Raw genomic sequence first — 72,089 nt, forward strand, 5'->3', positions numbered from 1 at the left:
TTGACAGCGTAGGACTAATTGGTAATTCATAAAAGGTTTTTAATGTAGTCTGTGTGTATATACAAATTTTTATTTCTTCCTAAAACATCTGGTCTCGGCTCTGGGATTCATATTTAGAGATTCAAAAGAGAAGAAAGCAGAAGTCAACAGCATAAATTCCCCGGGCTTATCCGCAGTTCACCACTTAGGAAATTGACAGAGAAAAGTCATCAGAAAAACAGGAACACTTCAGAAGAAGTCCTCCATAATCCTCTTACTGTGCCTGGGGGTGTGGCTGGGTGGTGAAACGCTTGCCTAACACACACAAGACTGTGGGTTCCACCACCAACACAACAAAGACTAAAGCAGTAATTCCTATCACTTGGGAGGTCGAGGCAAAAGGATCTGGAATTCGCAGTTATCCTTGGCTACATAGGAAGTGAGAGGCCAGCCTGGGCTACAAGAGATCTTCTCTCAAAACAAAACAGAGCAAAATTTCTTAAGCAGAGCATGATAGTGTGCGCTTAAGATTCCAGTTCCTTATGGAGAACTCCTGGCCAGCCTGGGAAACAGTGAGATCCAGACTGATAATAATTAACAGTAATGATAATAATAATAAATTAATAGTTTCCTTAATGATCTGAAAGCACAGCTGGAAGCTCTCAAATTGTTTTAAATTGCTGCTTATCTTTCTAAAGTTTTATTTGTCTTTGCTTTATGGGTATGAATGCTTTGCCTGCATGTATGTATGTGCGTCATGTGTGTGCAGTTCTGGTAGAGGACAGAAGAGGGAGACAGATGCCTGGAACAGTAGTTACAGAGATTGTGAGCTGCCTTGTGGGAGCGAGAAACTGAACCTTGGGTCCTCTGCAAAAGCAGCTGAGCTCATATAACCACTAAGCCATCTCCCCAATCCCTCATGCATAATCTTTAGAAAGACATAAATCAAGAAAACTGTCTCCACTCCAGGAACAATTTTAAGGAGCCATTTTTATTAACTCTTTACATTATATTCAGAAGTCGTTTTTAGGCAAACATTCATATTTTAGCAACAAAGCTGTTACAGGGCACTGTAGAAGGCAGACAGGATATAAAGAAACTCAGGTTTTAGTGGGATGGAGGCAGTTAAATTGTTAATTTACAGGATTTGTGGCAGCTAATGTCTGTCAGCATCTACCCATCCTTAACACTTGGCTCCAGGCCCATCTCCTCAGTGCATCTGCTTACTGCTTGTTTCAGGGACAGCTAATTTTTCCCACATCGATGCCCCCAACATGTATTATACAGCCATGGCAGCCCCTACTATATCATAGTTAAATAACCCTTGGAGCTTATGCCTCTCCCACAATGAAGACAAGGGAATCAAAAGCAAAGTCAGAAAACAAGGTTTTGATAATGAAGCAACAGCGTGGATTACCTCTTGTTTGCTGGTGGTTTAGTTACACCACCTATTCTGGAGTCCAGTTCATAACCCTCCTGCACTAGCCTCCCAAACAGCATGACGACAGGCGTGCCCACTATCCCTGGCTACACCTCATCATTTATAAGTAGGAAAGCTACTCTCATCACTGCAAGTGGGAGTAAAACTGGTGGCATTCTAAAGGAAATTTCCATACCTTTAAAAACTTATAGGGCTAGAGAGATGGTACAGCATTTAACAGCACTTGCTGCTCTTGCAAAGGATCTGGATTGGGTCTCCAGCACCCATGTATAACTTCAGGCCCAGAGGAGACAACATCCTCTTCTGGACTCTGAGGGCAGTAGATGCAGACATGGTGTGCACACACGCGTGCAAGCAAAACGCTTGTACACATTGTAATGATCTGTCCTGTCCCTTTAAGAGACAAGTGCCACCCACTCCCTCCCGTCCGCTGAGGCAGGCAGATCTTTCTTCCTGCTTGCAGCCCGAGTCTCTTTCTTTTTCCATCTCCCTCTCTCTTCTGTCTTTTCTCTCTCTCTCTCTCTCTCTCTCTCTCTCTCTCTCTCTCTCTCTCTCTCCCCTTGCTCTGCCTCTCTGCTCTTCTCCCCTTCTCCTCTTTCCCCTCCATAACCCACTAAATAAATACCCAACCTCACTCTGCATGGCGTGCCTATCCATGTCTCTGTCTCTTGCCCACTGTGTGGCTCCCTGCCTAGGATCAGCAGCCTTCGTAGACCTGCAGTGTGGTCTTGTGCAGTGCCCATCTGTCTGTCTCTCCATGTGTGACTGGCTGCCCCATAGAGGTCTCTTACTCACCACATGGCTCCCTGCCTGGAACTCATGGCCTACTGCAACCACGTGAGGAACTGCACCAGTCCCTGCCTAGGACTGGCTGATCTCAACCCACTGCCCACTGCCGCTGCTCGAGTACCTGCAGGCATTTCTGCCACTGCAGCTGCCAGGGATCCTGCAGCATTTTTATTTTACCATTACATACATAGATAAAAAATAAATCAACCTTTAAATTTATGCATGCAGACTTTCAGGTGTAGCTCTTCCAATTCTAATAATCTGTCTTTGTTTTTCTCAGAAATAGTGGCATAGTCATGTATGGTGATACATGCTCATAATCCCAGCACTTAGAGACTGACTCAGGAGGATCAGGAGTTCAAGATCATCCTCAGTTACATCCAAGTTTGAGGCCAGTTTGGGCCACACAAGACCCTGTGTCAGAGGGAAAGGAGAGTGAGATATTAAGAATATGTATAGTTTATAACAGCTTAAATTTGACAAAAGCAGAATATTATCCAGACAAGGCACATGCCTTTAATCCCAGTACTCCAGAGGCAGAGGCAAGAACTCTAATCTCTAATGTCCCACCCAGTCCCATAGCTGTTCAGTCCCAAAGAGGCTTACATTTATTATAAACTGGTTGGCCTATTAGCTCAGGCTTTCTTATTAACTAACTCTTACATTTTAAATTAACCCATAATTCTTGTCTGTGTTAGCTATATGACTTGGTACCTTTTATCAGTGCAGCATTCTCATCTTCCTTCCTCTGCATCTGGGTGATGACTCTAGACTGAGCCTTTCTTTTTCCCAAAATTCTCCTATTCTCATTGCCCCCACCTACACTTCCTGCCTGGCTACTGGTCAAACAGCATTTTATTAAACCAATACAAGTGATAAATCTTTACAGGGTACAAGACCATCGTCCTACAGCAGATCTCTGTGAATTTGGGGTCAGCCTGGTCTACATACCAAGTTCTAGAGCATTTGCACCACCGTTGCATTGATGGGCATATCTTGCCACACTGGTCAGCATTGTAGTTCACAGGGTTCACAGCTGGGTTAGACTGTTGATGACCTTCTCCCCACCCTAGTCCACAATCTATATAACACCTTCCAGTGCTCTGAAATCTAGTCAGCAAGGAAGAAGCTTGCTGATCAGTACCAACTTGATTTGTACATGTTCTGGAACCAGTGTGGTATCTTCAACAAAGGAGTCTTCCCATAAGGTACTGGTGAACAACTGAGCGCAATGGTAATAGCTTATGCATGCCTAGTACTACAAATATGCCCACGAACCCATAGTTGTGAAGCACATAGCCTCTGGAATTGGACCTATTATTTTATTAAACAGACATAATATCAAACTGACCTCTAAACTCTTATCTATCTGTAGAGTAGTGCAACACTCAGTCCTCCTCAGAGAAGTTGCATTGTGCAATATACAGAGATTAATGCAGAAACTCACAAAAGTCACAAATTGTGACATTTCTATCACATCCCTCCCAAGGCTCAGGGACTGCCTCAGACGACAGAGTGGAAAGAGTTTAAGAGGGTAAGACTGCCGGGCTCTTGCCTTTAATCCCAGCACTCGGGAGGCAGAGGCAGGTGGATCTCTGTGAGTTCAAGGCCAGCCTCGTCTACAGATGGAGTTCCGGGACAGCCAGGGAGAGAAATTCTGTATTGGAAGAAAAAAAGAGGGAGAAAACAAAAACAGTGTCTTCTGGACAGAGCCACCGCGCTCATGATCTCAGAGCTGAATGGAGACCTGAACAAGATCAAGCCAGTCCACATTCTACACGGAGTGGAAGGAGTTCACAAGTCCCCACCCCCAACTAAGAAATTATGAACAGCTGATGGCTTCTGGGAGGTGGAGGGGAGCCAGTTTTCTTTAAGGATGTCACTCTGCCATACTCCAGTGGACAGCTCCACAGCCAGAAATACAGTGACAGCACAAACTGAAGTCAATGACTTATTAAATTAAAAATAAATAACCAAACAAACAAAAGCCATGAAGTTAGGAGAGGGATAGGGGGTAGAAAAAGGATCTGGGAGGAGCTGAAGGGAGAAATTGAGGTGAATGTCATCAAAATACATCGTCTGAAATTCTGAAAGACTTAATAAGAAGAATAATCATAAAAAAATAATATAGAGCAATTTTTGAAGATTTCTATTTTATTTTATGTATATCGGCGCTTTGCCTGAATATATGTCTATGTACCAGATGCATGCAGTGCTGACAAGAGTGGGAAGAGGGCCCCGGTCCCCTGGCACAGGAGTTCAGAGAGGGCACCCGATCCCCTGGCACAGGAGTTCAGAGAGGGCACCCGGTCCCCTGGCACAGGAGTTCAGAGAGTCGTGAGCTGAGCCCAGAACCTTTGCAAGAAGAGCCAGTGCTCCTAACCACTGAGCCATCGCTCCAGGTCCTAGAACAATTTATAGTATGATTTATCTTGGTATGAAAAAAATAAATGGGAGAAATTAAATATAGAAACAAGTGTATTAGTCACTTTTTTATTACTGTGATAAAAAACGCTATGACCATGACAATTCACCAAAGGAACAGTCTATTTTAGGCTCATAGTTCCAGAGGGTTAGAGGTGGTAATCCTATTGTGGGCCTTTGAGAGTTAATATCTTCCAGCAATTTTTGAAAATCCTTAACGGTTCCTAATTGATCTCTCCTGATTTGTACTTTTCTTGGTTGAAATTTTTATAAACCTATCTTATATCCTAGGTAATTTATAAAATCTCTTCTGTATTTTTTTTTTCAGGAACAATTTGTAATCCCCCCCAAAAAGCAAAATTCTCTTTATATCATCAAACAGTTTTTCTAAGGTATCTGAGTCTGAATCAACTAGTAAGATACCATCTCTATAATGGTAAATTATAAATTGATGGAACCATTTATGAATTATTTCCAATGGTTGTTCTACAAAATATTGGCAGAGGGCTGTGCTGTTTAACATCCCTTGTGGAGGAATTTTCCACTGATACCTTTTAACAAGCTGAGAGTTATTATAAGGAGGCATTGTGAAGGCAAAGTTTTTCCCTATCCTGATCTGGTAAAAGTATAGTAAAAAAGCAGCCTTTTAAATCAGTCACTATAATAGATCATCTTCTAGGTAATAAAGAAGGCAAGGGAATTTCGGGCTATAAAAGAATCCATTGACTGGATCACCGGATCACCTTATTAATAGCTCTTAGATCCATTGTCATTCTCCATTTTCCACATTTCTTTTTAATGACAAATATAGGAGAATTCCAAGGACTGGTTAGTCAGTTAACCGTTTTAAAGGTAGGGCTGTTGGTACCCTTGAAAGGCCACCAGCTGTTGTGCCCTGTTTATGTACAATCTGAACAGTCTGTGACTGTTCTTGACAATACCTTTTAATATTTCTCTCAGAAGCATTCTTTATGATTTGTTTCTAAGATTGGAGGAATGTTAATCTGTGTTTTCCACTATTGAAACAAATCACATCCCCATAAATTCATTGCTATGTTAGCCACACATGGCTTTAATTTTCCTACCAGTCCTTCTAGCCCTATACCTTTGACCGACCTTGTATTTTGTTTTACCTGACACAAAGTTCCAATCCCTAGAAGCTGAATATTTTGCTCCTGAAGAGGCCAATTTGGTTACCAAGATGTTGGTAAAATTACTAAGTAAAAACTTGATTGATCAGAGAAGTGGCAGAAAAGCAACTAGTGACTCTCTCTCTCTCTCTCTCTCTCTCTCTCTCTCTCTCTCTCTCTCTCTCTGCCACTCCCTACTACTTCCTGTGTCTCTGTATATATCCTGGGTCCTCCAAAATCTCTAAGCGCTAATTTTGATCAGCCAGTAGCTAGCTAGCTCCTTAATTCAAAATAAACTTTATTGGTAGTCTCGGGAGTCTCTGAGGGTGACCAAAATATCCCACAACAAGAGAGTGCACTCAAAATGGGGTCTCTTTGAAACTTCAAAGCCCATCCCCCAGTGACATACTTCCTTCATCAAGGTGACACCTCCTAGATCCTCCCCCAAACAGCTGCTAACTGGGGGACCAAGGATGCTTGAACACCTGGGACTTAAAGGGGACATCTCCCTCAAACCACCACAGCATGTGAGAAGTTGGAGAAGCTTCTGAGTGCATTCTAAGAGCACTTTCTACACAATCATGAGGACTAGAATTTGGATCCTAGCTCCATATAAACAACTGGGCATAGCCCGGTGCATGCTTGTAATCCTAGCCCTGGAAAGTTGACAGAGAATAGAATCCTAGGGCCTGGAAGATACCCAGCCCAGATGCAGGTTCAGTGACAGACCCCGGCTCAAGGTGAGTAGATAGTGGTAGAGCCAAACACCTGACACCCAACATCTTCACCCAGTCTCTTCAAGCACCTTCATAAGCACACACAGCTGTACATACACACAGGTACACATATACTCTCACTCTCAAATACACAAATACATCTACACAAAAACTTAAAAGAAAAAAAAGCATGAAATGGAAGTGCATGTTTACATTTGCATTTTATATAAATTTTGCTTATTATTTTAAAAATAGATCAGTGATGCTGGGGAGTTAAGAACATTCATTGCTCTTATAGAGGACCTGAGTTCACTTCCCAGCATCTTCACCTATCAGCTCACAACTACCTGTAACTCCATTCCCGTGGGTATCTGGCGCCCTCTTCTGGCCTCCTTCGGCACTTGCACTCACATGCACAAACACACAGATGCACAAATATACAGAATTATAATTTAGATAAATCTAGGATCTGGAAAGACGTCTTAGCAGTTAAGAGCACTGGCTACTCTTGCAGAAGACTGGGGTTCAATTCCCAGCATCTACATGGTAGCTCATAGCTCTATAAGCCTTGTTATAACTATAACTATAGTCTATACTCCACAGGATTCAATGCCCCCTTCTGTACTCTGTGGACTCCAGGTATACAAGTGGCACACAGACACACATACAGACATAAAATATAATTTTAAAAGGTTATATAAATTAAATCTTGAAACAAAACTGTTTCAGAAACTTTAGTTTTCACTTTAATTCTTCTAATTTAATGTTTGACCATGGTAACGAATTGTCTCAACAATATACATTTTATGTGAATATATATGTACATGTATGAATATCCAACATATTGTAATACTATTTTTGTATGCCTTCTGAATACCTTCATTATTCAATGTTTTCAAATACTGAGGGGGAAAAATACACACACACACACACACACACACACACGAAAAAAATATGTAATAAAACTGTGTACATTGTATATGGGCATAAAAATAAATTCTGATTTGTTCAGTGGAAGGTCAAGCCATAAAATCCCACAGCAATTATGTTACATCTTGTTCAAAACTACTTTTAAAAAAACGTATTTGTGCTGGGCGGTGGTGGCGCATGCCTTTAATCCCAGTACTTAGGAGGCAGAGGCAGGCAGATCTCTGCGAGTTCGAGGCCAGCCTGGTCTACAAGAGCTAGTTCTAGGACAGGCTCTAGAAACTACAGAGAAACCCTGTCTTGAAAAACCAAAAAAAAAAAAGTATTTGTGCCAGGCAGTGGTGGCACATACCTTTAATCCCAGCACTCAGGAGGCAAAGGCAGATGATCTCTATAAGTTTGAGACCAGTTTGGTCTACAGAGCTAGTTTCAGGACAGTCAGGGCAACACAGAAAAACCCTGTTTAAAAAAACTAATATATATATATATATATATATATATATATATATATATATATATATATATATATATATATACACATATATACATATATATAAAATTTATTATATATATACTGCATTTAAGAAAAACATCAAGAAGAACTGGACACTAACCTATTAAAAGTGGCTATTCTAGAAGCAAAGTAAGAAATAAAAATCTTTCATATTTTCATCCTTTTTCTTCATATTTTAGTATTATCTCAATTTATTTTTATATGTCCATACTATTTCAAGTAGATAAAAAAACAATAGAAATAACTTAAAGGATATTATACAACGCTCGCTTTTTTTTTTTTTTAAGATTTTCTGACTCAGTCATATCAGATTATTTGCTGGCAAACAAAGATCGGAGCAAAGCTGTTCTGTGAACGAGTTGATCGGTGTTGACTGGAGCTTTTGTCACAGAAGACCATATGTATTGAAATACATTCTAGGCTGGAGAGATGACTCAGTGGTTAAGAGCATTGCCTGCTCTTCCAAAGGTCCTGAGTTCAATTCCCTGCAACCACAAGGTGGCTCACAACCATCTGTAATGAAGTCTGGTGCCCTCTTCTGGCCTGCAGACATACACACAAACAGAATATTGTATATATAATTAATAAATAAAAAAGAAAGAAAGAAATACATTCTATGTCGTTCCATATAGAGAACCAAAATCGGCTTCGGCCGCATGTATGAGAATGATAGGGGGAAGTCTTCGTCTACCTGTCTGAGTGGGTATCTCCTTTTGTAGCTCGTGCTGTCCGGAACGTGTGATCCTCCTGCCTCAGCATCCCAAATGCGGGCTTTACAGATGTGGGCCACCACGCTGGATGGACAGGGAAGGATTCGTTGCAGCAGGAACGCTCTTGGGACTCTGCGGTCACCTGGTGAAAACAGCCTGGTGCCTGCAGGCTAGCCACTGAGCCGACTGTTCTCACTTACCCTTGCCGCGGGCACAGCTTCTCAGGACTCAGCACCTGTCACCTGCCCTTGCACTCCAGCCCTGTAATCATTTAGGGCTTGTTTACACCTCACTTTTCCCAGATTGCCCCACCCCCATGAACATATCCACACCCATTGCATTCCATTTTATTTCTACTTGTATGCAAAGTCTGTTTGTATTACAGGGGTGTGTGTGTGTGTGTGTGTGTGTGTGTGTGTGTGTGTGTATACATGAAGACAAAACTCTTACACATGAAACAAATAAATAAATCTTTTAAACCCCTAACTCTGTGGGACTGGAGAGATGGCTCAGAGGTTAAAAACACTTTTTACTCTGGCAGAGGACCCTCAGTTCCCAGCGTCCACCTGAGGCTCCAGTTCCAAGGGATCTAGCATCCTCTTCTGGCTTCTGTGAGCACCCATATACATGTGGCACACACATACACAAGAATAAAACAAATTTAAAAGGAAAAAATAAAAATAAATAAAAACACCTTACTTCGTAGCCCAGGCCTGGAAATTTCTCACCTCCAGCCTCAGCATTGAGAAGCTAGGATGCCAGGCTCCCGCAGAGACCCTCTGCGCTCCACTCCCTGCTTCTCTCCTTCTGCTTTTCTTATCTAAACAGCCTAAGTTTAAGACGTGACTCACAGACAGGCCCTTCCTGTGAAGTCAGATAGATAGCAGTCTATCTGATCCTGAGTTCCCTTTACCACGGGGGAAGAAAGTGTTCAGCAACTTGCCCGATGTACTTCATGACTTCATTTCAGCCAAGTGTGGGGACCAGACAGGATTTGTTGGTGACCGGCAGACCAGTACTGGAGCCCTCTGATTCCATCTCGGTGTGTTTGGTAAGAAAACCTAGAAGGGCCTGAGGCCTTGGGCTCTCTTCAGCCTGCTCTACTACTTCTGTACAGTGGTTCCAAGTTCATTATCTTCTGTTTCCTTCTATTCTTGCCCTAAGATTTATATTTTTAGGGAGTCTTAACCGTGTAGTCTTGGTGATCTGGAACTCGCTACACAGACTAGGCTAGCCTTAAACTCACGGAGATGTAAATCCTGTCTCTGCCTCCTGAGTGCTGGGGTTAAAGATGTGCACCCTCATACCCGACTCTTGCCCTAGCTTTTATTTCTCCTGTTTAATCCCCATGTCTACTTTCTTTTACTAAATCCTATTCATTCTGTTTGTCTTTGTTTTTAATATTTTCATTCCGAAAATAATGAATATTTATGTCATTCACCATCATAAATGACGGTTTCTTCTGGCCTCTGACTCTATTTGTTCCCATTAGTTTTGTTTCTCCAATCACCGGCCACAGATCATGTATATGGATATGCATATGGATATGGATATGGATATGCATATGGATATACCCGGATGAGGATTCCCGGGCTGTCTGTCTCGCTAAATTGCCCTCCAGTTCTTTGAGCCTTTCCCTGGTGCTGCCAGTTCTATCATCCTATAATTAGTATCTGATTTGGGAATTGGCTTTTCTTTACTCATCACAGGTAAATTTTAGGCTCAGTATTTTAGTTATCTTTTTTAATTACTACTGGCTAGCTCAATAATAAAATCTTTTTTTAAAAAAAAACTAATAATCATACATTTAGAGGGTGTTTTTGTTTTGGGAGGGGTTTGTGTAAATATGAACTGTGATCTTGCAGTGATGGGTTTTTAAGGCCTGACTTGCATACACTTTCAAAGCAGATAACTTGTGATATTTAGACGACAGCTCACAGCATAGAGCTGAGTTTCTCTCATATGGGGCCCTTGCCCTTTTCAATGTCTGTTCTTTCAAGTGCACTGCCTGCTTTCTTATCAAGACCGCAGTTTCTCAGTGATGTGATCCTTGCAGTAAAAAGAACATTGGCCTGTAGTTTTTGGATGGAGCACCTGTGACCCTTTCCTGCTGTGACCCTGTGAGGGCCACACAGTCCCCTGAGTTTCAGCATCAAAAACTGCAAAGGGAAGAGGGATGATTTCTGTGTGCTTGTCTGTTCCTAGCCATCTCTGACTGTTTTTCTCTCGGGATCTTAAGAATCTGTGCATGAACGTTGGGACGATAGATCAGCAGTCTTGCCGTTCACATCAGGGACTCGTAGGATTTGGGGATCTGAGTAGAAAAAGACAGGAGGATGGGAAGCATTTCTCCTTTTTTCATTTTGTTGACTCATTATTTTAACTTCTGCTTGTCGGGTACAACGTTGTGGCAAACTTTGTCAAGCTCAGCAGAATAATTTCCAAATATCTGGACTTCCGCTAAAAAAAAAAAAAAAAAAAAAAAAGAGTAAAGTGCCATTACATCCGGTAAGAATTGGGAACTTAGAAACAAAGCAGAAATTAGAAGAAATAACGTAGGAATTAAGAAAGCCATCTGGGTAAAAAAAAAAAAAAAAAATGAAAAGGCTCAGAACTAAAATGTTAAATGCAATTGAAAGCGAACACGTTGAAACCTGGAAAGCAAGCATCCTCCTGGTCATGGTGGTACATGCCTTGGGAGCCAAATGCCTGGTAGATTGAAGCAGAAGTTCTCCAGCTGGAGGCCAGCCTGGGCTATACAATCAGGCGAACACGCATTTATAAACAGGTCTTATCATGGCCATCACACAGTTTAGGGTCACGATAAGGATTACAACACAAGATAAAATGTGCTACCTCATAGAGCGTATCAGAAAAGATTCAACCACACACACATCCAGGCAAGGAAGAGACTGGAGAATCTTCAAGAGATTATAAGAGAATATTTCAGATAAAATGCATAGAGTTTAGTCTTGAAGTGTTGAAGGGGCATTGCTGATCAGCAGTTATGATTAACCAGACTAGCTTTAATATATAATATTCAGCTTTAATAAAGGAAAGAAAAAGGGAACTTACAAAAGCCAAGGTTCCAGCAAGGAGCACAGGAAAACAAAGAGAAGGTGGGCCACACACCAGCAAGATTTTATAAGTAAATTTTAGCCTAAGGGGGACACGCCTTACAAACAAGGTGATTGGCTGGGCTTCCCCTTCAAAGAGTAAGTATTTTAACAGTTAGAAATTCAGTGTAGAGAAAGGAAAAGACATACAAGGGGTATAATTCTAAACAGAAATCATTAGCCTCCATTTAGGAAAATGAAATGGCACTCACTTGGAGGGCGTCACTGACCAGGAGAAGAGACAGCTAAGAACTTGTATTGCAGAAGATAGAAAAATTGGTTTGGGTTTGAGTTCTCCATGCCATCTTAGCAGAGCAATAGGAACAGTTCTCCCCATTTTGTCTAAATAAGACAGAACCAAACCAAATACAACTATATACAATAGGAACAAATAATAAATATAAAATTACAAACAACAAACAATATTAAGCAAGAAACATATAACAAAAGTTTTACTAAACATTCTATTCAAGGAGTCTAAATAATGTAGAGGGTAACTACAATTATCGAATATTTAATCCCATCAAAGATCTGAGAAGGGAAGTAATATTAGTTAAGCAACCAGGAAGTACAAACGAGAAACTTCCAAAATGTGCAACAAATGACAGAGACAACTGACTACCTGGGTAATTACCCAAAGTCTCATTTTGCAATGTTGAGGCAACCAACTTTGGCTAAGGCCTGACACAACTAACATAACATTTTTCAAAGGCAAGGAACTTTTTGTAGAACTATCCTACCCTGTCTTAGCAAGATAAGACAATTCTGTTTTATCCACTTATGGATATTCTGTATCTTTGTCAGTAGTTGAGGTATGGGCTTTTCTTTGCCCAAAGGCCAGTTCTGCCAAGAAGACAAGCTCCCAGTGGAGTGTCTTTGGTGCTCAATGTTCTCTCGGGAGTAGAGCGGGGGTGTTGCCAGGAGTGATTGTGTCTCATAAGTACAAAACTCTAGGTTAGATTAAAGGCCATTTTCTACAGCTCTTCAAAGAGGTCGAAGATTATACTATCTATACAAAATATAATCTCTATGTATCTAAAAAAACTGAATATCCTAAATATAAATATGACAAACATATATGACTATTGATATATAATTCTCAAAACCTATCTAACTTGGAGACTAAGAGAATAAACAACTGTGCAATAAATGAGGACAATGATCTCCAAATGTAACAATGTGATTACATAAATAATATCAGAGGTAGAAATGTACATTGCAATATGGTAAATATCTCAATATAACAATTATTTTAAACAGAGGTAGAAGCATACTCTCATACAATAAATAGAGGTAGAAGCATACTCACATACAATGTTCAATATACAAGAATCAACACCAATGCAATTTTCTAAAAACAATAATTCACAAATACCAATCATCCCATAAAACCAGTTAATTCCCCCTTTTATTTCAATAAACACCCCTGAGTCCATATAATACCTCCCTCATCCCCTCAACCCTATACCAACTACTAAATGATGTCCTTAAACCTGAGGGCAAACTCTGTTGGGAGAGGGGGCGTCGTCCTCTAAGATTGCTTCCAGCTGACATGGGGGCAACATTCTTCTCAGGGGGTCCTGTGAAAGCAAATGATGGTAAAATTCCCAGATTAACATTTGGTCAAGAAAATTGTAACTAGCCTCTGAGTGTTTTGAGGAGGTCCGGCCAGAGTGTTGTTAAAATTGTGCACCATTCGAAACTGTCTTGTGCAGTTGGTACCAAAAAACAAGTCTAATTTTAGCGCTATTAAAAACATGACGTCATAGTAGCCAGGTGAAGTTGATGTTGTCGGGCCCCATCTTCATCCTGGAAACTTCAAAGATTACTGAAGGAAAATTTGTTTTGTTACAGAAAAGGTAAACATTATCTACAAAGACATATACAGACATATATATATATATATTCAATGAAAGGTATAATAAAGACAGAGACAAATATGAGGAAAGGCAAAGAAAGTTTATCAAGTATCATTATTATTATTATTATCATTATTATTATTATTATTATTATTATTATTATTATTATTATTCTGTCCCATATCATGGCTCCTGACCTGAGACAGAAACTCTGAGATATCTCTTATCAACAGGCTTGGAATTGAAGAGAGACTGAGCTATAGTCCAACTCCAAAACAAGCTCTACATACTTATAAATAAAAGCACAGTAATGTGTATATATATAATATATGATATAATATATATAATATATATAATGTTTTATACTTACTAAACCTATTCGGGTTCCATATTGATCCATATTGGGTTATAACTAGTGTCCATCCACCAGTATTTAAATATCCAGGGTCCCTTAAATTCTTTGAACATGAGTGGTTTCCTGTGGAGATAAGAAAAGAACCCTGCCTCCCAACCTATATGTTTTTCTTACCATCAATATGATCGTCATCCTCGTGAATGAATTATTTTTCTTTTCCAAGGGGCTTCTCCTCTTCAAACTGAAACTTTATTAATTTTGATGGTATCCACAATTTTTCCTCTCCTGTGGAGACAAGAGCAAAACCCCTTCCCCAATGCAGCACATCTCCTGGCTTCCATTGCGAGGTCAGCACATCCTTGAAATAAACTGGTTGATTTAATTCAGCAGACTTTTCCATTATCCAATATCTTTCTGCAGCCGTTGTCCCCTTCTCATTAGTGTTGAGAAAATTCAAGGTTAATAAAGCATTATGTAACCTATTTCTAGGGTTATTTTCCACCCCTTTCTGTTTGTTTAACATATCCTTTATAGTTCTATTTGATCTTTCTATGACTGCTTGACCTGTAGGATTATATGGTATACCTGTAACATGCTTAATATTGTAATAAGCAAAAAAAAAAAAAACGTTTCATTTTCCTAGAGACATACACTGGACCATTATCTGTCTTTATTTGTGTAGGTATACTCATGATGGCCATAACTTCTAATAAATGAATGATTACTGAATCAGCTTTTTCTGAGCTTAAAGCAGTTGCCCATTGAAAACCTGAATAAGTGTCAATGATGTGGTGTACATATTTTAATTGGCCAAATTCTGCATAGTGGAACACATCCATCTGCCAGGTTTCATTTCTTTGAGTGCCCTTAGGATTAGTCCCTGCAGGCAGTGGTGTTTGGTTATAGAAAGAGCAAGTAGGGCATTTCTTTACAATCTCCTTAGCTTGTTGCCATGTAATAGAAAACTCTTCAAGCCTTTGCTATTGACATGATGTTTTTTATGAAATTCAGAGGCCTGCAGCACACTACCAATCAACAATTGATCAATTTCTGCATTACCTTGTGCTAGAGGACCTGGCAGACCTGTATGGGATTGGATGTGTGTTATATACATAGGTTAAAGCCTGTTCCTGATCATGTCTTGTACCTGGATAAACAATGAGGTTAGTTCTGTATCATCAGGTATAAATTCAGCAGTTTCAATATGTAAGATAACTCTTTGCATATTGTGAGTCAGTAACTATATTAAGAGGTTCTTTAAAATCCCTTACCACCATAAGAATGGCATATAATTCTGCCTTTTGGACAGAATCATAAGGACTTTGTTCCACCCATGGCATATAATTCTGCCTTCTGGACAGAATCATAAGGACTTTGTTCCACCTTACTCAAATCTTCTGATTTGTAACCTGCCTTCCCTGATTTATTAGCATCAGTATAAAATGTACGGGCTCCGGTTATCGGAGCAGCACGGATGATTCGAGGAAGAATCCAAGAAGTTCTCTTTGTAAAGTTAAGCCTCTTGCTTTTTGGATAGTTGTTATTGATTTCTCCCAAAAAATTAGCACAAGCTCTTTGCCATGGTTCGTTATCTTCCCATAATTTTTTTAGTTCATCAGCAGTAAAAGGCACTATAATTTCTGCTGGGTCTATGCCTGCTGATTGACGAAGTCTCAATTTGCCTTTTATAATTAATTCAGAGACTTTTTCCACATAAGTTTTTAATTTCTTACTTGGTTTATGTGGTAAAAAGATCCATTCTAAGATAATATCATCTCTCTGCATTAAAATTCCTGTAGGAGAAATTTTGGAAGGTAATATGACAAGAATACAACTGAGCTCTGGATTCACCCTATCCACATGTGCTTCCTGCAATTTTTCTTCAACCATTGTCAGTTCTTTTTCTGCTTCAGCTGTTAATTCTCTGGGATTGTTTAAGTCTTTTTCACTGTCCAAGGTTTTATTTAAATGAATTATCATATCAGATGTTATCCCAATAGCCTGTTGTAGGCTGGAAATGTCTCCTAACAACCTGTGAAAGTCATTGAGAGTCTGTAGCTGATCTCTCCTAATTTGTACCTTTTGTGTCTTAATTTTTTGCAAACCTATTTTATAACCTAGATAATTAATAGAATCTCCTCTCTGAATTTTTTCAGGAGCAATTTGCAATCCCCATTTAGGTAAAAGTATTTTTACTTCTTCAAACAGTCTTTCTAAAGTATCCATGTTTGAATCAGATAACAGAATACCATCCATGTAATGATAAATTATAGACTTGGGAAATTGCTTGCATATTATTTGCAATGGTTGATTTACAAAGTAGTGGTACAGGGAGGGACTGTTCAACATGCCCTGTGGGAGGACGGTCCACTGGTATCTCCTTGTAGGTTGAGAGTTATTATAAGTAGGCACTGTGAAGGCAAACTTTTCTCTGTCTTTTTCTTGTAAAGGTATAGTGAATAAACAATCCTTTAAATCAATAATTATGAGAGGCCATCCTTTTGGTAATAAAGAGGGCAAAGGAATTACAGATTGCAGAGAACCCATAGGTTGAATAACCTTGTTGATAGCCCTAAGATCCATCACCATTCTCCATTTACCAGATTTTTTCTTAACCACAAATACAGGAGAATTCCAAGTGCTGGTAGATTCTTCTATATGTTGAGCATCTAATTGCTCTTGTACCAGCTGTTCTAAAGCCTGCAACTTTTCCTCAGCTAAAGGCCATTGCTTTGTCCATATTGGTTTCTCAATCAACCATTTTAGAGGCAGGGCTGTTGGTATCTCTGAAGGGGCATCAATTGGTTTGTGTTCTTGTACAGCCCGAACAGCTGGTTTTTACCGTCTGTAATATCTTTTAATATTTTCCTCAGAAATATAGGCTCTAGAATTTGGGTATTCCATTGCTGCACAAGGTCACAGCCCCATAAATTCACTGCAATATTAGCTACATATGGCCTTAATTTTCCTATTTGTCCTTCTGTCCCTCTGCATTCAACCCATCTCGTGCTCTGCCTTACTCGAGATAGGGTTCCAATTCCCAGGAACTGAACATTTACGTCCTGTAGAGGCCAATACGGTTGCCAAGATTCTGGAGTAATGATACTTACATCCACACCTGTATCCAGTAGGCCAGTAATAAAAACACCATTTACACACTCTTAACTTTGGTCTTTGTTCATTTATAGAAGTCTGCCAAAATACACGTAACTCATCAGGCCATTTTTGCTTTTAACAGCAGGCATGGGGCTTTCTAATTTTCCTGATGAGGATGTTCTCTGCAGTAACTGGAAATAACTGGACCACATTCGCCGTTGCCTTGTCTATCTCTTGTTGACTTACACTCATTCGTCCAGTGTCTGCCTTTTCCACATCTCCTACATAAACCTGAAGGCTGAGTCCTACGTCTGTTATTTCTAGAAGAGGCATTATTATTATTATTATTTCTGGAAATCTGTTGTCTGCAATTCCTTTTAATATGTCCCATCTTGCCACAATTAAAACATTTGGTAACTTGATGCCTCCTTTTTGCATTAGAAATTGCTTCTTCTACCCATGCTTCAGTGCCATAGTCAAATGTATCAACATTCATTGTATGCAAGACCCATTCGTCCAAGGACGCTGATCTGATCTTTAAAGGCCCCAGGATCCTTTTGCACTCCACATTGGCATTCTCATAGGCCAAAGACTCAATTATTATACATCTTGCTTCTGGGTCAGATATCCCTATTTGTATATCTTTAGTCTTTGTAAAAAAATCACTAAAGGGTTCTCTTTGACCCTGTTTAACTCTGATATATAATTCCATTCTCTGTCCTGGGTCTTGAACCCTGTCCCAAGCCTTTAAGGTTGCTGTAGTATATATGGATAAGGTGTGTTCATCATAATAACTTGTTCTAGAGGATCGGAGAAAAGTCCTTCACCTAAAATTTGATCTAGGGAAATCTCAATTCCCTTCGCTCTTTCCTGCTTGTCTGAACATGCATTTCCAATTTAATTGCGATCCGCTCTCTAGAACAGCTGATACTAATTGTATCCAATCGTGGGGCTTATAGACCAAGTTTTGAGTATCTCTCTAACAAAGGACGAATGTAGCCCAAAATTCATAACAGCTTGTTTAATTTCTTTGAGATCATTCTTATGGATGGATTCCCATGTGTATTCCTTGATGACCCTGGGGTTTTTGGAACCAGTCACCTTTTTTTATGTTATTATTGGAAAGGCAGGTAGAACTTTATGGAAATTATCCCATAGAGTTTTACTCATTGACGGAGTTAAATTTCACCTTTCTACCATTTGCTCCTGTTCATCAGAGTCTATAATTTCCTCAATCTTTTCAAATCTGCTTACCATTGCCTTCTGTAAGGCCTGGATCTCCTGTCCAGAATTATGCTCCAAGGCCTTCATGGAGGATTCTAAAGTATGAAGTTTGTCCAGTAGAGTTAATATCTCATCCTTGGATAGAATTTTCATGGCATGAATTGTGCCTTCTTGTATTGACAATCTGTCAGCCAATCTGTCATATCCTTTAGACAAAGTCTGATTGTCACATCCAGCAATTTTAATTCTCTCTGATAATGTTTCAGTTCCTACAGACAGGAACTGATGTTTACGATCCAAATCAGCTGTTCCCTCCTCCACAGCAATGAATCTCTCCTTAATATCAGACTGTATCTTTTCTAAATTTTGCTCAGTTGACAGAGTCATATCAGACAAAGACCTATCCCCTCCTTGAGAACTTCAAACTCTGTCTTGAGGAGGTTGGTGTCAGTCTGAATTGTTTTTGCAATACCTCAACCGACTTAAAGTTGTCACTCAAAACAGTTGTGCCCTTTCTTAAGCATTCAATCTCTGCTCTTAAGCATTTACCCTCTGCCCTAAGAATCCTGGTTTCAATCTGTAAGGACTTTATCATTTCTCTATTATCAAACCCTGTAAGGAAGAAACCAAATACAAGAAAAATTGCAAGCCCTATAAATATCCAAGTTATGGGAATATCATATGTATCCTGCAATATCTCTGCCATGGTATAATTAAATAGGCTGCAGAAGCCTTCAACGGTGATATGGTCAGACATTTTTTTAATCGAAAGAAATTTTACCTGTAATGACCGTTGCCTGCCAGTAGGTGGCGGGGTGCACCTGGATCCACGTGGCTGGAAAAAGTCAGAACCGGAAAGGAAATTCTAAAAAATAGAAGCTCACAGACCATGCACTGTGTGGGTTATAGCTGGGCGGGGGAGGGCGCCACCTGAGGGGATAGAGTGGCCGAGGGAGTGCGCTTGGGTCGAGTCACGTGCCCTGCGGTTCCTTTGCAGGCTCGCTCCCTGGCTTGGTTGCTCACACCTTACTTCCGCTATCGCTATCGTGGCATAGGCAGTAACAGCTCAGCAGGAGTGCCAAACCGAGTCTGCAGTACCGGTGGAAGAAGCCGGGAAGCCGGTCAGGCATGTGCTGTAACGGCAGCGGGGTTGTGCTTGTTCAGTGGCGGCTGCACAAGCTGGAACGCCAGGAACAGGCAGTAACTGCTTGTCTCCAGCAAGTCAGGGCTGAGGCCGAACTCAGCCAGGACTGGCACTGCCTGAGGGGTTAGTGCATTTGGGCTGAGTCACGCATGCGCATCCTGTGCTCTGTACAAGCAGGGCTGGGACGGGCTAGTCTGGGAAAATGTGCTGAGATCGAGTGCAGGAGCATGCAGGCAGCTGCGGTGCAAAATTGTGCGCTGGGCGACCGCTGAAGCAATCAAAAGCCCAAGGCCAAATCCCTGCCACGCAGCCCAGGAACCGGAGCTAAAGGCTCCCAAATGCCCCACGTTGGGCACCAAAATGAAGGGGTGTGGTTGATCAGCAGTTATGATTAACCAGACTAGCTTTAATATATAATAATCAGCTTTAATAAAGGAAAGAAAAAGGGAACTTACAAAAGCCAAGGTTCCAGCGAGGAGCACAGGAAAACAAAGAGAAGGCGGGCTGCACACCCACAAGATTTTATAAGTAAATTTTAGCCTAAGGGGGACACGCCTTAAAAACAAGGTGATTGGCTGGGCTTCCCCTTCAAAGAGTAAGTATTTTAACAGTTAAAAATTCAGTGTAGAGAAAGGAAAAAGACATATAAGGGGTATAATTCTAAACAGAAATCATTAGCCTCCATTTAGGAAAATGAAATGGCTCTCACTGGGAGGGCATCGCTGACCAGGAGGAGAGACAGCTAAGAACTGTATTGCAGAAGATAGAAAAATTGGTTTGGGTTTGAGTTCTCCATGCCATCTTAGCAGAGCAATAGGAACAGAAAACAAAATAAACCCAAACTCTGAAGAAGACAGTTAAGAATGATCTCAAGCCAGGCATTACAGCTATGCCTTTAATCCCAGCTCTCAGGAGGCAGAAGCAGGTAGATCCTTGAGTTTGAAGCCAGCATGGTCTACAGAGTTCCAGGACAGCCAGGACTGCTCTACAGAGAAACCCTGTCTCAAACAAACAAACGAGAATGAGCATTCAGAAAAATAAACTCCAAACAAGCCAACAGCCTTGAAAGAGAAGCTGTGTTAAAGTTATGAACCAACACCCTAGCCAGGCAGTAGTGGCACAGGCCTTTAATCCCAGTACTTTGGAGGCAGAGACAGGAGGCTCTACAGAGTGAGTTCCAGGATAGGCTCCAATGCTACATAGAGAAACCCTGTCTCGGGGGGTGGGGGAAAATAGAAGAAGAGGGGGAGGAGGAGAATCAATGCCCTAATGGGTGGTACAACTTAGATCATTGTGGAGAAATCACTTATGAAAGATATTTAGGGTCTGGAGAGATGGCTCAGGGGTTAAGAGCACTAGCTGCTCTTCCAGAGGACCCAGGTTTAATTCCCAGCACCTACATGTCAGCTACTACTGTCTGTACCTCCAGTTCCAGGGTATCCGACACCCTGTTCTGATCTACAAAATCCTGCATGTGGGGTACATAAGCACACACAACCTCTCTCTCTCTCTCTCTCTCTCTCTCTCTCTCACACACACACACACACACACACACTAAGATTAAATAAATAATTAAAAACACAAAAACTTAAAAAATATATTTAGGGAGTAAGTTGGAAAATAATTAGATAAAAACTTTATGTTCCTTAAATTACATCTTCCTGTGTGATGTGGGGACTTAACTGAAATAGTAAGTCTAGAAAGTACTGTATTACGTCCGTAGCTGCTGTCCTGGGTGGCTTTCTCTCAACCTAACACGAACTAGAGTAATCTGGAAAGAGGAACCTCAGTTGAGAAATGCCTTCATCAGATTGACCCACAGACAACTCTATGGGACATTTTATTGATTGCCACTGATGTGGGAGGGTCTAGCCCACTGTCCTCACTGGCCAGATAGATGATCCTGGGACACATAAGAAAACAGAGTGAGCCGCTGTGTGAAGCCAGCAGTAAACAGTGTTCCTCCGCGTTCCTCCGTGGCTGCTTCAGTCTCTGCCTCCAGGCCCCTTGCCTTCCCTCACTGGACTCTGACCTTGAATATATAAGAAATCAATCCTTTCCTCTCCAAGTTGCTTTTGGTCAGTGTTTTATTATAGTGATAGAAAGCAGAGAAAAACAGCTATAGTATTTAGATGCCCTAGAGGTAGAAGCAATCCAAATGTTTATTAGATAAATAAAATACATTACACATGCACACTGGAACATCAAATTAATTGTTTTGAGACAGGCTCTTACTATGTAGCCCACACTGGCTTTGAACTGGAGGTAATACTTATGCCTTGTGACTGAGATTACAGGCATTCACCAAGAGGCACCCTTAGCCTTTAAATGAAAATCCTGACACATCTCATACTTGGAGGATGTTATCACAAGCAAAAAGACATAAAAAGCTAAAGACTGAGCTGAGCATTTAGGCTCTTGCCTGTAATTCCACTACCTGGGAGGTTTAGGAATGATTGCTGTTAGTTCAAGGTTATTGACTGAGACCCTCTGGTTCACACACACACACACACACACACACAGGAACAGAATGAAGGAAAGCAGGTAGCATATGACTTTACTTACATTAAGTATATAATCAAGTTCATAGCAGCAAAGTGTGGTGTTTGCCTAAACTGAGAGGTTTGTTTGTTTTGTTATCTATCTATCTATCTATCTATCTATCTATCTATCTATCTATCTATCTACCTAAAGACAGGGTCTCTCTACATAGCCCTGGCTGACCTGGAACTCATTATGTAGACTAGGCTGACCTCAAACCCACAGAGATCCACTGGCCTCTGCTTCCTGAGTGCTGGGACTAAAGGCGTGAACTACCATGCCTGGCAAAAGTTGTTTAATGAGTAGATAATTGTTTTTTATTAAATGAAAACATCTTGGAAATTAGTCACAAAGAAACTAAGGTATTGCTGAATTACATATTTGAAGTAGTTAATTAAGATGGTAAATTTTATGCTATATGTATATTTCATCAACATTTGTTTTTAAATATGCATGATATAATTGAATTTTATTAAATTTTATTTTGAAAAAATAATTTTAAAGATTTATTTATGATGTATACAGTGTTCTGTCTACATGTATGCCTGAGGGCCAGAAGAGGACACCAGATCTCATTACAGATTGTTGTGAGCCACCATGTGGTTGCTGGGCATTGAACTTAGGACCTCTCAAAGAGCAGACAGTACTCTTAACCACTGACCCATCTCTCTCTAGCCCCCTTGATTTTAAATTTTATATATGCATGAAAAAGACAGATATAAGGAAGCTTGAGTATAAGCTAGCTGGTGTATGCTAGAACTGAGCCCCCAAAGTTGTTCTCTGACCTCTATGCATGTATGCACGCATGTGCGTGCGCGCATGCGCGCGCACACACATACACACACTAAATAAATGAAATGACAATATGCAATTTTTTTAGGTTTATTATGTATACAGTGTTCTGCCTGTATGTATGCCTGCATGCCAGAAGAGGGCACCAGATCTCATTATAGATGGCTATGAGCCACCATGTGGTTGCTAGGATTTGAACTCATGACCTTTGGAAGAGCAGGCAGTGTTCTTAACCTCTGAGCCATCTCTCCAGTCCCCGATATGCAAAGTTTAACTTTTATATGCTGTTGTCAGTGTGGTGAAGTTTTCTAAAGTTCTTTGGTAACTTCAGATTAGACAGAGTCCACCTAGAAGTTTTTGTTTATTTGCTCATTTAAACATCTGTTCCGTTTTAGTAGTGGACACTGATGTAGCACAAATAATAAAAACCTAGAGACAGATGTTGGGGTTCAACCTGAAGATCAGAGAAGCAAAGCAGCCAAGCCACTAGAGAGCCCTTACCTCTATGAAATCTTCAGACTGAGAGAGCGAGTTCCTGTCTCATCCTGCCTTATATTCCTCTCTAGTGATGGGATTAAAGGCATGCACTACCACAGCTCAGTTTCTATGGCTGCCTAGTGTGACTATTATGATTAAAGGTGTGTGCCACCACTGCCTGGCTGTATGGCTGCCTAGTGTGGCTGTTTTGTATTCTGGTCTTCAGGCAAGTTTTATTTATTAAAATACAAATGAAATATCACTATGCACTGAGTGAAGAAAGAAGCTGTGTGTCGGGGACCAGTCTCAACAAAATCACCTCTTGCCAGGGTAGGGGTGTGGGGATTTAGAAATATTAGTAAAGAATACAAAGACGCGTGTGAAAATAACAAAACAGAAAAACCATAGAATAGTACCAGGAGGGAGTTCCAGTGACTACTGAAAATCCCCAAGTTTAATTTTCCATACACTTTTGTACCCCAATACCACAGGGGGAAGAAGACAAAGACCTGCATTAACATGATACAATCTAGAACCGTTACTTGCTTCAATATTTTGAGACATCAAGTCATTATCATTCTATTGTTTAGGCAGTGAACCCATCCTAGACCAAGTATCCTGAAGGCAGCCACTCCCAAGGTCAAACCTCCTGTTTCAAAAGAAGGAGCAGAAGTATGCTTGAAATTCCTGACCATGGGTCAGCATGAAGTGGCTCTAGCTGTATGGGCCACCTTATGTCAAAAGAACCAAGTAACCACATCCTGACTCAGGATGTACCCTGATTGCTGTTAATAGTTGAGCAAGTTCAAACTCTCTGACCTTCAGACAAGGTGGAAATAGGCTCACAGTTTTGGGCTTCCACAGCAGTGAAAATGAGGAACAGAACACACCACTCCAAAGCTTGGTAGCGATTCCTGTCATGACCAGAAGTCAGGCAGGAGGATCGTGGGTTCCAGTCAATTTACGATACAGTCAGTTGGGCAACATGGAGATCGTGTGCCAGGAAGTCAAGGGGTGAGTCTGTAGCTCGGGAGAGCACGCTGCCCAGAGTGTGCAGGCCCTAGGCTTGAATTTCAGCACTGGGTTAAAAAAAAAATTAACAAAAGGGGGGATTTTAGCTGATGTGAACTTCCAAATGAAGTTATCTTTTTGATATGCATTTAAATCAATATCTTAGATTCTAAATTGCCTATCAGAGAATGCTGTTGAGTGTCTATTTTGGTGAAAGATTGCAAACCAGACTACTGAGAGCCTCTGGCATCGAGGGGGGTGTATCACCACGTAAAGTCCTCATAAGAATACCTATTTTTACAAAGTTAACATTTTCTTCATCTTTTTTTGCAGATTTAGCAATGGAGTCTTTCTCTGCTGACACCAATTCAACTGACCCACACGCACCGCCTCCATTTAATGCCCAACAAATCCTCTCCATGGTCATTCTCTGCCTCACTTGTCTCCTGGGGCTGCCAGGCAACGGGCTGGTGCTTTGGGTGGCTGGCCTAAAGATGAAGCGAACCGTCAACACGGTTTGGTTTCTCCATCTCACGCTGGCCGATTTCATCTGCTGCCTTTCCCTGCCCTTCTCCCTGGCTAACCTGATTCTCCGAGGCTACTGGCCCTATGGCTTGTTCCTATGCAAACTTATCCCATCCATCATCATCCTCAACATGTTTGCCAGTGTCTTCCTGCTTACGGCTATTAGCCTGGACCGCTGTCTGATGGTACACAAGCCAATCTGGTGCCAGAATCATCGGAATGTGAGAACAGCCTTCACCGTCTGTGGATGTGTTTGGGCTGTGGCCTTTGTGATGTGTGTACCAGTATTTATATACCGTGATCTACTCACTACAGACAATCACAGTATGTGTATCTATAATTTTGATTCCCACAAGAATTTTGATTATTGGGACTACATGTATAATATAGATCTACCAGAAAGCAATACCACTGACAACGCCACTGCTCAGCTAATAGGACAAATGGATGACAGATCAGAGCCTTCCTCTTTCCAAAAAAGTGATGACCGTCAGACAGCTGTCACGGCCCTCCAGTTGCAAATATTCCAAAACTCTTCTGAAGATCCATTCCCTCTAGATTCAGCAAGACTGTCTAGTGAACAAGGTCACAACAGTGTAAAACAGCCCCGTGTGCTCACACCCGCCATCCCCAGTGGGCTTCCTGTGGAAGATCACAGAACCAACACACACGCTGATGCTTTTCTCTCTGCTCATACAGGGCTTTCCACTACTGCTTCTAGCAGTGACGTACACCACCCTGACCAGTCACATGATTTCCAGGATGATTATTCTACTCAGTTCAGACACAGCAATCACAAGCCAACACCTCTGGTGGCAATGAACATCACAAGGCTGGCGGTGGGCTTTCTGGTGCCCCTTTTCATCATGGTGACTTGTTACAGCCTCGTTGTCTTCCGAATGCAAAAATCCAACTTCAAGTCTCGGAGCAAAACCTTGCGGGTGGCCCTCGTGGTGGTGACTGTCTTTTTTGTCTGCTGGACTCCATACCATATTGTTGGAGTCCTATTGCTGATTGCTGACCCAGAAACTCATTTGATGGAAGCCGCATTATCCTGGGACCACATTTCCATCGCTTTAGCATATGCCAATAGTTGCTTCAACCCTTTCCTTTATGCCCTTTTGGGGAAGGACTTCAGGAAGAAAGCAAAACAGTCCATAAAGGGTGTTCTGGAGGCGGCCTTTAGTGAGGAGCTCACGCACTCCACCAGCTGTACCCAGGACAAAGCCTCGTCAAGAAGAAACAATTTGAGTACAGATGTGTGATGTGGAGTGGGGGACTTAAGCAGATGTTCCCAGGTGAATACTGATAAAGGATGGCATGGTGAGCAAGACACTTACAGTTTGGTGGCTCTCAGAGGGCTCTGATTATTGACATCAGTATCATTTGGAAACATTAAAGATGCAAATTTTCAAGCCCCATCCCAGACTTGTTGACTCAGAACCACTGGCCCATGGGGACCAGTGTTTTAACAGGCCCTCTTGCTTCTGATTAATGTTAAGTTTTACAATCATTTGGCTTGGTCTGCTCCTATCCCTAAGTTGTGTGAGACAAATAACTTAATCATCCGTTTTCAGTATTAATCTCTTTTTTTTAGCTGCTTTTATTGTCCTGAGTGAAAGATACTCCCTTATTGTATAGCTTTATAGTGCTGATGTTGGTGGTGGTTTTCGTGGGGGGAAAATAAGATACAAAAAAGAAAAAGCCTACAAAAGCAAAGAGTGATGAGTTAGAGACTGGGACAGCAGAGAAAAGCACACGTGTCTGCGACTTGGAGCATCCTCGGATAATTCCAGGTGCCTATGAGTACCCTAAAGGAGCACAGGTATGCGTGAACACTTTCCTGTCGTGCAGTGTTTTGGAAGCTGTGGTTTGGAGTGCTCTCTTCCCTGTGCATCCCACTTGTTCATAGAACCATCTATCTATCTCTCTTTTCGTTTCTTTTCTTGTTTTGTTTTTCAAGACAGGGTTTCTCTGTGTGGCCCTGGCTGTCCTGGAACTATGTAGACCAGGCTGGCCTCGAATTCAGAGACCCCCCTGCTTCTGCTTCCCTGAGTGCCGAGATTAAAGGCCATGTCCCATTGCTTAAGTTCTTGAAGTCCCTTTTTCTTTTCCACACTGGGTCTTGCTATCTCCTGCTGGGGATGGGGGTACACAGCACCCTGCCTGGCCCCCTTCTTAGTCTTCCACATTAGACTTCGTGCCTCACGTAGAATAAAACAGATGCTTTTCTCCTCCTTCCAAACCGAGTCTTAACGGAAGGAGGAATGCACGAAAGGTGGAACTGGCATTCTTCAACTCACTCCCAGGTCCCTGCACTCTGACGGCAGCACTTCAGAAAGGTTTGAAACACGACTCTAGGTACCTCGCATGCCAAAAGTGCCAGGCACACTCTCTGTGGAATTTTTTTTCAACTCAGTATTTCCCTGGACCATGGTATTATAAATATATGCTCCCAATTTTAAAGGAACTGTTGAATGATGGAATGCAGGAGGCCTCTTTCTCCAATGCCCAGTAATTCCTGCCTCTCCCTCTTATCTCAAGAGAGCATCTTGTCGAGAATTGTAGCTATTTATCCTGACATTTACCGTGATGTGCCCAAGTCATGCGCTTACACTGCAGATTTTTGTAGATAGGATAAAAATGGTTTCCATATTTTCATCCAACATCCCAGTGTTGATTAGTGAGTATTATACTTTAGTTTGTTCGTGACCATCCATTTTTCTTTTACTTTTTATTGTTAGGTTTTGTTGCCTTTTGAGCCAAGGTCCCTCTGTGAAGCCCAGGCTAGCCCCAGACTCACAGGTCTCTTGTTACACCCCCCCCCAGCTGACTACACAATTTTCTTTTCAATACATTTCAATAGCACCGCTTTTCCTGTCCTTTCCGTTTTTATATTAACACACATTAACCTTCCACAGACGAGTCATGTGACTGAGCCATATGTGCACACAGCACTCACGCTTCCAGCCCAGCTTCATCGTTATTCCACTTTCTAGTTGATTTGGTTTTCTTAGACAAGGTCTCAAGAATCCCAGATGGTCTCAAAATTGCTTTGCAACCAAAGAGAATTTTGAGCTTCCAATCTTCCTGCCTCTACCTTCACCTCCACATGCAGGATTAAAGACCACTATATCGTCTTATATGGCGCTGGGAATCAAAACCAGCGTTTCATGCATCCTACCGAGGTGTTCCCCCAGCCAGCTCAGGCTGACATTTTTGGCTCTCCTGTATGAGACTATGTGGTACTTCTGTGTTCACTTCATCATCTTCCCATAATGTCCTCCAGTTCCATCCTTTGTGCTAAAAATAACAGGATTTCTCTTATCTTTATGGTAGAATAACACACTGTGTGTATTTAACACATTGTACCATCCACTCAACTGGTAACAGACACCAGGTTCTACATCTTACCTATTATACATAGCACTACACTAAACCTTTAAATTAACTTTAAAAAATTAGCCACTCCCACCATCTTCTATTCTTTTTTTTTTTTTAATGTGCATTGGTGTTTTGCCTACATGAGGGTGTTAGGTACCCTGGAACTGGAGTTACAGTTGTAAGCTGCTGTGTAGGGACTGGGAATGAGCCTGGGTCTTCTGGAAGAGCAGCCAGTGCTCTTAACTGCTGAGCCATCTCTCCAGCCCCTGGTATTTCTATTCTTATGTGTATATTTCACATGTTAAATCACTGAACCTCAAGCTTGTTTGCACAAATTGGCTGAGCTATCCAGATGCGTTCACCTAGAGGCAGGAAACTAAACCTATGTTAGTCTTGTAAAAACGTTTGTTTGGTTGTTGAGGGAAGAGTCTTAGGCTACAACTGTTTTATAAACTACTGCACAGAAACATTTCAAATTACTAAAAATCTTTCATTGTTGCGAGGTAATTTAGGGCAGAAAATAGCACTTTTACCTTTCCAATGTAAGCTTATATACCCCATATGAATAAACACTTTTATCCGCAAGGCTCTGGGACTCACAGATCCTGTTCATTCTCTTTTTAGATTTTAGATGTGTGAGCGTTTTGCCTGCATGTGTATCTGTGCACCACCTGCATGCCTTGTGTCCACGGAGGTTACAACAGGTGTCTGATCCCTTAGAGCTGGAGTTACAGGTTGTGAAGCATCATGTAGGTGCCAGGAACCAAATCCTGATCCTCTGCAAGAGCAGAGTGCTCAAAACAACTGAGCCATTCCACTAGGCCCCACCTGCAGGCTCTTGGTTTGACACTTGACCTGGACGACAACCGCTAACTACGCAGCAAATGGAGCTCATGTGAGTGACTGTAGACTGCTGTGACATCAAGGCCGGGCTTCCGGTCCCCTAAGGCTCTGAATGTCCAGGCATCAGGTCCTGGGTTACTGTAAAGAGCATAGGGTGAATAATCTTGGCATAATATGAAGACTGAAAGTATAGTAATTCTGGCAATAACTGACTTCTCCTGAGAGATCTCTTTACTTTTGGGTTGTACTCAAGAAAGTTCTACAATTAGATATCCTCATTTCTGATTTTACAACTCTGATGAGAATCTTTACCTATTTGATACTCTCGTCCCTAGAAAGTCTGAAACAAGGACCCAACCCCTCCCTTGGTGTAGGAGGGTCATCTGTCTATGTGTTACTTTCATTGGTTAATAAAGAAGCTGCCTTGGCCTTTTGATAAGCCAGCCCTTAGGTGGGTGGAGTAGACAGAACAGAATTCTGGGAGGAAAAAAGCAGAGTCAGGCAGAAACACCATGAATCTCCGACACGAGACGGACATAGGTTAGGATCTTTTCCAGTAAGCCACAGCCTCGTGGTGCTACACAGACTTAATGGAAATGGGGTAATCAAGATGTGAGATTTAGCCAATAAGAGGCTAGAAATAATGGGCCAGGCAGTGTTTAAATGAATACAATTTGTGTGTTATTATTTCGGGTGTAAAGCTAGCCGGGTGGGAGCCAGGCAGGACAAAAAGCAGGCCTGCTCGCCTCATCACTACACTCCCTTACAGTATAGTATCCTGAATCTTTTTAAAAATTACATAATACACATAAAAAATAATAAACATATTTTGATATTCTCTCTACCCCCAACTCCTTCAGGAACCCCCCCCCACCTCCCTACCCATCCAACTTCATATTCTCTCAAAAAAAAAACAAAAAACAAAAGACAAAAATCAAAAAAGACACACACACTGAAAAAGGAAAATCAATAAGACAAAAAAAACAAAAAAAAAAAAAAAAAAAAAACCAGGAGGTGGTGGCACACACCTTTAATGTCAGCACTTAGGAGACAGGTGGATCTCTGAGACTGAGGCCAGTCTGGTCTACAGAGTGAGTTCCAGGACGGCCAGTGCTACACAGAGAAACCTTGTCATGGAGAAACAAAAACAAACCAACAACAACAAAAAGCACAGACAAAGAAACATGAAGTCTCTTCTGTGTTGGCTGCTCCGGGACATGGGGACAAGGGCATGGCCCTGGAGTGGAGTTTACAGACCAAGTGGCACTCCACTCGAGAAAAGTGATCTGTCCTTGCTCAGCAGGTCTCAGTTGCAAACAGTTGGTTAGGGGGGACTTTGCAACCACTCTTTAAGCTAACATGCCAACAAGGTGGGCGTCCTCTACCCACCAACCTCCAACAAGACTTGGCTACACTTAATAGTCTTTTAAAGACCAACTATAAAATCCATGTCTCATTCTTTCTTCCCCACCACTCCTGCAGACAGTCACAGTCAGATAAGCAACCCAGTGGCAAGGATGGACGAGGGCAGCAGGGTACCAGCAGGAGCCAAGTCCTCTCACAGCCCTCCTCCCATCCCGGCAAAAAGAAGTTAGCGAGAACTACCAATAGATAAAAACTGGAAACATTCCTTTTTGGTTTTTTATTAAGAAAGCATGCAAAAAAAAAAAATCAAGTTGTGAGCCTATACACCATCTTCCCAGCCTGCACCAATGCAAAGCATTATGGGTGGTATAAAGAACTCACCAAACCAGAAACATGGGAGTTGAGGAGAGGAAGCCTAGGATAGGCGGATCAATACCAAATGATCTCTCCCTCTGTCCTCCTCCTCTGCTTTTTCCCTTATTTCCTCTTATAGGCAGTGACTCCTACAATTTTGCACACATCACCCAAGACAACAACAATGACAAAACTTCATGTCCAGCAACACTGGACCAACAAAATAAAGTAGTTTTCTTTCTGCTTCACGGAGGGGAGGGAAACTGAGGTTCACAGGGAATCAAGTTTGTCCTGTGCCATTTTGCAAGCCTGAGCCTGGTAGAGGAGATCTAGAAGCCCAGGAGGCCTCAGGCCATCTCCAGCCCCAGCCCATACTTCAGCTGCTCTGGCTGCCCACTGGGGCTCTTCACGGGACTGTTCCCAGGACACAGAGGAGCCAGGGGCATTCAGGAGTGTGGTTCAGCCTGCCCTTCCCAACCTCGTAGAGATCTGACCAGGAAAGTTTTAGAAAAGAGGAGTGTTGCTCTGCAAAGGCAAGAGGTTGGGGAAAACCAAAGGGAAGCTACAGAGAATAAACCTGGATGGAAGGAACAAGGAGATGCCCAATTGGGTACCAGGCAAAGGCATGTGCTGCCCACTAGAGAAACACTCCCTTCCCCAGTGGGAAACACTGCATCATAGTTCAACCCTAGTATAATCCAGTATAATCTCCCATCGTGCTGGAGGTCACTGGCTTTTTCTTATCCCCCTTCTTTCCTTGCGAAGGCTTCAAGAGATAAAGTGCTCTTCAGTGAACTGCCCTAGCTTGCCCCTTCACCTGGCCTCACCGGACTGCGACAATCTCAAACACGAACCCCTTCTAAAGAAAGGAAAGGGGCTGGCAAAGGGGAAATCATGGATAAACAAAAGAAAATGAACAAAACCAGAAACCACAAAGAGATCGACCTTGTCTAGTCTATGCATTTTGTCCATTTCAGAAAAATTTAAGTAAACTTAGTCTTTCCTCTCTTAAGCCAAATCCAATAAACACACTCACTGAGAACTCTGAGCAGTAAGCCCTGGCCACTTACTGTTAATGGAGATTACTCATCCTACGCCTAGGAGTGACCTGCCCTCACTGGATCCTGTCTCTATATTAATTTCCCTCTTCTAATTTTCATTGCCCGTCAAAAGCAAAAGCTTCAACCCCACTGATAGGGATTTCAGGAGAAGCACTCCCTGTGTCGTTAAACAGACAACACATTCCCGACCTGCGTCTATGCCAACTCCCTTTCTTCTCCCCTCCCTCCTATCAGCAATACTACGGATAGGGGTCTGCCAAGACAGGTGGGAAAGAGGTTTCCGGAGCACGTCCAGGGCATGAGGAAACCCAGAATGAGAATGGCTTCCTTTTGTCATTTGAGGCTCCCAGAAAATGGGAGACAAAAAATAAGACAGGTGGATTATTTGGACAAACAGCTATAGGAAGACAAAATAGTATTTGCTGAAGGGGAAAAGATGGAAGATAATTTACATATGCAGTAATAGCCACAGTTAATTCTCAGAAAGAATTATTTTCCAAAGTCAAATGCTTTAAATTGAAAGTGTTTCCAAGATGCTGAACCTATAATGAACAGTGGTCCTCATGCCCTCCCATATAAGCTAACCTGAGAGCATGGTCTAGGAGGAAGTCCGGGATACCTAGACAAGGCAGGAGGAAGCCAGGGATGTCCTTACATGGCAGGAGGAAGCCAAGGATGTCCTGACATGGTTGGAAGAAACCAGGGATGCCTTGACATGGCAGGAGGAAACCAGAGATCCCTTGACATGGCAGGAGGAAGCCAGAGATGCCCCTAACCTCATGCTGATTTACAGCCCATCACATCTCCATGGCTTTCTACTCAACTCGGCTGTCCAAGCCTACCCTCCATGGGGAATGAGGACTACCAGAAGAAAAGGCTGGGTACATGAAGGAAGAGTTCAGAGGACACAATTAGCACCATTGAATAAAACCTGCAAAGTCATGGCTGCCAAACAGTGTCTTAGACCCCCTCCACTTGCTGAGGCCTCTTCAGGCCAGCCTGAAACAGACAGGAGCAGAACACAATCTAGAGATGAAAGGTGGAAGTAGCATTGCATTTCTCAGAGAAAGGTGAACAAGAATTTGAAACCTTTCTCTACGGCTACCATGGCCTCATCTTGCAGCTTGAAGATTTCAAATAGGAAAGAGGAGGGCATAGCCCATGGTGAGGGGCAGTAGACTGGGCAGCATATAACCAATAATAATAATAATATAATTAGAATAATAATAAAAGAACTAGGAGGGAACAGAGAATGAGGAAGGAAATGGGATTATCTTCGGCAGCATCTTGCGGTGGCTTCTCTGACAGAGAGAATGGGAAGAAGCTATTTATCTATATACAGGTTTGGGGAGAATGGGTGGGGAATGTTCTTCCCCCAAGGTGAGAATTCACCACCAGGCCATGGGCTGATGTCCACTCTGATTCATTAAGTGATCAAGTCCCAGTCGAAGTCATCCGCAATCTCCTCATTGGCACCAGGAGGTGGGACAGGTGGCCGAGGAACCATGTGGTGTGCTGTCAAGGAGAAAGACAGGCCATAAAGGAAACTGGATGAGCAGCAAGGCCATCATCTAGATAGGGCATGTCCTGCCCCAATGACACCGTGAGGACACAGAGACGCACCAGACTGATCAGCCTGCGGTTCTTCCTGTGACAGACTATGGATTCGGGGACAGCTCAGGAGACACCAAAGCACACGTCATAGACTCTGTATTTTTGAAGATTATCTGACACCTTCTTAACTTATTAAGAAGGTGATATTATATGAAACAGCAGCATAGAAAGTCCTATTTGTAGTGTATGGACAAAGAAACAGGCGTGGGCTGGAGAGACGGCTCAGTGGTTAGAGCACTGCCTGCTCTTCTAGAGGTCCTGAGTTCAATTCCCAGCAACCACATGGTGGCTCACAACCACCTGTAATGAAATCTGGTGCCCTCTTCTGGCCCTGCAGGCATGCATGAGCACAGAATACTGTATACACAATAAATAAAAAAAAACAGGAGTCATCCTAAAAACTGAACTAGTGCCCACGTGAGATGGTAGCAGGGATGTGCCGACAATACATTTAAACACAAGCAATCTGCTCATGTGTGCCATTTGCAGTGGTTCCGTGTCTCCCTGTACTCTGCCCGCCCCAAAGACAGTTCAATCCCACGCTGAGAAAGCAACTCGGTCAGTGGTACAACACTAAGACACCCTAAGTTTAACCCTAACACTGACGAAAACAAATATAAAAAAAAATGGTAGCTAGATCCCTGATACTAATGGCCAAGTGACATGAAAACAGACGTGGGTAAAATGTTTATGTATGTAAAACATAAAGCAAGCATTACATTTGCCTGTCTCCCATCCTGATTCCACAACGGGATATGAACACCCCTCAGAGCTATCCCTCACTTACGTTTATAATTTTACTTCCTTTTAGTATTGCGATTACAAGGCAATCTTTTTAATTTTTAAAAATAATTCTATTGTATGTGTGTTTTGCCTGCATGTATGTGTATCGCATTCATGCAGTGCCAACAGAAGCCAGAAGAGGCTATCAGATCCTCAGGAACTGGAGTTACAGACTACTGTAAGCTATATAAACCATGTGGATGCTGGGAATCAAACCCAGGTCCTCTGGAGGAAAAAGTTAGTGCTCTTGACCACTGAGCCATCTCTCTTGCCACATAAGGCAATTTTAAAGCAATACCAAGTTCTGTAGCTCAGAAGTAAAGCCTATCTAGTATGTACAAGGTCTAGCTCCACTCCAAGAAGTATAAATAGAGCAAATTTAATTAAATAAAACTGTCTTTCTTCTTACATGGGCAGTGGCAGTGCCCCACCTTTAATCCCAGCATTTGTAAGGCAGAGGCAGGTGGATCTCTGAGTTCGAGGCCAGCCTGGTCTACATAGTGAGTTCCAGGACAGGCTCCAAAGCTACCTGTCCAAAAGAGAAACCCTGTCTCAAAAAAAAAAAAAAAAACAAAAACAAAACAAAAAAAAAAAAAAAACTACCCCTCGCTAGAGGGTGGTTCATCCCATCCTTCATCCTTGGGAACCACGCCCCTCACCCATCCTAGCAGGTGTAGCCAGAACAGCTAGAGAGCTCGGGAAGAAGGAGAAACAACACTGAGAGATGAGCATGCTTGTCTGTCAATGAAACGCTCCCCAGCTCTTACCTGGGCGACTGTATCCTGTTGTGTCCTGGGTAGGGATTGGGTACATTGGTGCTGGGCCAGGGTAGAGATGGGAGGCTTGTGGATGCCCATAAGAGTTCACTACCAAAGCAAAACAAGAGTTATTTGACTAGAGGCTTATTGTAGTCAACAAAGCAGGAAGAAAAACACATTCCCAGCTGGGCGGTTTAATGCCTTTAATCCCAGCACTTGGAAGGCAGAATTCATGGATCCTGCAAGCAGGAAGCATTCTGCAGAAGCTACCAGTCCTCAGTTCTTAGGGTGAGAAGGGACAGATCCTGGAAGTGTGAAATATCAAAGATCTGAGAATTACCAGAAACATCATCATCAGATCTCTTTTCACTGGCTTGAACCCCGTGTGAGTCAGGTGAAGATTATTCCTGGGACAATTTGGAATAAGAACTTTCTTTGCCAAATTTCCTCCCTTTCTAAAAAGTAATTTTGATCTCCGAAACCACAGTATGAAAAGGAACCAGGTCTGCTGCTTCTGGAGTTCTTTAGGACCTCCTGCCGGACTTCACTGATCAACAGATGTTCCGTCAATAAACCAGTCCCAGCGCTCAGCCTGGTTCCTCCTTTCTCTTCCCTTCACCCTTCATTTCCTTCACAGTCCACTTCTTTGGCAACTTTGCATAATACCTTGGTTCATGGATGGCTCCGGTTTGCCGCTGGTAAGAGCACAGGAGTCAGTGATGCGGGCAGGGGCAGGTGGTCGGTGGGAGCCCCCTTGTGGGGGCATGTGACCAGTCTGGGTGAGGAAGTGGTTGAGCGAGTCACACAGGTTGGCGATATGATGCTGGTCGAGGGTCCAGTTCTTCTGCTCTGCCTGTCGTAGACTCTCCATCAGCTCTGCAAACGAGAGAGAACACCAGCCATGCCAACCCTGAGGAGCTACCACCACGAGAACACCAGCCATGCCAACCCTGAGGAACTACCACCACAAAAACACCAGCCATGCCAACCCTGAGGAGCTAACACCACGAGAACACCAGCCATGCCAACCCTGAGGAACTACCACCACAAAAACACCAGCCATGCCAACCCTGAGGAGCTACCACAAACGAGAACACCAGCCATGCCAACCCTGAGGAGCTACCACCATAAGAACACCAGCCACGCCAACCCTGAGGAGCTACCACCATGAGAACACCAGCCATGCCAACCCTGAGGAGCTACCACCATGAGAACACCAGCCATGCCAACCCTGAGGAGCTACCACCATGAGAACACCAGCCACGCCAACCCTGAGGAGCTACCACAAACGAGAACACCAGCCATGCCAACCCTGAGGAGCTACCACCATGAGAACACCAGCCACGCCAACCCCGAGGAGCTACCACAGCCCCCCGCCACACCATCCCTGGTGTAGTCTCCTCCCATCTCGTAACACCAACACTGTGTACTAACAATAATGACTTATACCTTTTTCTTTTTTGTGTGTGTCAGTATATATTGAAATCAATGTGTCAACAAGTAACATTAAATGTGGCAGTTTTTAATTAGAATTTTTTTCTCTAGGACTGCATTAACCTTATTCTGTACTCATAATATTAGAATAAAAAAAGACTAGAAATAATCCTACTCATTTCAGTCTAGCTAAGGATGCTTCTAGCAAAATTTGAAACTACTTTTTTTTCTCAAAGGGAAATCCCAAAGTGACCATCCAGAGGCCATGATTTACATCTTTATATAGTTCCGCCTTTCAATTTCCATTCTATTTGTTCCTTGCCAAATTCTTATTTTAATTTGCATCTCATTGATGAATAAAAATATTCAAAGTGGAGCTCAATAATTTAGAACTGACTGCTCTTCCAGAGGATCCAGGTTCAATTCCCAGCATCCACATGGCAGCTAACAACTGTCTGTAACTCCAAGACTTGACCCCCTTACACAGACATACATGCAGACAAAATACCAATGTACATAAAATAAGAATAAATTATTTTAAAAATGTTTGGAACTGGAGTGATGGCTCAGAGGTTAAGAGCTACTCTTAACCTGGCTACTCTTCCAGAGAACCTGAGTTCAATTCCCAGCAACCACATGGTGGCTCATATCTATAAAGAGATCTGGTGCCCTCTTCTGGTGTGTAGGAGTACATGCAGACAGAACACTGTATTCATACTAGACTTGATGAATTCCCTATCATTTCTCTGTCAGGAAGCAAAACTACAGAACGGTGGTGTCTGACTCCCAGGAGCCTCTCCTCCTCCCCAGAAAAGATGATGAGCAGAAAGCACTGTGGTATTAGAACAATGGCAAGCATCTGAGTCAACCTGAAAAGACTTCTATCTGTCTTGTATAACATGCAGAAGTGATGAAATTCTCAGTCCCACACGCATTTGGGCATCACTTGGGTCCTGGTCCATCCCTCTTCCCACTCCGGAAGTGGTCCTTAAAGTGCTAACCTGAGAACTGGGACTGCTCAATGCTGGACCAGTTGAGCCGGTTCACCATTTTGAAGCTTTCCTTTAAGGAGTCGATATTGGAGCACCAGTCTGGAGGGAAGGCTATGGAGAGAAAGGCGGGTAGTGAGCTTGCGTGGGAGAGAGCAGTCCACTCGTGCAAGTCTCTCACCGCTACCCACCCAGCTTAACAGCTGCGTGACCTAGAGAGCTGCAGCCGCCCCCTCACTGGGGATTCAGGAATGGTAGTGACCTGTCCTTTCAGCACTGGCAGTTCACAGGCAAATATGCAAAACAATGCTAATTCACCTGTGACTGGGAAACAGTGAGACCCCGACCTCAGTCCCCCACAGTACAGGGCTTTATGGAGCTGAGATGAGGGATGAGGGCAGGAGACTGAACCTAAAAGACCAGCTGCTAGGTTTTCCACCCATGGCTCCTCCACGCCGGCAGGACAGTTCACTCACCCTCCTCCCAGCTTCCTCTGTCCCCTCCGTGCTCACCAAAGCCAGTGCTGTTCATGGGCGCCTGGCTCTGTGCTTGCTGCTGCGGTGGCTGCTGGGCAGGGTGGGAGTGGGAATGGTGCTGATGAGGGTGGTAGCCTCCATGCTGCAGTGGCGGGGGATGCATGGCCATCACAGCGGGGGGGCCATAGCCTTCGGCTCCGGCTTGTTTTCCCCCTGGGGTAGTACAACCATCAGGGCTTGGGGTGTGCAGTGGAGGGGCACCCCCTACAGTTGAGGGGCCCTGAGCGGGTGCTTGTGGCTGCTGTGGCTGTGACTGTTGGGGCGGCGGCTGCTGCTGCTGCTGCTGCTGAGGTGGAGGTTGCTGGTACATATAGTAGTTGTTAGAAGGCGGCATGTCTCCCAGGAGTGGGGAAAACCCTGCCGGGAGGAGGAAACAGGAAGTGATTTGAGCTAGACAGTTTCACTAAATAGCACCTTCTCTCAGGATGAGAGCTTGGGCAGAAGAGTTGAAAGGACAAGAGCATAATCTGTGACCGTGAGGACCGTGTGTCCCTCCTAGAAGGTAAGAGACCAGAAAATCAGTTAGGTTACGGGAAAGCTTTGACAAACTGGTGACCACACAAATGTTAATAAGAATTTTTAAAACCTTCATTGGTGACCTTTAATGCTACTTTTAGGGGACTTAGGTATAGGGCTGGGATTAGTTCCAAAGGAAGTCACATGGCAGATGAAATTAAAGAAAGAAATTATAACGGCTTGCTCCACCCAATTGGCTCTGCAGTCCTCTGCTGCTCTGCTTTCTCGTATTCACGATCAGGAAATACAGCTTGGGTGGGAAGCAGCATCCGGACTGGTTAATCTCGCCAGCCGACTGGGCAAGGAAGACTAACCTGGAGGAGTGTCCACCCTGCAGCCCCTGGCCGAAGGCAGCTCAGGACAGCAACGAATACAGCAGCACACAATCCTAAACTCTACACCACTCAACCAGCGCTCAAAATCATCAAGTTCCTCAAACATTAGCAGGTATTTTTCTTACATTGTGTTTTCTGGGTGGGCCAATATATCTTCTTCTTTAAGAATATATGAACTGGGGCTGGAAAGATGGCTCAGTTGGGTAACGTGCTTACTATGCACTCGTGAGGTGCAGTGTTCAGATCCCCAACGTTTATGTGAATGCTGGGTGGGTGTACAGACACCTGTAATCCCAGTACTCAGGGGGCAGAGAGAGGAGGGTCCCAGAGCAAGGTGACTAGCCCTGGGTTCACTTGATGTTGACCTCAGACCTCCACATGCATACACATTTTACACATTCACACAGACACGCAGACAGACACAGACACATACACATTTGAACATTCAAATGCAAAAACATGCATATGCAAAAACGTGTGCATCAGTGTGCAATTGTGCGTATCTGTGTGTGTGTGGTTGCTTTTCTGGTCAATTTTACATAAGTTAGTGTCATTTGAAAAGAAGGACTATCAATAGAGGAAATGCCTCCATCGGATTGGGTATGTAGGCATTTCTGTGGGTCATTTTCTTAATTGATAATTGAAGTGGGAGGGCCCTGACCACTGTGGGTAGCGCCATCGCTGGGCAAGGGGTTAAGAAAGCTGGCTGAAGCTGGGCATGGCGGCACACACCTTTAATCCCAGCACTCCAGAGATGGAGGCAGGCAGACCTCTTTGAATTCCAGGCCAGCCTGATCTACATAGTAAGTTCTAAGACAGCCAGGGCTACATAAAGAAACCCTGTCTCAAAAAGAAATGGAAAGACAGTAGGCTGAGCAAGCCATGGGAAGTCAGTCAGTAAGTGGCACTGCCCGTGGCCTCTGCTTCAGTTCCTGCCCGCCTCTCCTCTCGAGGTATTTATCTTTTCAGTCATGGTCTGTAGCGCAGCAACAGAAAGAGAACCAGAATACTGTAGAGATACAATCATCGCAGAGCGCTGAGCCTCACGTCTCAGGAGGCCACCCAATACGGACTTTAAGTAGTTCTCACTCAGCAATTGTGGAAATTTGCAAATGGGCAAGATATCAGCTGCTGCTGGGAAATTACTAGATATTCATCGTGCTGGGAATGGTAACGTGTGGTGGAAAACTAAAGGTCTCACCGCTTAGCGCTGCACACAGAAACGCAACTTACAGGGCATGCTATGAAGTCTGGGACATTCACTCGGCTATTTCCACGTCAAAACGAGCTCCGTGGCAAATACGGTAAGCTTAACAAAATAGTGGAGCAACGGAAACCAGGGGCTTGTTATTTATCCACTCCACTCTGCTATCTGTTTGAAGTATTTTAAAATAAAAAATAACAAATAAAAAACACACTAGCTTTAATCCTGGCACTCAGGAGGCAGAGGCAGGGGGATCTCCCTGAGTTCAAGGCCAGGCTAGTCTACAGAAAGAGGTTCAGGACAAAAACCTTCATAGTGAGGGCCTGTCTCAAAGGAAGTAACAATAATAATAAAGCGCTAGGGGCTGGAGGTGAGGTTCAGTTGGCTGCCCCAGACATAGCTCAGTGCTTGCTCTGATTGCATTCAGTCCTGGTTCCCATCCTAGCACTTAAACCAGACATGTAACAGAACACACCTGTAATCCCAGCATTCAGGAGAGAGAAGGATCAGAAGTTCAAAGTCATCCTTGGCTACACTGTCTCAAACTAAAGGCCAGCCTGGGGTATCTGCCACTATGTCTCAATCTCACTTACTAACTAGAAAGAAAAGCAAGTTATTTACTTTAAAAAAGCAGAAGGGTTTTTTTTGCGGGGGGATGGGGACAAGGATACTACTACTGCCCCCTAGTGGTCATACTCTGAATGACTGGCTCACAGTCCATTGCTATCCCAGAACTAGGTGTGGCAGTGGTACAGAGCACATGCGTGCACACACATACGTGCACGCACGTAGACACACACACACAGAGGACCCGAGGTCAGATCCCCAGTACTGAGAGAGTGGGGTAAGGGAAATTGCTACCTTTAGATGATCGTCTAGTTCATTTTCTGAAGATAATAACCCAACCAGCTGTCTGGCATCAAAGAGTTTAGTCCTTATGTTTCCTCTGACCAGTGACCAGTTTCATATATTAAAACAAGAAACTGGGGGCTGGCAAGATGGCATATTCAGCTAAATGTATTTGCTGCCAAGCACAACCCAAGTTTGATCCCTGGGACCTATATGGTAGAGAAGTGAGTCCCACACGTCTGTCCTCTGACCACGTGTGCCATGGCATGTGCACTGCACGTGCGCGCACACACTAAAATGCAAGTTGAAAAAACAACCAAAAGACAGAAAACCAGAAGAGGAGAGAATGTTACCACTTGAGCCTTTAATCCCAGAACTCAGGAAGCAGACCTAGGCAGATCTCTGCAAGTTTGAGGCCAGCCTGATCTACACAGTGAGCTCCAGACAAGCCAGGAATACATAGAGAAACCTGGTGTCAAGGAAAAATAGGAAAGACAGAAAAGAAACCATAAGGACGTCATGCCTGTCCTCGCTGCAGACTCACCGTGCTGTGAGGAGGAGGAGGAGGACCTCTCCAGCATGGACTTGTAGAGGTTGCGGAAGGACCAGCTGAGGTCCTGAAAGTTGATCTCTGAGTAGGAGAATTTGAAGTCATGGTTGGTGTTGTAGAGGGGAGGGGCGCCCTCTGTGCTTTCGCGGCCTGGAGCCCCTGCTGCCACTGCTCCACCATCCACAGACCCCGGGCCCTACAGAAACAGGTAAGGACGGTGATCTAAGTCCCTTCTGAAGCAGTGCAACCCTCCAAAGGCCACCAGGCTCTCAGGCCCACCCGTCACCTTCTCCAGCTGACCAGTTTATCACCTGCTCTTTCTGCTCTGATGGGCTCTTTTCTTGAATCTGATCTCTTTACTGTCACTACCCATTTCTTCTCTATGACCTTCCCCAGGGTCCCCTTGCCTTTCCGTCCGGGCTGCAGCTCTCCTGGCTCTTGTTCTTTTCACCACTTATTTTCCTGATTGGCTCAGAATTCTGCCATTCTTCATCTGCCCCCATCTGGTTCCCTCCCCTTCCTTCTTTCTCAATCTCCCTGCCTAGCATAACATGGGTCCTTAGCATGTAGCTGTGAGCAGGGCGGTATCCAAACCTACTCAGCCATCCATCAACTGCCCTGTGCCCGTGGCCCGATTCCTACCTGGCTGTAGCTGGCCATGGAAGAGGGGCTCTGCAGTGACATCTGAGGGGTCCCCTCAAGAGGCAATGAGGTTTCTCCACTCCCTGGAACACCTCCCCGGGGGCTTTTGCTGGCCTCCTGTTCTGGGGAGTCTTGGGGCAGCTGAGAATTATAAAAAAAAGAGAAATCTATATGCAGGGGTGAAACACCCACCCGCGGTCCACGCCTCTGTCTCCCCTTTGCTGTTAACCCACACCTACCACAGAAATGACCAACATCCAAGAAAGGGATGTCCCGAAGAGGGAAGCACTTACGTCATCATCTGGAGGGTGCCTTCTCTTCCGGGAAATGTCAGGGCAGGTGTCAATTGTCCAATAAGAGCCCTGGAAGGAGAACCCAAGCCCACCAAGAAGAAATGAATTACCTACAGAAGTTCCTGTGGAAACAGGTGCTCAGGAAGCTTCTCATAGTCATGCTGGAGATGGGGCGGGGCTGGGAAATGTAACTCAGTGCCAGAAAGCTTGCCTAGCATGGACAACGCCTCAAATTGGATTCCCCAGCACAGAAGAGAAGAAGGAAGAAGGAAGTGAAATCAAGCAAGTGGGGAGCCCGAGGGAAGGAGAAGAGAGAAAAGCACAGTGCTGGACATCCAGACAGAAGCCGGGAGAGCGGAGGACCAGTGAGGAATGAATCTGTCCTCAAAGTCACTGAGCAGAGCAAACACTAGCTTCAAGTGTTCCAACGAGGCAGAAGAACAATGGTAGTTATGTCAGAGAACTGGAAATGGCCAGAAAAAATTATCCTTTCCCCCTTATGAGCTGAGGCAAAAGTCCAGTGGGCTTTAGCATCTGTCAAATGGGGAGAATGCCCCCTCATTTCTCCCTTTGGAAGGTAAAACCTGAAGACTTTGCATAGAAAAGACTTTGCTTCCAAAAAGACAGTAAGCAAACTGGGCATGTTGGCACACACCTGTAATCCCAGCACTCAGGAGGGACGAGGCTGAGGCAGGAGGATGGTAAATTCAAGGCCAGCCTGGCACTACACAGTGAGATCTTGTCTCAAAAAAAAAAAACAAAAAAGGTGAGGAGCTAACATTTTACGTTAGGAACAAGTGCCACTCAAAAGAGCAGCAGCCTGGGCTACAGAGTGTGATTAGCTCAGAAAAATAAAACAGGCTGGGCATAGCAGCACGTGCCTTTGTTACTTATGATTAGCTCAGAAAAATAAAACAGGCTGGGCATAGCAGCACGTGCCTTTGTTACTTATTTGGCTTTTGTTAAGATGGCATTTCTCCATAAGGCCTTCGCTATCCTGGAACTCTCTACGTAGGCCACTGTACTCACAGACATCCACCTGTCTCTGCCTCCTGAGTGCTGGGATTACCGGTGTGCAACACCGTACCCATCTTGGTATATGCCTTTAATTCCCACCCATACTCAAATCTCCGAGTTGGGGGCTAGCCAAGTTTACATATTAGGTTCCAGGCCTACACAGTAAGACTCTATCTTAAAACATAAGAAGAAAAGAAGAAAGGAGTGAGTGGGGGAGAGGGAGACAGGAAGGAAGAGGTGAGGAGGGAGGGAGGAAGAAAAGAAAGAAGAAAGGAAAGAAGGAGAACCTCAAAATCAACTCTATCATAAACATCCCTTTTGGAAACAAAAGGATTTCATCGTCTTCCTTAGTCACCCGTTCTAGTGAGGAACCAGAAGCTTGGCAACTGTGTTCTTCCTTTGAGGAAAAACAACGATGCTTTTAAAACTAACATGGCTTCCTCTTCTAGGTAATTAGAGCAGCCACAGGACTGAGTGTCAACTACTTCACTCTCCTTCCTTCTCCCCTCTGGTTCCCCAGCATCTCACCTTCCCTGGGTCGTCCCGAGGTCTGGGCACCTTCCGGAAGCACTTGTTCAGAGAAAGGTTGTGTCGAATGGAATTCTGGGGAAGCAAAGAAGCAAGTTAGGTCTGAGCCTTGAGCAAAGGGACACAGAAGGACACACAGCAGTCCAGGGCACAAGAATCAGCTCTTCACTGTCCTGCTGGAAGGTCCAGAAGCCACACAGAAAACGGGTGAGAAGAGAGAATCACCGAATTAAACTGGGGAGAGGTAATGGCGACCACGTGGTCCTGAAAGCTAATTTTTTATTTTATAAAAATTTTAATTATTTTATAATTTTAAAGTTTTTCAGCCTTCCTACCAAACTGACAGCAGGTTATATGCCTCAAATCAGGAGGATCGTTGAGGTCATGCCTAGCCTGGTGATAGTGAGTTCCAGAACAGCCAAGAGTTACACGGTAAGACGCTGTCTCAAAAAACAAACAACAAAAATAGCCAGACATGGTGCTCCACATCTGTAAGCCCAGCACTTAGGAGACATAAGGAGTAGAGTAGCCACCCCACTCTACAGTCACATGAGTTCTAGGGCAACCAGGACTGCGTGAAAAGACCATCTCTCAAAAAATCAGCCAGGCATAGGTGCATGCTCTTAATAAACCCAGCTCTCAGGAGGAAGAGACCAGGGAATCTCTGTGAGTTTGAGACCACTCTGGTTTACACAGAGAGTTCCAGGACAGCCAGAGCTACATGGTGAGACCATGGGAGGAGGGGTGCTGACGAGACAATAAGACGGGGTACAGGGGCAAAGTACCTGCCACACAACCCTGGGGCACCTGATTCCTGAAACCTATATACCGACAGAAGGGAGAGGCTCAACTCTACAAAGTTAACCTCTGACCTCCACATGCACATCATGGCACAGGCACATGAGCACGTGCACATACACCCTATATACACATCATCATCATCATCATCATCATCATCATCATAATAAAATTTTAAGTAGGGATTGGGGTAATAGTTCAGTGGATAAAGAGTGTGGCACCCAAGCAAGAGACCTAAGTTACCTAAATTCAAATCTCTGGAATTCACATTAACTATGTGTAACCAAACACAGCTGTAATCCCACAGGTTTTAGGATTAGATGTGAAGTGGAGACGTAAGAATCCTTGGAAGAAGCAGGGGTTGGTGGTACACGCCTTTAATCCCAGCACTTGGGGAGACAGAGGTAGGTGGATTTCTGTGAGTTCAAGGCCAGCCTGGGCTACAGAGTGAGTTCCATAACAGTTAGGGCTATACAGAGAGAGCCAGTCTTGGGGAAAGAAAAAAAGAAACAAACAAATAACAAAAAAAAAATCCTGGAAGATCACACTACATGTACTCGCCTGTACACACATTATGAACACACCCACACCAACAAATAAACACCTCAAATTCATATCTACCTCTACCTCTCTTCTCAATTCCCAATGAAAAGCAAAAGAATAGTATTTTACATTGTTTACATATATTATAACGAGAAAAATAATTCGATGGAGAGACGGCTCAGTGAGGAAAGCTCCCATGTGCAAGGACTAATTTAAATACCCGGAACCCACGTAAAGCCAGGAGCAGTAGGGTGTTCTATAATCCCAGGGTTACTCACTGGGAGCACTATGTTGTCCTATAGCAAATGGGAGGCAGAGACAGTGCCCCTAAGTTCACAGACCACTCAGCCTGCTACGCACGTATTAACAACAAAAAGACACTGTCTCAAACGAGATAGAGGGCAAGGACCACTGCTGAGCTCCACGTCTGCTGTGGCTCACAACACTATGGCACCCTTGTACCCTCGCTAACATACAAAAACACACATGCAAGTGCACACATGCACATGCATGCACACGTGCGCGCACACACACACGTGCACACACACACACACACAGAGACAAGGACTTAAAAAAAAAACAACTTAGGAGTGAAACCAAAGCATAGACCAGCTCCATTTTCTCAACAACACTCAGAATGACCATATCTGGAGAAAAGGAAAAGCCGTGGTATGGTGTGTTGGTATGTCAAGAGATGTAGCCTAGAGGAACACATGGACCAAGGGAAGACCGAATGCTTCTAACAGCCTCAGCTCATCATCTGGTTTGTAAGTCAACGTTGATTTATAGAGTGAGAAATGAGAAAACGACATTTAATTCCCACTCCTCCTCAACATCTGGCAAATGAGTTGCTGCTCCAAATGACTACAAGAAAGCCTGGCTTGGTACTGCAGGCCTATCATCCCAATATTGGGCGGTCAAGACAAGAGAATCAGTAGTTCAAGGTCAGCTTCAGCTACATATTTGAGTTCCAGGTCAGACCAGGCCAGCCCATGCCATATGAGACACTGTCCCAAAATAAATAGATCTTTGGGGAATTTATCGTTTAGGTTCTTCTACTTCTTCTTTCTCGTCCTCCATCTTTTTCCTCTTTTTTGTTTGGGGGAGGGTCCCACTATGTAGCCCTGGCTGGACTGGAACTTGCTATGTAGACCAGGCTTGGTCTTGAACTCAGATCCACCTACATATACTTCCAAAGTGCTGGGATTAAAGGTGTGTGTGACTAAACCTGGCTAAAAAATATGTAGTTTACTATCAACCTTCTTTCTTCTTGTCAAGGAGGATTCCCATTGTCTCTCTCTAACAACATCGTTGCTTGGTTAGTGAACCAGCTATTGGTAAAGGACCTGGTTACTCTCTTTCTTAATATACACACAATGTTTCAAAAGACGATGACAACTAAGCTATAGAAATTTGCTGAGTTTCCTACCAAAGCAGGAGTCATGCCTTGCGTGGCTCAATGACTCGAACATTGCAGAGCGACAAGAAAGACAAGAAATCAAAGACTGCCCTTTAGGGGGAGCCGGACAATAAGAGGGTGTGGTAACCGACAGCATCCTGCTATCCTATAACTATACTTAAATACCTGGCATCACTAGTGTTTCCATGATAAAGCTGCTGAGGGTGATTAATACTCAAGTAAATAAAAGTAGGGGTAGAAGAGACCTTGAGTTTATATATCCCTGAGACAAGTCGGAATGAACCAGACCAGGTTATAGGAAGAAATAAAAGTAGGGAAAAGATTGCTAATGGCAAAGTACAAGCCCAGGTCGTAGAAACAATCCCACCTTCCAGCCAATGCCAGCATTCTTGTAATAGGGGAAGTTATCGCAGATCCAGCGGTAAATCTCACTGAGGGTCATCTTCTTGGCTGGCGAGGAGTTGATGGCATAGGTGATGAGGGTGGCGTAGCTGTAGCGTGGCTTGCCATCTTGGTGGACTGCTGCTTCATCTTTGCTGAGGGTGGCGTTAGGATCCGTGGGAGAGCCTGGGGAACACTTTCGGCTCCCCCCTGGAGGCACAGCCTGAGAAGCGCTCCCCAGTTTCTCAATACTAGCTCGGAGAGTCAGCTGGGGCAGCCAGTCTATGGAGGTGAGGCTGCTCTCTAGGTCGGAGGCCATTGTGCTTCTGGGTTCTACAGAGAAGAGGACAAAGAGGGGAGGAAGGCAGATTAATTTCCTGTTTATTGGGGCCAGAACAATCCCATGTCCAATGTACAAGGCAAGCTGTTTCTTCCCATTTTAATTCCTACTGGAAATGTTCTCCTGAGACAACCCATGATTCCAAGTGCAAGCACCACAAGTCTCCCACCAGATGACAAAGTGCTTCATACCCCCATCTTAATGGAGAGTGTCACTACAAGGCTGCTGTTGACAGAATTTTCTGTCCCTCCCAGTTCCACAGCTGTTCAGTCCCCAAAAAACACATTAATTATAAACTGGTTAACCCATAATTCTTGTCTGTGTTAGCCACATGGCTTGGTACCTTTTATCAGTGAGGCATTCTCATCTTGCTTACTCTGTGTCTGTGTGACAACTGCAGACGGAGCCTCTCCTCTTCCTAGAATTCTCCTGTTCTGGTCGCCCCATTTATACTTCCTGCCTGACTACTAGCCAATCAATGTTTTATTAAAACAATACAAGTGACAAATCTTTACAGGTATAAGACTGTGGGACAATGGTCTTGTACCATGTAAAGGTTTGTCACTTGTACTGGTTTAATAAAATGCTGATTGGCCACAAGAATTATGGTTTAATATGTAAGAGTTAATAAGAAGCCTGAGCTAATAGGCCAACCAGTTTATAATTAATGTAGGCCTCTATGTGTTTCTTTGGGACTGAACAACTGTGGGACTGGAAGGGACAAAAAAATTTTGTCAACAAATGGCACCAACATGAACAACTAAATCCACTTAAAACCTAAGACAGCTTGGGAAGTAATTCTAGACACAAAAGAACAGCGTTAAGCATTGCTTCTTGGTAATAGCATTTTCTCGGGTGGACTCTGTTTGCTAGAGGCACGCACATATCATTTAAGACAGGCTTCCTGACTCAGTTATAGTTGCAAAAACCTTGCAGGTCTTTTAAGAGGCCCCGCCACAAAACAATTAAATGGTGTTTATGAGTAGCCGACAGCATGCTTCTTAGTGGTGGCAGGGACCTTGATACTCCACAGAGTTGTGGCAATAAACATGGCTTCCACTAGTACCTCTACCATGAAGCTAGACTCGCAGAAAGCTAAGGAATGAAGTAGATCCAGCCACCAAAGCCACAGCTTTAATCCTAGCCATATCTCTTAGCAAATTAGACTCATGTGGTCAGAAAAAGAGATATACAGTAAAGACAGATTCAGACAAAAAAAAAAAACCTCTGAACAGTTTACACTGTGTTTAAAAATGTATGTGGGCTTATGAGAGAAAAAAAGAAGAGTAGTCGGGTGTGGTGGGACACACCTTTAATCCTTGAACTCTGTGAGTTCAAGGACAGCCTGGTCTACAGAGCAAATTCTAGGACAGCCAAAGATACACAGAAAAGTCCTGTCACAAAAAAAAAAAAATAAAATAATAAAAATAAAAGATATAAAGTTTAAAATAAAGTCACGTAAAGATGGAAACTACAGAGAATCTGGATACTGTATGTTATTGTGTTGTCTTTGAATTGTTTGATGGCTGAGGAAGGAGCAACAGCTGCTAAAAGACATTTGATTATAAGTACTGCTGGATTAATTCAACCTAGGTATTTTGAAAATGTCGTGACTTCAAAATTTAAGTCAAAAGATACTGACTTTGGAAAAGAGGTTTTGTTTTTGTTTCCACAGGAAATGAGAGGCTGTGGATTTATTCCGGCTTAAGAAAAATCAGATTTGATCAAGGAAGATCCCTCCTCAGAAATCTCCAATAGGAGTGGATGACCCAGATGACCCAACATTTCAGAGGACCTCTGTTGGAGTTTCCTCTGAGTTCTACATCCAGAACAGTCTCCAGACCCCTTTGTGCAGGACCAGATAGCATACACCACAAAAGTTGAAATATTCCAATTCTCCTTAGAGCCCCACAACACAGTATTTTTAAACTCTATATAATTAAGTTTTTAAAAATCAACCCCACTTAAGCAGCAGGTAAAATTAGCTGAAGTCCATTCTCCAATTACATGACACTTGTTTGTTTATATATAGCATCCACAAGTACATAGCAATAGCACATATAAAGACAGTCTGAGCAAACACAAGTATACACCAATGAAGCACACATCAACACTCTTTTAAAAGAGTTCCAGACTAAATGAGAGCTCTCAATCTTTTGCTTCACACATCTAACATAAGGCACGCTAGGCATTTCCCAAGGGCAGGTTCCACCTGAGCTGAGTCTGGGAGCACAGGGCTGTATCCTCAACTGCTCCAGAGACTGAGGCAACAGAATCACACGTTCAAGGCCTGCCTGGGCTACACAGTGAATTCACGGGCAGCCTAGGCAATGAGACCCTGTCTCAAAATAAGAGGCAAAGAGAGAGGCAAGAGATTGTTCAGCAGTTTGGAGTACTTATTGCTCTTGCAGAGGATTTAGGTTCCATTCCCAAGGCTCACAATCATCTATAAACTCCAATTCTGGAGAATCCAACACCCTCTTCTGGCATCCTAGAGTATGAGGAACGCGCGCACGCACACACACAATACACATACATCCATGTAGGCAAAACACTCATTCATAAAAAATATAATAACTTTAAAAAATAAACTAAAAGACAAAAGGGGGGTTGAAGGTGTAGCTCAGTGTAGAAGACCTGTGTGAGGTCCTGGGTTCTGTCTCCAGCACCCCAATAATGAAAGAAATAACCAAATGATGACAACCAGCAACAGCAGGATACAAGACTGCCCCAGGGACAGTGGCGCGCGCACAGAGATCACAGCATATACACGGCATACATTACCAAACAAAGTCACACAGAGGAAACAGATTCTGAGTCCACGGCTACCCTCACACCTTTAAAGCTCCCCCTGGCAGGCTCCCGCCCACAGACACCACTAGGAGGAAGAAGTCATCAGCGAGGACCTCCCACCTCCCAGGCCTGCTGGGCTTCACCGAGCCAGGGAGCCACCCAGCTGTGTGCACACCGGTAACAATCAGATAGCCTGGCTAAAAATAGCCTTCGTGGGGCTAAGAGCTGGCTCCCCTTCCCCGCCCTGCTCCCTCCTTCCTTCCCAGCCAGGCAAGCAGACTGGCTGCACCTCCATGCAAACTCCTAGAGCTTGAGAGTCCGCCCACGCCTGATGTTTGCCGCCCGCCCAGCCGCCAACCAAACCGCCTAGGCTCTCACCACCAGGGAGGTGTAACTAGCTAGTGACATGCTAGTGGAGGAAGGTGAGGAACGGGGGACAGTAGCCGTGTTGCCGGGTCTAGAAAGGCTGACAGGAATGTCTGCGTAGCCATTTGGCACTTCCGTGGAGCTGAAGCCAGCGAGCCCCTAAGCACTTGCTGTCTAACAGGTCTGTGCCTGCGCTGCCACCGGATTCCAGCTAGCATTTCTTGCTCAGTGGCAGCAGGATGGTGCTCTGCACCAGCCACGGCTACCCCTCAGAACTTGGGACGCTGGTGAGAACCCTGTTCTTCGGGTGATGTCTCTGGCAATCCAAAGTCAAAAGGTGCACAACCAGACCAGACACAGGTAAGCACATACAGACTCACACAACTGGGGGCCCAAACTCTGTCTCACACAGGACCCCTTAGCCTCTCTCTTAGCCCCAGCACACACCACGTACCTTTCAGGTTCTCACTTTTTCATCCTCAACTGTAGTGTTGCCATAGACACGTGCTCTTTCCCCTACAGGTCAGAATTCTGATTCTGATTCACTCCCCTCCTGACCAGGTCCCACCCTGGAAATCAACCTGTGCTCACATGCACCTGGCCCTGTGCTCCCAACCAGCAACACACCTAGTGCACAAAGCTGAAGGGAACATCTTCGGTACCTCAGGCAGCAAGAGACCTAACTGCACCCCAAGAGTTGTTTGAGCAGAGAAAAACAACGGGGCCATGTTTATAACTTGTCTCAAGAAAGCCTGCCCATTCTCACGAGAGCCCACTGTTTATTCCGAATAGTATCACCTTGCCCCAAACCTTGGAAACTTAGAAAACAACAGGGACACATCACCACTCCAGGAAGCCACACACCTTCTAGCCTGTTGCTGGGTTAAAACATCCCAGCCTCTGGACTACAGCAGGGAGCTTGAGCACTTCTGTTCCATAGCTGGGTACTCTTAAGATCAACAGTGACATGCCAATTAGTAAATTCTCAAGGACCAAGTTCATTCCTAGAAAGGTATTACCCTATTCTCTAGTCAGTCGGCCACTGCACTCCTCAAGCTGGGGTGTGTATGTGTATTTGTGTGTGTGTATGTGTGTGTGTGTACTGAGTCTGTTGTCCACACTGGTCTCAAACTTCTGGACTCAAGCAATCCTCCTGCATCAGCTTCCCTGGGTCTACAGGGCATCAGTTCCTAGCCCCTATCATCTCCTGCATCAGCTTCCCTGGGTCTACAGGGCATCAGTTCCTAGTCCCTATCATCTCCTGCATCAGCTTCCCTGGGTCTACAGGGCATCAGTTCCTAGCCCCTATCATCTCCTGCATCAGCTTCCCTGGGTCTACAGGGCACCAGTTCCTAGCCCCTATCATCTCCTGCATCAGCTTCCCTGGGTCTACAGGGCATCAGTTCCTAGCCCCTATCATCTCCTGCCAAATAACCCCAGGAGTCTCATCTTCAGAGGCAGCGTATTTCAGTTATTTCCTCTGAACTGCTCTCGAGCGCATCTGGAGCGTGAAGGTGGATTCAAAGTGTGTAGAGAGGCCTTACAGAACCCCTTTGACACAAGCAAACCACCAGGAATTCCTGGAAGGGAAACACTCCCCACTCTTTCTAGTTATCCTGCACCCTTCCCTCCCTCCCTCACACAGGGGAACCCTGAGGTCAGACACCTTTCTCCACTCCCCTCCCAGGCAGCCCTCCTTCCAAATGCAAACCTCAGTGCTCAGGATCCATGCCAGCACGAACTCTACAAAGCTCACAGGGCCTGGTCCTCCCAGGCTCCCAGCACTCTGCTCTTTAGCCTGGCCCACTTCCTTACCCCCTTACTTCCCCATTAGTAAAGAGCAGTGGAGATTGACTGAGCTTCCTCCATCCTATTCCCAACCCCAACACTGACTCACTAATTGCCCCTAGCCATCCCTCGCTCCTGATGAAGTCCTCATGCCTCAGTTTCCCCTCCAGTAAAAGAAATGAAGTCATAACCCCTACCAAGCTTCACCCCTGGAGGGAGAGGAATGAAGCTAAGGCGCTCGTAGCTGCCACACATTCCACACTCCCCAAAATAATGGCACCAGGCTGATGTCCAGGACTATTATTAGAACAGCAAACAAGAGGTGGTTCCATTTCTCAGGCCAGCCAACCTAGTTACCCAGACCTCTCTCCAGGTGGGCCTCGTGCCACTGGGCTGAGGCAGAACCTGAGTGGGGCCACATTCTTCTCCGCAAGCTGGAAGACTGGAAGGAAATACACAGAGAATCGGGGAAAGGCAGCCAAAGGGCAGGCTCCATCACATCCACGGGACAGCTAATGAAGACTTCAGTGCCGGGGAAAGGCAGAAAACAAAAGAAAGGCAAACAGAACGTCTTCTCGGGAAGGCGCGGCCGAAGGTACGGGACCTGTCAGCGTCACAAGAGCCTGAGCTGTTTGCTGCCTATCTTACCCAGACAGCTAATAACTGTCCTCCCTGTGGAACCCAAGCTGGGTATCCCAGAGGGATAACTTCCTGGGCTGTACCTAGTGCCAAAACTAACAGGGCAGTGGCGGAGTGTATCTTGTGATCAGCCACGCTGCCTGCCTTTCCAGCCCAGCTCCTATAGACGAGTCATTTAACGTCTCTGTATCTTAATTTCTACCTTTATAAAATAAACATTCTAAGAAGTTAGATATAGTGACTCAAGCTGTACTCCTAGCACTCTGGGAGGTTGAAGCGGGAGGATTGCTATTATTTAAGTCATCCTGAGCTGCATAATAAGCTCAAGGCCAGCCACTGCTATACAGTGAGACCTCTCTCTCTCTCTCTCTGTCTCTCTCTCTCTCTCACACACACACACACACACACACACCTGAAAAGTTTTTTTTAAAAATTTTTGTTTGTTTGTTTCTCAAGACAGGGTTTCCCTGAGTAGCTCCAGCTACACTGGCTGGCTACACAGATGCCCTGGAACTCACTCTGCAGCCTAGTTGTCCTCAAACTCAGAGACCAGCCTGCCTTTGCCTCCAGTGCTGGGATTAAAGGTGTGTGCCACACTGACCAGCTTAAATTTCTTTTACATAAAGGTTAACTATTCCTACAGAGTTGTTGTAGAAATTATATAATATTTCTTAATATGCCTAAAGCACTTTCAAGTGAACCTTTACTTTTGAATGAAAAAAGAAAAGAATATTAGGGGGGCTGGAGAGATGGCGCAGTGGTAGGAGCTCTGGCTCTTCCGGAGGTCCTGAGGTCAATTCTCAGCAACAACATGGTGGCTCACAACCATCTGTGATAAGATCTGGAGGCTTCTTCTGGCCTGCAGGCATACGGGCAGGCTGAACACTGTATACATAATAAATAAAGAAATCTTTTAAGCACTCAGGAGGCAGAGGCAGGTGGATTTCTGTGAGTTTGAGACCAGTCTGGTCTACAAGAGCTAGTTACCAGCTCGGAACTACAGAGAAACCCTGGCTCGAAAAACCAAAAAAAAAAAAAAAAAAAATCTTTTTTTTTAAAAAAAGAATATTAGTAGGCTATATGTATGGTGTATGGCTTGGTATGTTTAACATGCATGTGCAGCCCAAAGTTCAGTACCAAGCACCGATGTCTTTTAATGGAAAGAGAACACTATGGGTTGAAAAGATGGCTCAGCGGTTAAGAGCAGTGGCTGCTTTTCCAGAAGGCCTGAGTTCAATTCCCACCACCCACACGGTGGCTCACATCTATCAGTAACTGTAGTCCCTTGGGATGCTTCCCTCCTCTGGTGTGCATACATGCAGAGAAAATACTTATATACATAAAATACATAAGTCTTTTCTGAAAAAGAAAAGAGAACGTCGAAATTATAGCAGATCGTGGAGGCAGCATCAGAAAGATCAAAGGTGTTGCAAGGCTGGAGCAAAGCTGCAGGCTGCCGGGATGTCTGAGTTTCCAACACAAGCTTTCTTCAAGTTCCTATCAACCCAGTCCTGACTAACCTAAGACCGGGAACCTCCAAGGATGAAGGGGTGGGGAAATATCTGTCTTTCAAGGGGATTTAGGTGCAGGCCTAAGATACAGTCTGGAAAACAGAACAGTCCACATTACAGTTAATCCGACCAGCCCCACAGAGTCTTGTCCCGGCAGAGCCAGCTGAATGAGTGGGTCCGCCTGGAGCAGCTACAGGACAATTGGCGCTGAGCCGGCCACACTGAGCCGTTCAGATGCTGCACCCCAGCGTCTGGTGAGGTGCTGTGTAAGAAACAGACAGCCGCTACACCAGACATGTTTTTCAAAAGGAGGAGAGGCGGTCTAGACGTAGAAGGAAAGGACCCTCATCCTTTTTAAGACTGTAGGCACCCATGATGAGGCTCTCCTACCAGTCCTGGAAGCAACAGGCCCAACCTGAGAAAGGGCTGCCCGGCTGCCAGGGACGGCTGCCAAGAGGGGGCCGTGAGAATTCCCACTGGTGGGGGAGGGGGACGGCTAAGCTTTCCTCCCAACTGGTTATCCGCACCCTCACCTTTTCTAGGTCCTTGGAGAGGGTCACCTGCTTCTATAGGCCTGCCACAAACGATGCTAAGGGATCCAAGAGCAGTGTGAACACAACAACGTACCTTTCTCCCTGAACACACTCAAAACACAGACACCGAGCTACATTCATTTCCACTGAGAAGCACGAACATCATTGTACAGCACGGCCAGCGAACCTGTGAACTCCAGCCCTGAATCACACACCGTCACTACAGAAACCTCCAGGGTCAAGTGATGGGACAGAAACTTAGGCAATCTGCTCATGGCCCATCTAGGAAGGCAGATACTGAAAACCCAAGAGGGGGAAGCCCCATACAAAAGATGAGGCACAGTCCAATGACCAGACGGGAGAGCAGGCCCGCAGGTCGTGACCTCGGGTAAAAACTCAGCTCCGCTCCGGACACAGTCCAGGCTCAACCAGAAAAAAATTTGTGTTTTTGTCCTGCTTTTTCTAAAGATTCTGGATTTTGATGACGCCCTGAGGTAGGATGAAAATTTTCACCACGAGGTTCCTGGGACCCAGAATTAAACAAGAGAACAGGAAGAGAGATGACGAGACCAGTAGATGTTTTCCTGGGAGCAAACTCTTAAAAAAAAAAAAAAACTCCGCAGAAGGTCAGACCTCCCTGGTGGTCAACTCCTGCAGACAAGGTGTGTGGGGGTGGGAGATGAGACCAGTAGATGTTTTCCCGGGAGGAAGCTCTTTAAAAACTGCAGAAGGTCAGACCTCCCTGGAGGTCAACCCACGCAGACAAGGTGGGTGGGGGTGGGGGTGGGGGGCACTAGGAAACCCTCCTGCCTCCTAGCCATAATCTGATTTTTCCAGAGGAACTGTCTGCGATTATAGAGAACTTGAGGCAGAACCAGTATCTGGGGAAGACTTCAGCCCCCCCAGTGTGCACTACCCTAGACAGTTTTTTCTCACCTCTGGACATGAGAATGCACCCTTCCCTGCGGAGGGCAGACATCCAACCTGAAGCAGGGATGTCAGAAGGGCCTCCTGGTACCCAAGATAGAGAGAGTGGGTGGGGACTGTTGACAGGCACAGTCATTGTCACAAACTGGAAGGAAGACCTCTGTTGGCCATTAAGCTGACGTAGGCATGCCCTAGACAAGACACTAGATGCCCCATGACTTTACGGGCAGGTCCACTCAGCAGAAGGCAAGACCCCAGCAAGAGAGTGCTGTGGGATTCTGGCTGTGCTGTGTCCTGCATTCCTAACAGTAACCATGGCGTCCTGAAAACGCACCTGTTGTCTGTTCTCAGTGCAAAGAGTGCATCCACTTCTCTAGGGACCGCAAATGGCCCATCCCTTTGGTCTCCGAAACCTACCTAAAAAGCCATTTCTCAGAGTCTCTGTAACAACGTGGCTTCCGGTGCAGAAGGTCCATCAGAAAACATCCCCCAGGGGACTCTACCTTCCACCGGCATGAGCCCCGAGTCCACCATTTCAGCCCCCCCCCCCATACTACTTACTGGTGCGTAAAGACCACAGAAGATGCAAGAAAGCACTAACCTGCCTCCAAGGTTCCCCCAGCCACCGGAGGAAACCACCTGGTACAGAAGTCTGTGGTTGTAGGGATTCCCCTCTTCACAGGCAGGTGACGGGGCTCATCCTCTGTGACTCTTCCAGCGCCTGGCGGAGCCTCCCAAGCTGGAGCGGGGAACTCTGTCTCCCGAGGAAGAGGAGTCGAAGGAGGAGGAGGGGGAGAGGGAGGACCTACCTGGGGAAGGTGGCACACCCCCCACACCCTGCCTGCTACCCTGGGGAGGAGGGGAGGAGCCTCTCCCAACCAGGAGTTGTCTCCTCCCCCTTGGGGGAATCCCCCTCTCCCCCAAACTAGCTCTTTCAGGGGCTGAGGGCTCTTTCCGTCTGCTGGAGACGTGAGTGGTGGGGCTCTGCCTGGGTCCACTGTCTAGGTGCACGGAAGTTGAGGGGCGAGGTCCTCCACTCTCCAGCAAACTGGAACCGATAGCTGCCGGTTCCCCGGAGAGTCCTGGCTTGTGCGTGTCAGGACGCCTCTCCGCGGTGAGTACTGGGTGGGATGCGGGGTGTCTACTCCACAGGCATGGCTCCCTTTCTCCCTGCCTCCAAAGTCCCGAACTGTTTGGAGTGCGGTGAGAAGTGGAGACGGTCTCACTCCGGTCCTTCAAGTCCCACTACCCTTCCCGACTTCTGGGGGTCTCCTCCAGAGCCAGCGTGGGAGGGACAGCGCGTGCCCTGCGGCGATCTCTTCTGGCGGTCCCGGCAGTGGGGAGGGTCTTCCCTCTCACGGGAGAGGGAGCAGGTCCGGGCGCCGGTTGTCTCGAGGGTGGGGTCCACGCACTCCCGCTCCCTCCCGGCCGGCCTGGGCAGCAGGGTCCCGGAGGCCGCGGTCCCGGCTCCCGTCACCCGCTCTAGGGCGGCAGCGCCTCCACAGTCGCGTCCCCGGTCCACCGCGCTTCCCCGCGCGTGGGGCTCCCCGCGCTGCCACCAATGAGGCTCCGGCCGGCCGGTCGGGGTTCCCGGGAGCCGGCAGGCGGACGGAGCGCGTCGGGGCTCGGCTCGGGCTCGGCTCGGCTCCGCTGCAGGCCCCGGCTCCTCCCCGGCCTCGGCGCCGCGCTCCGCGCCCCTCCCCCTCCCGCCGCCGCGGCCGCCGCCTCCCGGCGCGGGTTAAGGAGGAGCGCGGATCCCCGCAGCCCGCGGGTTGCCGGCCCTAGGCTCCCGGGCACTACAGGTGCCAGCGTCCACGCTAACGGCCACACAGACCTCCCATTGTACTATGATCTCCTCCTAGATGAGCATTCCCGGTTTTCTCAGAAACGTCTTTGATGGCTTCTCTTTCTCTTCCAGACAGCTTATGAAGGGTTATGGAGACTAGCGTGAAGTTAAAGTTTACTCTTTATCCTGGAGGTCAGTGGTTGCTTCTTGGGTCAGTGGATGTATAAAAGCATAGACGAGCTTGTAGAGAAATAAGCATCGGGAGATGGAGTCTTGTGTTAGTTCTGGCTCCGTTAACTTGTGCAAGGCCCTTGTTTCTGGAGTCATAGTCACCCAGGAGGGGACTTGGATACTCTGACCTGCCTACTAATATGGATGTCGCAGTCACCAACGGAAACGATTTGTATGGAGATGCTCTTTAAAGCCGTACATATACAAGGGGTGCAAAGTATGGTGGTTATTTCCCTTGACGTGCCTATAAATTATCATTTTTGACCTTTGTGCTAAAATCAAGCCACATTTCTAGAGAACATCTTATCCTGAGTGCCACAGGAGGGACAGAATGTTCTCTCAGCACATCCTTCTACTCCTTACAGAATAATCTCTGTCCTGGGACAGGAAATAGCAGCAGGGTAGCCTATCTCTTATACCCGTCCAGTCACACACACTATTCCAGGCCAGACTCTTACATATTCAGCCTCTCTGTCTTACTTTTCTCCAATATATGTGTTCTAATATAAAATGATAAGGCAAAAAATTGCTTATTTGATAATTGAATTACTCAAAAAAATTAGTTTGATAACTACCTTTAGATAGTCATACCATTTGTTTTCTGGCTAAATATATGCTACTACATTAAGTTCTGTGTACATACAATTACATCACATGTACAATGTGCAGGCACTAAACCTTCACACTTCTGCATGCGTTAACACTTTTGATTCTAATAGCAATCCCGTATAGCACTGTAATTGTGTCTTGTAGTGTGTAACTATGGGGCAGTGGTGCACGTCTTTAATCCTGGTACTCCAGAGGCAGAGGCAGGCAGATCTCTGTGAGTTTGAGACCTGCCTGGTCTACAAGAGCTAGCTCCAGGACGGGCTCCAAAGCTACAGAGAAACACTGTCTCGTGGGAGAAAAAAAAAAGAGTGTAACTATGGCTGGGAGATACTGTCTGTGTCTGAGTTCACATAATTCACACCATGACGTAATTAGAACTGTTTTAAGTCAGGCGTTAAATGCAAATGGCCCCAGAACCCCTAGTACATCATTGGCTTGAATGGTGAAAACATAAGCCATTCTCGAATTGCCAGGAGTGAAGCCCAGTGAAGCCGTTTCCCTCCCCACACTCCAGTGTCCAGTTTAGGGATGCATTTCCTCCAGCGTGGGGGCACTCCTTGTGCTCACAGAGGAGGATCTGGAGTTCAAGGCCAACTAGACTCCTGAGACCCTGTCTTTAAAAAGGAAGGAGGAAGCGACAGGGAAAGCTCAGTTGGTAGAGTATTTGCCTTGCAAGCACGAGGCCCTGGGCTCCGTTCCTAGGACCATGGAAGCACAAGCCCTATATGGTGGCAAGTCCAGTACTGGGGAGAAGGAACCAGGAAGATCAGGAGTTCAAGGCCAGCCTATAAACTACTAGTCAGTTGGGGGATGGGGAGGTTGTTGTAAGACAGGTAGCCCAGGCTGGCCTCAAACTGGCTAAGTAGAGGCAAAAGCAGAGGGATCTCTGAGTTTGAGGCCGGCCTGGTCTACAGAGTGGAGTTCCAGGACAGAGAAACATTGTCTCAAAAAAAAAAAAAAAAAAAAAATTAAGCTTCTGATCCTGGTCTGTTGGCTCAGCAGTTAAGAGCACCTGCTCTTCAGAGGACCCAGGTTCAATTCCCAGCACCTGCATAAGGCACTCGTAACCATCTATAATGCCAGTCCCGGGGGAACTAATGTCCTCTCTGACCTTCATAGTTACAAGGCACACAGGCAACACATATACATGCAGACAAAAAAATGTTTAAACTTCTAATCCTCCTGCCTCCACCTGCCCACGTGCTGGGATTACAGGCCTGTGGGCACAGTTGCTCTGGTGGTGGTGGTTTTGTTTCAAGATAACTTTTTTATTTATATTTTATTTTTTAAATTATGTATCTGTATGTGGGGTGCAGGTGTTCTTGGAGGTCAGAACTGGAGTGGTGGTGATTGTGAGATGCCTGGTTATGGTTGCTGGGATCTGAACTCGGCTCCTTGGCAAGAGCAGCACCGCTTGTAACTGCGTAGCATCTCTCCAGCCCCATGCATCAGTGTTACCCGCACATCCAGTGACCCACACATCGGTGCTACCCACATATCCAGTGTTACCCACGCAGCCGGTGTTACCCACGCATCCAGTGTTACATATCCAGTGTTACCAAGCACTGAGGCAAACATTCCACCAACTGAGCTCCATGAGACAGACCAAAAGAGCGCCACATAGTGGCCCGCATCTATAATCCCCAGCACTTACGAGGCTGAGACAGGAAGATTGTCACAAGTGTGAGGCTAGCTTAAACTCCATTCCAGGCCCAGCCTGCATCTACATATCTTCCTGGGTCTGTGTTGGATGGTTACTGGTGTATCCCATTTGCAGGGCGAGGGTTCGAGGTAGAAGCAGTATACAATGGAAAGGCTAGGGTCTGTAGAAATGATAGATACAGACCGTAGGCTCTCATAGAGGACCGGAGCTGCATTCCCAGCTCCCATGTCCAGCACTCACAACTGCCTGTAACTCCAGAAGAACCGAGCACCTCTGAGGACACAGGCACTCATGTGCAAGACCTACATGTGTACAAACTGAATTTTAAATAATTTTTTTAAATGGAAAAAAAAAAAACTAAAGACTAGAATCTCTTAAAAATTTGGGAAAATAAAAACTCAAATATTGTTCATATATACAAAATGTTGTCTGTAACATGTTGTTTTTGTTTTTTGGTGTGTGTGTGTTTTTTTTTTTTTTTTAGACAGGGTTTCTCTGTGTAGCTTTAGAGCCTGTCCTGGAACTCACTTTGTAGACCAAGCTGGCCTCGAACCCACCTTAGATCCTCCTACCTCTACCTCCCAAGTGCTGGGATTAAAGGTGTGCCACCACTGTCTGGCTGGCTGTAGCATCTTTATAGAAGCAAACTAACTATCTAAAATGAGTCAAATAAAAAAGAATTTATAGTAACTACATAATAGAATATTGCTTGGCATTTCAAAGAGTCATTTTACTTCATTCTGTATGAGCCCAAATAAACCCTTTCAAAAAATAGTAATTATATTTAATTCGGGAAATAAAATAAATTTGGTTGCTTTTATATGTCCATATTTGAATAAGAAAATTACATTTCAGGAGCTAGAGAGATGGCTCGGCAGTTAAGAACATTTCTCTTGCAGAGGACCTGGATTCGGTTCCCAGCACCACGTGGGAGCTCACAACACTCTGTAACCCCAGTTCTGGGGATCTGAGACCTCTTCTTTCCTTGGGCCCCTACATGCTCATAGTGCACATACATACACTCAGGCACACACATAGAGACGTAAGGTTTTTTTTTTAGTAAAATTACATAATAATTTGTCTAATAGGATTAAATAGGTATTTTTAAAATGTGTCTAGGAGATAGATTACTCAGTGATTAATAACTGACCGCTCAAAAAAAACAAAACCTATGTGTGATACTTGTGTGTGTTTATGCATACGTGGGTGTAAATACACTAAGTAGTTTTTATTTTAATTCAGTTTTTACTGTGTATATTAGCGGTTATGTGGGTTTTGCTTATGTAATCTGTAGTTTTCGGGGGCCAGTGAGAAGCACTTGCCAAAAAGCATATTGATTCCTGGAATCCACACAGTAGAAGGACCAACTCCAACATAACTGTCCTCTGACCTCCACATGTGTAGGGAAGCATGTGCATTGACACACATACCCACTAAATAAATAAATGGAAGGAGGAAAAAACCAACAAGCCTGGCTTAGTTCTGTTAAGACCAAAAGCGGGAGGAGGGGCTTGTGTTTCTTCCCCCTTTGCTTTCCAGTAAGGATGGTGTTGATTTGGGGGGGGGGGGGACGAAGAGCCTCTTTTTAGATGGCTCAAACAGTTTAGGCGTTTGCCATGAAAGCCTAGTGACCTGAGCTTGATCTCTGGAAAGAGAACAAAGTTGTCCTCTGATCTCCACACGTGTCACCCAAGCCCCTATCCACACACACTCTAATCAGTTTGGTTTTGCTTTTTTCAAAATTAAAATGTAAGGATCCATCCTTCTGTGATAAGACACATGTAGTTGGTTTTTAAGATTTCCAGTTTTCATTTTGTGTATGTGTGTTGCTCTGTGTAACTGTGATGTCAGGTGTTCCCAGAGTCCAGAAGAGAGCACCGGACCCCTGGAACTAGTGCAGGGGGTTGTGAGCCTCCTTGGATGCTGTGAAGTGAACGTAGGTCCTCTGGGAGATCGGTACTTCCTCCTAAGTAGTCATCCTCTAGGCCCTGCAGTTCTCCATGAGGAAGTAATGTCATTTTCCTTAGAGACTTTTTCTTTGTCCTTTTGAAAGGAGGTTTCATGTAGCCTACGCTGGCCCTGAGTTGAGTCATTACATAGTGGAGGATGTTTTTGAACTTCTGATCAAATAGTCTTTGTTTGTTTTTCAAAACAGGGTTTCTCTGTGTAGCAGTCATAGCTGTCCTGAACTCACTCTGGACCAGGCTGACCTCGAACTCACAGAGAGCCACCTGCCTGTCTCCCAAATGCTGGGATTAAAGGCGTGTGCCACCACCATCCGCCTCAAAAGAGTCGTATGGAATGTGGTAAATGAGGCTCATGTACTCATGCATCAGCTTTGAAGCTTGCTAACTGAGCATTTAGGTAAATCACTACTTTTGTAACTGCTTTTTGACTCAGTTTCCTCATCAGAGAAAAAGAGATAATAGAACTTACTTCATAGTGTTCAGAAGGCTTACATGACTTCCTCTATGTCATGTGGAGTGAACCAGAGAGTAAAGGGCTTAAAAGACTCATCAGTCATCCACAGTAACATGGACCAAGAGACACGCCCATTAATAAAGGATGTAAACCTTTAGGGGGAAATCCTCATTGAAATGGGGCAGCTAGCGGTGGTGGCGCATGCCTTTAATTCCAGCACTTGGGAGTCAGAGGCAGGCAGATCTCCATGAGTTCGAGGCCAGCCTGGTCTACAAGTGCTAGTTCCAAGACAGGCTGTAAAACTACGGAGAAACCCTGTGTCGAAAAACAAAACAAAAGAGATTTCAATTGATAATATCAAAAATTCAAATTTCGGCTGGGCAAAGGTGACACATGCGTTTAATTCCAGCACTCGGGAGGCAGAGGTAGATGGATCTCTGCGAGACCAGCCTGTTCTACAAAGTAAGTTCTAAAATAGCCAGAACCGTTGCACACAGAAACTCTTGTCTCTTTTTGATTCTCACTGTATAGCCTTGAACTCACAGGTATCTGCTATCCCTGACTCCCAAACACAGTCAGTAGAGAGACATGTACATCACACCCTGCTTAATGGCAGGATTTCTTACTCTTGAGATGTGTTAAGGGAGCCAGTCATGGTAGCACATACTGGTAATGTCAGGCAGGGCAAGAGGACTTGGGGTTTAAGATTAACCTCAGCTAGGTAGGTAGTAAATTCAGGACCAGCATATGTCAAAAAACAAAACAAAACAAAAACCTAGATAAATCATTTTGTGTGGGGCTGGAGAGATGGCTCTGCAATTAAGAGCACGCACTTTTCCAGAGGGCCTAAGCTCTGTTCCGATTACCCAGGCTGGGCAACTCAGAACCACATTAGTGTAGCTCCAGTGGATCTGCCCTCTGTGGACACCTGTACTCACACGCACACAGCCACACACAAACACAGGCATACACATCATCTAAAATAAAGTAGGTCTTAAAAATAATGTGTTAATGGAATTCCATTATCTTTAAAGAATTTTTTAAAATGTGTATTAGAGTACTTAAGCATGAAATACTTGAAATTTGTCTGAAAATAATTGTGATAAAGAGAAAAGTATATATAGTAACATATTGGCCAAATATTGCTCATTACATTTAAAAACAGCCTGTGGCGTTGCTAGCACACCTTTAATCCCACCACTAGGCACGCAGAGACAGGTAGATCTCTGTGAGTTCAAGGCTAGTCTGAGCTACATAGTGAGTTCCAGGACAGTCAAAGTTACACAGAGAAATCCTGTCTTGAAAAACAAAACGTTAAGTGCTAGAAAGATGGTTCAGTGGTTAACAGCACTGACTGCTCTTCTGGAGGACCTGGGTTCAATTCCCAGCACCTACATAGCAGCTCACAACTATCCATAATTCCAGTTCCAGGGGACCCGACGCCAATAGCAAAATCCCAAAGCACATAAAATATACTTAAAGTAAAAAGGAAAAACAAACAATATAATTATATTATCCTCGGGCTGGAGAGATGGTTAAGAGTAAATATTGTTCTTGCAGAAGACCCAAATTGGGTTCCCAGCACCCAATTCCAGCCTCTCACAACCACCTAAAATTCTTAACTCCAGGAGATCTGGACTTTCTCTTCTGGATGTTGAGGGCACATACAATCACACATGTACCTATACCCCTGTCTTGTGCACACACATTAACAAGATTAAAAGTAAAGTTAGGTGGGGTGGTGGCTGCGCACGCCTTTAATCCCAGCACTTGGAAAGCAGAAGCAGGTGGATCTCTGTGAGTTCAAGGCCAGCCTGGTCTACAGAGCAAATTCCAGGACAGCCAAAGTTACCGAGAGACCCTGTCTCGAAAAACCAAAAATAAAGTTAGGTCTGTCGAGATGGCTCAGCCAGTTATTTGCGCTCTGGTCCAGCACTGACATCCAGGGACTCACAACTGCCTCTAACTCCGGTTCCGGGGGACCTAATTCCCTTGTCTGACTTCTTCTGGCTCCTGTATGCATGTAATATATACATATATACATAAATATTAATAAATAAAACTTTAAGAATTCGGTCTCTCTACTTTTGTGTTTGAAATTTTACAACAGATTTAAAGACTACTGTGAAAGAAATACTAAAGATGAGTTTCCTGTCATGTTTTGTGTATATACTGTTGTCCAGTATCTGAACCTTTCATTTACACAACGTCTTTTAATAAACAAAATACAGAAAGCAGCAGATTTTCGCCCATTTTACAAAGATATCACCTCTGCTCTTAAGCTCCCTCTAGGAACCCTTGGTCAACCACAAGGGGTAGGCTGCAGCCACTAGACTCCGGGTTCCTGCTTCCTTTAGTGACTGTCATCCGGGGCGTGACATACAAACAACATACAAATCATTCATCTCTATGTTCATCAGACAAAATTTGAGCTCCTATTTGCACATCAGAAAGCAAGGGGGGGGGAACAAAACGAAAAACAAAAACCCTGCCACTTAAGAACCTGGAAAAAGAAAGCAAGTTATTAAATGATAAAAGTTCTCTGAGTGGTTCATATCTCCTTGACATGGCTTTTCTTTTTTCAGTTTAAAGCCTCATTTTATTTCCTGGCTAATTCCCTAAAATATTTGGCGTGTGGAGAAGCGAGGCTTCTATCCGGGACGTGAGCGAGCGGATGGAGCGGGGCCGGAGGCGGGAGCCGCACGGTCAGGGAGGCCCAGCCACGCGTCTGGTCCACCTTAAGAGGCGCCAGCCAGCTATCGGCTCCGCCCACACCAGTGTCAGCCCGGCCCGGAGAGCAGAGGAGAGGAGGGAGGAGAGCGGCGGCGAATGGAAAGATCCGCGCCCCCGGCTGCTGGCCGCTCGTCCCGGGCTGGGTGCGGAGCGGGCTCGGGGATGCGCCCGCGGGCCCCTGCGATCAGGCTGGGACGGGGACCGCGGAGCCATCCCGGGTGGACGCCAGGGAACCGAACTGGATCCGAGATGGACCCGGAGGCTGGCAGGACAGACGGACTGTAGAAAGTTGTTAACTTTCCTCGTCCCGGACGCAGCGCGTCAAGGAATTTCCAAAAGAGGGGCAAGAGATCTGTGTCTCGCCTTCGTCCCGATTGGCGGGGTTGAGGATGGGCTGGGCCCAGGGGTGCCCGAGGATTGGCCGTGTGGGTAGTCCATCAGGGGATGACGCAGTGAAGGGTGGCCATTTGGGAGAGGAAGTGAAGATTATTTTGGTACCGCCTTCTCCAGCTACTGATTGGTAGAGGTTGGCCGTGATGTAAAAAAGGGCATAAAAATGTCTACTTAAGGTACGGGCCTATTGGCCCGGCTCTTGGTGAGGCATCCTAAGGTGGACGGACGAGCCAGCCGGCACTGTTTATATAGGGAAGGACCAAATGGTTTGATACCCGGAAATGAGTTCGGAAGGGAACTCAGGGAAAGCGAGGGAAACCCGCGCACCTACTTTGCCCTCCCACAAGGTCATTTCCTGCAAGGGATCGATAATTTCCTGTTTACTCCAGAGGGAAAGTGCATGCCGGCTTCCTGGAATATGCTCGATATGCAGACTCAACTTTTGAGCCCAGACTTTCCTTTTCACTAAAAGGAATGAGAATGAGATGGAGAAAGGGAAAAGCATGAGATTTATCTCTATATGTAGAAAAAGAACGAAAACCGAGTGGGGCTGGATCTAGAAGACCTTAGATGGATCCCCCAACAAAACTAGGCGTGGTAGCGCACACCTGTGACCCTAGCACTTGGAGAGATGGAACCAGGATGATCAGAAATTCAAAGTCATCCTCGACTACATAGAGGATGGGAAGCAAGCCTGAACTAAATTTGGCACTGAGTTATTGGATGAAAGTGGAAACAACCTAGCATGGTGACTCATGCCTTTAGTCCTGGCGCTTGGGAGACTGGCGGCGAATCTATGAATTTGAGACTAGCCTGGTCCACATAGCAAGTTCCAGGACTTCCAGAGCCACAAAGTTAGACAAACAACAACAACAACAACAAAAAGATTGGTCTGAAAAAAAAAAAGTTACTCCGAAGCTTTTTCACGTGGGCACTGTATTTTTCTCTCTTGTGTTCAGGGACAGGCAGTGAATACACAGTAGATGGTAAACACCTGCTGAAGTGAATACAAAGAACGAAGGAAAGAATATAGTTTTTAAAGGTGTCTTTGCCAGTTTTTGTTTTTTGTTTACAGAGTCAGGGTTTCTCTAGCTGCTTTGTAGATCAGGCTGTCCTCAAACTCAAACTTCCCCCCTGCCCCTGCGTCCCGAGAATCCGTGTGCCACCCCCTGGCTATGACCCACCTTTCTTTTGAAATACTTAACCACCCGGGTCAATTCAACCACAGCTTCAGAAATGGGTCTGCTTCCCAAGCCTTCCTGGGAAGCGGTCTACGAAAAAACGCTTCTGGCTTGATTAGTTTCCACGGAGACAGTATTATGTAGCTCACTGGTCTGATCTCACTGTGTAGGGGAGGTTGTATAGTCAAGGACGACCCTCTTCCTCTGTCGCTGCCTCCCTAGGCCTGGGATTACAGGCCTGAACCACAGGCCTGGTTTGTGAAGTGCTGTGGATAAACCTCAAGGTTCATGCATGCTAGGCAAGCACTTGACCAGTTCAGTCTCTACTAGTTTGAAAGGTTTGGGTTTTCCGTAATACCCAGCGGCCTTTAAAATTTGAACGAGGTTGCTCCTCCAGCTACTTTTCCTGAAAAATGGAAATCACTTTTAGGAAAAGCTGTCCTCGCCGGGCGGTGGTGATGCAGGTGGTGGCACACACCTTTAATCCTAGCACTCCATTTAATCCTACGTGCCTTTAATCCCAGCACTCAGGAGGCAGAGACAGGCAGAGCTCTGTGAGTTCGAGGCCAGCCTGGTCTACAAGAACTAGTTCCAGGACAGGTTCCAAAGTTACAGAGAAACCCTGTCTCAAAAAACCAAAACATAAATAAATAAATTTTTTTTTAAAAAGGAAAAGAAAAATAAAAGCTGTCCTCTACAGAGAGGAATCGACAACTAAGCGCATTTACCCTGCAGCCTGAGTGAGGACAGAAGCTAAGCAGAGCTTCTATCTGGAATACTGAGAAAAGTACCCGCACTATAATGTGGAGTCATTTGCCTCCCAGCACAAATGACCCAAATGACCACTTTCTTTTTCCTGGTCCATAGGTTTTTATAGAACTATATTTCAGGCATGCGTTAACATTGTCTAAAAACTGCACTGTTCAAAATAGAACTAGGGGCGTAGCTCAGTGGTACAGTGCTTGAGTAGCCTGGAAAAGGGCCCAGACAGTCCCAGTCCCCAACACCACATACTAATAGTAATAATGAATAATTGCCTGCATATTACAGAACCATGCTTCATCATTCCACCAGAGAATACTGCAAGGGCTATTGGTTAAGAGTCTACAACGGGGCGGGGGGGGGGGGGGGGGAAGCACGCCTTTAATCCCAGCACTCGAGAGGCAGAGGCAGGTGGATCTCTATGAGTTCAAGGTCAGCCTGGTCAACAAGAGCTACTTCCAGGACAGGCTCCAAAGCCACAGAGAAACCCTGTCTTGAAGAAAGAAAAAAAAAAAAAGAGTACAACTGACATTTTCTGTTTATCCAAAAAAAAAAAAAAAAATCTCATATTTGCATGATTCTTCCAGAATTTTCTAAGCCGGGCAGTTTCAAGACTAGATACTAGGACTGGGGGAAGATAGTTCAGTCAGTAGAGTGCTTGCCTCAAAAACTTGAGGTCTGAGTTTGATACCCAGAATCCACGTTAAAAACCAGGCAAGGGAGCTGGAGAGATGGCTTGTGGTTAGAGAGCACTGACTGCCATTCCAGAGGACCCGGGCTCAAATTCGGAGGACCCATGAGACAGCTCATAACCGTCTATAACTCCGGTTTCAAGGGACTCAAACTTCCCATGGCAAAACACTAAGGCACATCAAAACAAAAACAAACAAACAAAAACCAGGCAAGATGGTGAATATCTGCAGTCCCAGTGCAGTGAGGCAAAGGAAGGGAAATGCCTGCCACTCGCTGACCAGGCAATCTACTGAATCAGAGACCCTCAGGGCAACCAGAGACTGCATTGTAAAGGAGAGGAGGATGGCATTTCTGAGGATACCCCAGGGTGTTTCCCTTCCGATGGACCGGAGTTCAGTTCCCAGACCCACATGGCAGTTTACAATTGCCTGTAACTCCAGTTCCAGAGAATTTGATGCTCCCTTCTGGCTTGTCCGGGCACTGCATGCATGTGGTGCACAGACATTCAGGCAGGCAAAACACTTACACACATAAATTTAAAATAATGATAGTAAGAAGAACATGAGATCTTGGGTCAGACCCTTGGACTCTAGGAAAATCCCTGGTCCTCTGAAGCCTGGCTCCTGCTCCTTCTGAAACAATAATCAACAATTTCTTTTATATCTGGAGATGAAAAAAAAAAAAACCAGCTACAAGACCTCAGAAGCCTAGAGATCAAATTAACACTGCCAAAAAGAAAGAAAAAAAAGAAAAGAAAAGTTTGAGGTCAGCCTGGTCTACAGAACGAGTTCCAGGACAGCCCGGGCTACACAAAGAAACCCTGTCTCGAAAAAACAATACAAGAAATATCACTGCATTGGATGTCTATGGGTAGGCAAGTGAGGGAGGTTGGTAGAAGCATAAGTGAGTGCACTTATGACTGCTTGGCTGTGTGTTACATTTGGCAGAATGGGTTGCAGTGGACAGAAAGGACCTTATATAGAAAAGATTTAATACAGAAACTTAGGTGCTAACTGTCGGAAGTGTAAGGGTCTCAGAAAATGACTTCAGATATAAATACTTAAGTTATAAAAATATGGAGATAATTTAAGATATAAAAATGTTTCAGATTATTTTTCCCTTCTGTGATGTAAAACTTAAGAGTTCTGAAAGGCTGGTAGAGCAGAGACTACTTACTGCTCAGCCACAAACTAAAGATTTTGGATTTGGATTTATTTTAGTGGCCTTCTAAATATAAACTTAAAGATATTTATCATCAGGCCAGAGATGTCTCTGTCCAATCTATAGCTGGCTCTCAGGACAGAAGAAAAATGTACATGTTTCTAACCCAAATCTGTTATTTTTGCTAGGACACAAAGGTAGGAGTCTGTTCCTGCTACTTTACAGATACCCATTACCTGCTTTTTCTACAATGTGGATTTCAGTACAAAGGCCAGCCTGGTCTACAAGAGCTAGTTCCAGGACAGGCTCCAAAGCTACATCCTGCCTCGAAAAACCAAAAAAAAAAAAACAAACCCAAAAAAAAGATTGGCAACACTAATATATAAAATTTTTATGTCCTTTTGTAAAATAAAATTCATATAGGCTTCAGGAAAAAGAACTGGTTCCACTTCTCACAGATGAAAAGGATTCCAGGTAAGTTCAGCCTAAGTTTTCCCCACCTGTCTATCCCTGAGGATGGTATTTTTCTCTCCTGGTCTTAGGACTCCTCCCCTTCCCACTTACTAAGACTGTGGGCCTGAAAGTTTCAAATGTAATATTTTCCTTTAAGTTCATAAATGTTAACTTCTGTTCCTGGTTCAAACCTGTCTCAACAGGTTTCCATTTGGCTGACAGACACATCCAAGCATCAGCTGCTGACTACAAACTGCTCCAAATGACTGCGAGCCCTGGACCTGCTGAAAGCTGATGTGGCCCAGTCCAGCCCATGTGAATGCTTCCTGTCTCTTCAGCACAGTCAGCCAGCCAGATGCTTCTGATGAATGACCCATTACCTGAATTCCCTCCTTACCTCCGACTAGCCTTTCAGCCTTCTTGGACCCTGATAAAAAAACACCCCAATGTCAGCTCAAAGTAGTTACAGAAAAGAACACATCGTCCCATGCTCCCTGCCCAAAACAGATTGAAATGCTGAGACCAGGGAGAACTCCCTGGTATGGGGGGCAAAATGGCTACCTATAATGCCCATTGACATACCAAGAAAATAGGCCCAGGGTTGTCAATTAATGGATTTAATAACTAAAATGGTTCTAAAATAAGACACTTTGGTTCTTTATGCTGAAACACAGAACCAAAGAGGACATCCAGGATTATAACTCGGTTGTACTCAAAGATCAAAGCTACAAGGCCGGGTAGCAGAAGATGGTCACTGCCCTTAAAAAATCTGTTAGCTAATGGTTCTTAGGTTCCAATACCATCCCCTTAAGCTTTTGGACAAGGGCTGTGCAGATGGCTCAACCGCTGAGAGCACTGACTGCTTTTCCAGAGGTCCTGAGTTCGATTCCCAGCAGTCACATGGTGGCTCACAACTATCTGTAGTGAGATCTGGTGCCCTCTACTGGCTTGCAGGTAAACATGCAGGCAGAACAGTGTATACATAATAAATAAAAATAAAACCTGGGCAAGCATGTCCCATGTCCCAGTACTTGTGAAGGGGTGGGGGAGAGGATATAGGACCCAGCCATGACAAGCTCAGTAGAGGCCTGAGTCTCAGTAACTGTTTACCCTAAGGCAATACCTGGTTCCAAGAAAAACCACAACCTAAGACTGCCTTGGTGCCACCCAGGAACAGACCTTCCAAAGGAAGGATGTTCCTTAGCTCAGCACACCCATCTCCCTTCACCAAGACACCCCTAGACAAATGTCAGGCAATCAGGGGTCCTGAACCTTAGAAATCCCTCACCCTAACTTCTGCTAAGATTAAAACTCTCCTCAACTGATCATGCCAATGCACTGGACACACAGAGAGCCTGAGTTCAAACCTGAATAAGAATAAAGGCTCTTTTACATACAGGACTCGGTCTTTTTGTTGGTTTGGAGGGGCAGGTTGCAGTGAACAGAGAGAGCTTTACGTAGGAAAAGTTTTCATACAGGGGCTTAGGTGCTTACAAAATTGTCAGAAATGCCTACAGCATCTTAGAAATGGTTCTAGGAGGGGTAGGTGGAGGGAATGCGGGGGCGGGGGGGAGTGGGAACTTGGATTGGTATGTGTAATGAAAAAAAGATAGTTAGTTCCCTCTCTCGAGACCAGCCTGGTCTACAAGAGCTAGCTCCAGGACAGGCTCCAAAGCCACAGAGAAACCCTGTCTCGAAAAAACAAAAAAAAAAAAAATAAATAAATAAATAAATAAATAAAAGGACTGAAGAGATGGGGGCGAAAAAGAAGAAATGGCTCCAGGAATTCAACTACTAAAGTCATCTACCAGGGAAACTTAGAAAGGCAAGGTATCAGCACGGTATTGGTGGCATCATCAGCTTGGTGAGCACACTGCACTGCACTGTGGTCCAGGGATCAGAAAGCCACTACTGTGGCTAACACTGCCTTGTCAGCCAGCTATGCCCATGAAGTAATAGTGATTAGGTCCTGGGATGGTAGGCAAAGCCAGCACTGTTCCAGGACCTGCTGGCTAGCCGAAGGTGCCTTATTTTACTTTCCATATCTGTTAAGTATGCCAATTATTGGCCGATCACAATTTGTAGCTAAAAATCCTAGCTTCCGTTATAATTTCCCCAATAATTCCAATAAGCGGTTAT

The 72,089-nt window shown here is 44.8% G+C and overlaps 2 protein-coding genes across 4 annotated transcripts; one reads left to right on the forward strand and one right to left on the reverse strand.

The window, feature by feature from the left end:
* Positions 1-9,509: 9,509 nt before the first annotated feature.
* On the forward strand, positions 9,510-28,739 carry C3ar1 (complement C3a receptor 1). Of its 2 annotated transcripts, none has more exons than XM_038319070.1 (2): positions 9,510-9,681; positions 24,579-28,739. In XM_038319070.1, the coding sequence occupies exon 2, from the start codon at positions 24,587-24,589 to the stop codon at positions 26,033-26,035; it is 1,449 nt and encodes a 482-aa protein (XP_038174998.1). In that variant the 5' UTR covers positions 9,510-9,681; positions 24,579-24,586; the 3' UTR covers positions 26,036-28,739. The 2 variants fall into 2 exon arrangements, with proteins under 2 accessions (XP_038174998.1, XP_038174999.1); XM_038319071.1 differs by having other exon boundaries at positions 9,510-9,672.
* A 1,918-nt stretch (positions 28,740-30,657) lies between these two features.
* On the reverse strand, positions 30,658-57,504 carry Foxj2 (forkhead box J2). Of its 2 annotated transcripts, none has more exons than XM_038320715.1 (11): positions 56,466-57,504; positions 46,954-47,300; positions 43,826-43,900; positions 42,281-42,349; positions 41,988-42,128; positions 41,340-41,541; positions 37,868-38,248; positions 37,368-37,469; positions 35,599-35,808; positions 34,942-35,040; positions 30,658-33,292 (listed from the first exon to the last, which is right to left on the reverse strand). In XM_038320715.1, exons 2-11 carry the CDS (start codon positions 47,284-47,286, stop codon positions 33,204-33,206), a joined length of 1,701 nt encoding a protein of 566 aa, XP_038176643.1. In that variant the 5' UTR covers positions 47,287-47,300; positions 56,466-57,504; the 3' UTR covers positions 30,658-33,203. The 2 variants fall into 2 exon arrangements, with proteins under 2 accessions (XP_038176643.1, XP_038176642.1); XM_038320714.1 differs by having other exon boundaries at positions 37,832-38,248.
* Positions 57,505-72,089: the final 14,585 nt, after the last annotated feature.

This window comes from Arvicola amphibius, chromosome 2, assembly GCF_903992535.2.
Source record: "Arvicola amphibius chromosome 2, mArvAmp1.2, whole genome shotgun sequence".
NCBI lineage: Eukaryota > Metazoa > Chordata > Mammalia > Rodentia > Cricetidae > Arvicola > Arvicola amphibius.

Coding starts and splice junctions, on each gene's coding strand:
- C3ar1 (XM_038319070.1), top strand. CDS start 24,587: ATGGAGTCTTTCTCTGCTGACACCAATTCAACTGACCCACACGCACCG.
- Foxj2 (XM_038320714.1), bottom strand. CDS start 47,286: ATGGCCTCCGACCTAGAGAGCAGCCTCACCTCCATAGACTGGCTGCCC. Junction 35,809..37,367: donor TGAGCAGTCCCAGTTCTCAG/GTTAGCACTTTA, acceptor TCTCGTTTGCAG/AGCTGATGGAGAGTCTACGA. Junction 33,293..34,941: donor AACAGGATACAGTCGCCCAG/GTAAGAGCTGGG, acceptor TCTCCTTGACAG/CACACCACATGGTTCCTCGG.